General features: G+C 34.5%; 8 protein-coding genes across 10 annotated transcripts; 6 read left to right on the top strand and 2 right to left on the bottom strand.

Annotated features, from left to right (window-relative positions):
- Positions 1-3715: 3715 nt before the first annotated feature.
- On the top strand, positions 3716-4548 carry LOC108209146 (uncharacterized). The gene has a single exon (XM_017379907.2). It carries the CDS (start codon positions 3716-3718, stop codon positions 4439-4441), a length of 726 nt encoding a protein of 241 aa, XP_017235396.1. The 3' UTR covers positions 4442-4548.
- LOC108204540 (protein CLMP1) lies at positions 3761-11082 on the bottom strand. Of its 2 annotated transcripts, XR_010284729.1 has the most exons (3): positions 8434-11082; positions 5649-5813; positions 3761-5509 (listed from the first exon to the last, which is right to left on the bottom strand). XR_010284729.1 is itself a non-coding variant. In XM_017374034.2 (2 exons), the coding sequence occupies exon 1, from the start codon at positions 10809-10811 to the stop codon at positions 8454-8456; it is 2358 nt and encodes a 785-aa protein (XP_017229523.1). In that variant the 5' UTR covers positions 10812-11082; the 3' UTR covers positions 3761-5813; positions 8434-8453. The 2 variants fall into 2 exon arrangements, 1 of the variants encoding a protein (XP_017229523.1); XM_017374034.2 differs by having other exon boundaries at positions 3761-5813.
- Positions 11083-21258: 10176 nt separating this feature from the next.
- On the top strand, positions 21259-25459 carry LOC108205446 (uncharacterized). Its single transcript, XM_017375409.2, has 4 exons — positions 21259-21891; positions 23522-23971; positions 24607-24919; positions 25026-25459. The coding sequence occupies exons 1-4, from the start codon at positions 21481-21483 to the stop codon at positions 25160-25162; spliced, it is 1311 nt and encodes a 436-aa protein (XP_017230898.1). The 5' UTR covers positions 21259-21480; the 3' UTR covers positions 25163-25459.
- A 106-nt stretch (positions 25460-25565) lies between these two features.
- On the top strand, positions 25566-28814 carry LOC108197389 (uncharacterized). The gene is made up of 3 exons (XM_017365000.2): positions 25566-26761; positions 26902-27576; positions 27674-28814. Exons 2-3 carry the CDS (start codon positions 26944-26946, stop codon positions 28460-28462), a joined length of 1422 nt encoding a protein of 473 aa, XP_017220489.2. The 5' UTR covers positions 25566-26761; positions 26902-26943; the 3' UTR covers positions 28463-28814.
- Positions 28815-29685: 871 nt separating this feature from the next.
- Positions 29686-33557, top strand: LOC108221244 (subtilisin-like protease SBT4.3). The gene is made up of 9 exons (XM_017395139.2): positions 29686-29801; positions 30643-30737; positions 30886-31132; positions 31394-31895; positions 31994-32088; positions 32171-32395; positions 32480-32591; positions 32686-32902; positions 32983-33557. Exons 1-9 carry the CDS (start codon positions 29704-29706, stop codon positions 33537-33539), a joined length of 2148 nt encoding a protein of 715 aa, XP_017250628.2. The 5' UTR covers positions 29686-29703; the 3' UTR covers positions 33540-33557.
- A 4968-nt stretch (positions 33558-38525) lies between these two features.
- Positions 38526-43384, top strand: LOC108209581 (EH domain-containing protein 1). Of its 2 annotated transcripts, none has more exons than XM_017380574.2 (16): positions 38526-38739; positions 38812-38897; positions 39837-39905; positions 40008-40065; positions 40223-40278; positions 40363-40405; positions 40530-40591; positions 40886-41005; positions 41127-41229; positions 41348-41397; positions 41606-41734; positions 41839-42090; positions 42163-42242; positions 42442-42568; positions 42699-42842; positions 42923-43345. In XM_017380574.2, the coding sequence occupies exons 1-16, from the start codon at positions 38655-38657 to the stop codon at positions 43106-43108; spliced, it is 1650 nt and encodes a 549-aa protein (XP_017236063.1). In that variant the 5' UTR covers positions 38526-38654; the 3' UTR covers positions 43109-43345. The 2 variants fall into 2 exon arrangements, with proteins under 2 accessions (XP_017236063.1, XP_017236057.1); XM_017380568.2 differs by having other exon boundaries at positions 38527-38739; positions 40883-41005; positions 42923-43384.
- A 3592-nt stretch (positions 43385-46976) lies between these two features.
- On the top strand, positions 46977-50151 carry LOC108207108 (tropinone reductase-like 3). Its single transcript, XM_017377573.2, is given in 7 exon segments — positions 46977-47245; positions 47682-47798; positions 48965-49099; positions 49398-49523; positions 49654-49716; positions 49718-49756; positions 49847-50151. Coding segments are annotated over 7 exon segments (762 nt in total). The 5' UTR covers positions 46977-47113; the 3' UTR covers positions 49997-50151.
- Positions 50152-51396: 1245 nt separating this feature from the next.
- On the bottom strand, positions 51397-56100 carry LOC108224527 (uncharacterized membrane protein At1g16860). The gene is made up of 4 exons (XM_017399545.2): positions 55235-56100; positions 52699-52854; positions 52065-52276; positions 51397-51853 (listed from the first exon to the last, which is right to left on the bottom strand). The coding sequence occupies exons 1-4, from the start codon at positions 55973-55975 to the stop codon at positions 51661-51663; spliced, it is 1302 nt and encodes a 433-aa protein (XP_017255034.1). The 5' UTR covers positions 55976-56100; the 3' UTR covers positions 51397-51660.
- Between the last annotated feature and the right edge of the window lie 15989 nt (positions 56101-72089).

Consider the following 72089-nt stretch of genomic DNA (forward strand, 5'->3'; position numbering starts at 1 on the left):
AAAAGGAAAAATGTATCGAAGATATGCACGGTATTACAATATCATGAATTTTTTTAATAGAAATTAAATAACAATTCATGAAGCAAAAGCAATATCCGTTTCAGAAGCATGGTATCTGTGAATAAAATTATATTTATAGATGTACGAAAGTTTAATACTGTATATAATTTAGCCATATATTTTAATCATATACAACTATCTATATATTAGAATCTAAGCATAAAATCTCAATAATTATCAAACCGTTTATTAATTTAATTTGATTATAATTTTTCTGTCATCTACTCTCCCTTTTTTCCGATACCAAACCCGACCGAAGTGTCCCTTTGAGGTACGATTAACGATGCCTTAATTGGAGCATGGTTGTTAACCTACGTGCTGAGTGTTCGCAGTTTAGTCATCGGTTTGTTTTTGGAATATAGTCTGTGTTATCTTTTGAAATTCAACTAGTCCTGTTTGGCGAAACTCCGAAATGTAGAATATGCTAATTGCCAAACCTAACTAACATCCAATCATTCATTTCCACTGTGCGCCCGTCCTCAACTCCTCAGTGATCATCACCTCTACAATAATTTAAAATTCGGATTTTCTAGCTACTAATAATTAATTTTTGTTGAAACCTCATTAATAATTATGATCTCTGTGTATGCACAAAAATTATGATCAATAAAAGTCTTCCATCACAATAAAAATAGTTAGTATATATACATGAGCACACACTAAAAATATCCTTTAAAATTTTCACAAAGAAGATCAGCTTAACCTCAAAATTTCTTCGAATACATGATATGATTATATTTTTTGTTCTTTGATTTCAAATCTCTCATTATCATTTATATGTTTAGTTAAATTGACCCAATTTTAAACATAATCTAGCTAGTATAATTAAAGAAAACTAAAAATTATGTTACTATATATATAATTCATTTTAAAATATGTTTCCAGTTTCTTAGAATTATATAACAATAATTTCTAATTTGAATTTGAATAAAAATAATAATCATATAAAAGTTTAAACATGACAAATAATTTAAATCAAGGAATTGTGTTATTATATTTTTTTTAATTATTAAAATTTATATCATTGGCTAATTTTATAATCAGATTTTCGGTCATTACTAGATGACATATTTCATTTATTTTTTATCAGGAGCAACATAAAATTTCAAATAAAAGGATTCTGCTTAAAATGATTGTGTGAGCAATATCTCCATTTGGATATAATTCATTTTCAAGTACTTGGTGACATATATGTCAAACTACATTATTTAAAGTCTCTGGAAGCATGAAGCATGACCTCACTTATTCCTAAATTTGGAGCTTTGTGACAACTGTTTGTTGAAAATTATGGGAGCCTAATTCATGATGATTGAACTACTATTTTATTACTCCCTCAAAGATAAAATAAAAAAATTGAAAAGCTATTGTGTAAAGTAAATAGGTAGTAATAATGAGAGAATCGGTTGGGGGAGAATCAATAAAGAAAAAGATTTGACCTTTGCGTCGTTTGGGGACACCCTCTGATTATAAGGCAAACCAACCATAAACCAACGCAAATTTCACATGCATACACCTCGGCTCTTGCACCTCCTACGTTTACGATTTCACTTCTTCCTTTTGGCTCGAAAGAGCTCACATTCGTTCTGCAGAACACAGGTTGTTTATTTATTAACGGGTTGATTTAACTATTTTGTCAATTAATTATAGATATTTATTAGTAAATTAAATTAATTATTTTAATTAGTAAATTGAATTATTTATTTCGAACAGAATTATTTGATTACATTTTAGTTCGATAACCGAATATAACTAGTCTTCTAACTGAAAACCTCTTTCAAATTAAATAATATCAAATCTCTAAATTTTTATCAGTCTCGAACTTCCAAACATGTCATCATTAAGCTAAGTGTAATAAAAAAAAACTCTTTAAAATACTACTATGCCCAAGTCTCTAAATTTTTTTCTAAAAGACAATAGTGAAAGTACAGTTTTTTTTTTCCCATCATCGAATTAAGTTGAAGATGGACCATTGCATTTATTTCGAATTAATAATCATTTTAATTTTATGTACGTATTTTAAGCTTTTATCTTTGTTTCTAATATCTATAAAATGAAAATATAAATAAAAAGTTCAAAATCAAATTTACAAACTATCATTTTCATACACTTTAAAATATTAAAAAAAGAAAATAATTACTCATTTTAAAACTGCAACGAGAAAAAATTGAAAGTACATTATTTTTTGACACAAAGAAAAGCAATTTCATTAATTAGAACATAATACAGTCGGAACAAACCCCCAACTAACCATACAACCAGGTTGGAAAACAAATATCATACTAAAAACAATTAGTTGATTTGTTTTCTGATCGCTTGACATGTAGAATTTAAAAATGAGTTAATTGCAATTGGCACCTTTTTATTTCAGCATATTGCACATTGCACCTAATAATTTTGGAAAATACACTTTGCAGCCCCAGACTTTTAACCCGTAGACACTTTGCACCCTTTCCGTTAATTTCTGCCGTTACCGTTAACTTTTGCGGGGGCATTTTGGGAAATTTAATTATATTTAATTAAAATCAGACCTTTATTTAAATTTTCTGACCATCTAAACGATATTTTTTGGAAAACTTATAGTTCTAAGAAGATTTTTTTATTCTCTACAACTTTCGTTCTTTAAATTTTTCCGATAAATATCGTTTAGATGGTCAAAAAATTTAAATAAAAATCCGATTTTAATTAAATATAATTAAATTTCCCAAAATGCCCCCGCAAAAGTTAACGGTAACGGCAGAAATCAACGGAAAGGGTGCAAAGTGTCTACGGGTTAAAAATCTGGGGCTGCAAAGTGTATTTTTCAAAACTATTAGATGTGATGTGCAATATACTGAAACCAAAAGAGTGTCAGTTGCAATTAACTCTTTAAAAAATTTTAGAGCTAAAATTGAAATCAAAAATCTTTCGAGCGATCAAAATTGCACCAACATCAAAATTAGTTTAACCTTTAAATCAAAATTTTCAAATACTAATCCAACTCATAAACACTGGACTTAGCTCATTAGTGCAGACAATCTCAAATTCTCGAAACCTTTTCATTCCACAAAATAATACTCCAATCCAATTCTGTCGCACTTGTTTTTTCTTGTTACGGAAAATATGCGTCCATTCAAGTGAACTGGACGGCACCCAGTCAAAACGAACGTGGATAAATAATTCAAAGTCACTTAATAATCTCCATTTGTTGGCTTCTTATACCTACACATTCTTCTTCTTACGTCTACTAGTTCCCATTTTTGGTCAATCTTAAAGTATTTAACATCTTCCTGCCCTGCTCTTGTTTAGGCGGAGCTGTCAATGAGCTCACAATCTCTCACCCCTTTTATTCATTTCTCCAACTCCCCCGCATTCACACACATTTACACTTTATTTATGTGACGAGAATTTAATGTCGAGCAGCGGTGCCTCGCTTATTCAACTTCACATGACTTGAGTGCTTCTGTAACCTCCTTTTTATTCCGAATTACGTTTCTTTGTAAGTCTCCTAACTCCTACTTTCTTATCACTTTTTTCTCCGTAAATATTTTACGAGCCGAGCTCGAGAGGTGAGATATATTTGATGCACCTAATTGCGTTGCATGTAATATTTGTATGTATGCATAACATGAGCACAGGCATATAGATTGTGGGTATTTTGTGTGTGTGAAATTTGAAAATGAGTCAGTTTGGTGAATTGTTGGGTTTGAGTTTGGGATTGCAGGGAAGAGAAGAAGGGAAAACGATTCTTGAATTTTTGAAGGAGAGGATGGACGGTGTGGATCGATTGGAGAGACGCAAGTCACTTGCTCAACGGCTGGGATTCAAAGGGATGGGCTGTTGTGGGGCCACTTGGGGTGTACGAGATTCGGACATAAGCGTCATGGACGACGATGATCGTTCCTATGATTTTGATTCGGGCCCACCGTTGACAAACAATCAGACAGAGCAGCAGGCTGAGGATGTAGAATCGGGTCGGGTTGACCCGGTTGTCAGTCCGGATCCGGGTTGTGAAAGTGGAGCTCCGGTCGTGGCGGGGATGAATTTAGCGGATGCGTTGGCCGCCGAACGGCAATTCCGGGCGGGTGACGAGGGAGAAGACGGGTCGGGTTTGAGTCCGACCCGACCCGATAATGTGCCGGATACGCCGTTGAGGGTGTCGTTGATGAGACTGTTGGAAGAAACGGACGGCGGAGATGGGGAGGAGGTGGAAGAGAAAGGGGTGGTGGGGTCCACGGGGAGTGCGGATTCAGTGTGCTGCGTGTGCATGGGAAGGAAGAAAGGATCGGCGTTTATACCATGTGGCCATACTTTTTGTAGGGTGTGCTCGAGGGAGCTGTGGTTGAATCGAGGGACGTGTCCTCTTTGCAACCGTCAGATCGTTGAAATTCTTGATATTTTCTGAGATTTTGCTCTGTGATCGATGAAGGTTTGTATACGCAGATTTGATTTACATTTTTATGTATCCCTCGTTGTGAAAAAAAGGCTGGCAATGTGTGGTTTCTTTGTAAATATCGAAATTCAAGCCAACGAGTCGACCATCGAGGCATGTATGGCATTTGACAAAACTCAAGCTTAACAAGGGAATCGAAAAATTAAGCTTGGTAGATTCTACATGGATTATGTAATGATTTTCTATGTGTTTTTTCTGCAGTTAAAATCTTGAAAATTAATACATGGCTTTTTCCCTAAACAAAGGAATGTAATTCTCCCACCGTCCCTCTATAAAATTTTATATGATCCTTACTTTTTGCACGTATTTATTGAGAAGCTTTATATTTTGGATTTGATTTATCTTGGATAAACTGCATTGCTGATTTCGGCACCCTAAAAGATAAACAGCAGAAGATGCTGAGATATAAAAGGATTCAGATTCGGTTCGTCGTTGGATGAACTGCATTGCTGATATTAACACCCAAAAGAGAAACAGTAGAAGTTGGATGAACATGAACTGCATTGTTAATAGTGACACCCAAAAAAGAAACAGTAGAAGATGCCATTCATTTGCTGAGAAATAAAAGCATTTTCGAAAATTCGAGTGATTGAAGCTGAAACAGCTACTTTCAAAATAACAGAAGAAAAACGACTGGACAAAGTGTTCGAGGTCATTGTGCAATGTCCTAATAAAATGCCTAGTGGCATGACCGATCTATTTGGTTTTGGGGGGTAACCACAAGAGGTAAATGACATGTAAGAGAGGTACCTTCAGTCCTTCACATAATACTTGTAAAAAAAAAGTAATCAAGTAAAGGGTAAGATGACAAACCCAAAGAGATACAGTACCATTCTTCTCTCAATTGCACATCAGCTGCACCAATGAAATTAAAGCACAGTACAAATTGTCAAATTCAAAATATGTTCGGAACGTCACCCCATAATGGAACGGGAAGGAATGGATTGGAAAATTTGTGAACAAACTTCAAAATTAGTTAAATCTTAAATCCAATGCGCTTCCATTCAAATCTTGACGTTCCTATGATTGTCGACGATTAGCGTATAAGATTCCCAGCAGTAGAAATAAAGTTGGTTGCGAACAGGAGCAAGATTCATAGTGGTGAAACCGGAAACAACATAACAGAGGAAACAGTGAAGAATAGCAATCAGGCAATCACCTTGTTCTATTTCTCTGGCACATCATTCATATCAGGTTTCTCATGAATACCATCACTTTTCGAATCAAGCTCTGCTACCTCTGCTTTAGTTTCACTTGAGTTGGATTCATCCTCAGCATCAACCTCATCCACAGATTCCTTTTTTTATTCTTCGAGTGCAGCAGTCTGATGTCAACCACCCACCATTGAATCAATTACAAATGAAACATATTACAGAGAATGAAATAAGTAAATGACTTAGCATAGCTTCTCATATCACATAATGCATCTTAAAATTAATAACTAAAATATAGGAATATCGTATGCTGTTTTTTTTTTGTGTACTTTCAAGTTTCATTTTACCCTTAGACGTACTCTGAAAACAAAAACACTAGAAGCACCCAAGCAAAAGAACCCCGACATTATTTCAGATATTTTAAAAATTACCAGCAACTCAGTAAGAGTTGCCGAACAACACAGCTACAATGTTAGAGGCACCCAGAATAGTAGACAATTAACTGAGATGTTCAGAACAAGGATTAACATTAACCGTCCAATGACGATCACTCAATTGTAATCTCAGAATAACAGATCATAACGGACAGGACAAAGAAAAGACCCTCGATTCAGAAAGTGAACTTCTATGTTTACCAGAACTCATAGAGTTCATATTTGTATGATGCCTGTGAGATTCACATCTTTTGAAGCAGCAATGCGGGTAAAGGCCCAACGAATAGAACATTGTGTAATTAATATAACGGAAGAATCTTTCTATAGCAGCCTTTTCTAGTTTTGCATTATAACACTGAGTTTGATGCACTTGAAAGAACTATTGTTCTTATCTAATAGTGCAACAATTTGTTATAACTTAAAACCTCAGCAACAGAGCATCAGATGAAGACTACAGGTGTGGATTGGCTATATACAATGTGCTTACGGTAGAAGAGCTTGATGGCTGAGGTAGAACAACTTTGGCACAAAACGCTTTGGCACGCATTCATGACACATAAAATGTGTCCTTTAATAAAAACTTACAAAGTTTGTACCTGTATCCCAAGATTGCTAGCATTATTTGATTACAACTTATACTATAATGGAACGGGAAGGAATGGATTGGATCTAAGATTTGAATGGAAGAATGGATTATGTAAAAGCTAAGAGTGAATAAAAACGAGATACTGCAAATCCAAAGATACAGCTTGCAAGATAATCGAGTAATGTCATGAAAGGTGGAATAATATTATATAGACATCCCATAAAATAGTACAGATTTTAATGTTATTCAGGGGATTCAAAACTCAAACACATTCATGAAGGCCAAGCACCAAGGAACCCAGAGCAGAACAATACTTTCTCTGAAAATGACCTACGCTGGACATTCATATGTACATATAGGTAAAAAAAGTGAAGGCATTGCTCCAATAAATTAGCAACGGAGAGAACTCAAAATAAGACTAGAGAAAAAACCTTACGTGAACCATTTAAAGCCGGTTGTGCAACCAAATACTGGCCTCCTCTGCCAAGACAAGACTCACACAGTAACACTAAAGGCTATATATTACTGCAGACAAGAGTAACTGCATAATTGCATCGCCATTCTTATATATAAAAATAAAATATTGTTAGTTTCATTAGCCATAAAAATGCAACACAGCAATGTGTAAAACCTAGTGGGCAAATCAATACGTTAGGTGAACATAGCTTTTGGAAATGGCATGGTTCATGTGAAAATTCATTCAGGTTCAGTTCAGGCCGGATTCAATGGGTAGCCGTGTTTATTAGTCAGGAATTAAGGGCTTAGTCATCTAAGATAAGACAGAGGACCTTAATAGAAATTTAAGCTCTAACCTGTAATGATAAACCGCTCACCATTTATGATTGCTTTAAGTAAAACTGTGAAATCCGTTGCAGGAAAGAACTAGGTAGGTAGATGAGATCTTAGAAATTCAAGCTCTAAGAAATCAATTAAGAGAATCAACTAATTGTCTAGTACAATTACTCATCGTGCATCAGTAATCACAGTTACAAATATGAATATGTGATATATTCATATTTGTTAATCTTGCTTGTTCGAAATTTCAAATGACCTTCACCAGATAAATATAAATCTATAAGCAAAATTGCAAGGTACATTATTCCTCCTCCTTCCTTTTGAAACACCAGATAACACGTGTAAATTACAGATGCCGCTAAATTTCATCTAGGCGAGACTCATATTGTCGTATCAGATACCATCAAAAATACAGACTTCAGACGGATATGATCACTTGTTTAGCAAGAAATCAATAACATAAATCACCGTCATATACCAAGACAAATCAGTTTCTACGTTCAAAGTTCCTAATTTGTACACAAATAACTGTACTCTAATACATTTTACATTCTTTGCTAATAGCTACCATGTCAAATTGACTTCACCCGGTACATTAGTAATTATATATCTATAAGCAAGGTACATTATAACAGATGGGATATTCATGAAAAATAAAAATACTATATAAAGAAACTCCAAACATTACAAACATAGATTGCAAAATCTTAAAAAGACGCAAGTGCATAGTACAATTTAATCAACTCATCAATCATCAACATCTGATAAACTTTAGCAGGACTTGTACATTTACATGTCAAACCGAAAACCAAACAATAATTAGCAAAGACGGTAATGTTGATGATCTAATATTTCTATAAAAAAAACGGAAAATGGAAAAAGGAGAACCACTCTTCTATTAAGTAAAAAGATGTTTTGTTCCTCAATCATACTGAGAAATGAGGAAAAATATAATGAGAAATAATTTGAGCTTACTTGCAAGTTGAACAAATAAATCACTCCCCTGAAATATGATTTGGCTTATCATTTTCTGCTTCACTTGCAGCATCATCAGTTACTTTAAGTTTCACTTCATTAACTTCAGCTCCCCCACCATTAGAACAGTGATTCTTCAAAACTGTTGAAATATCAACCTCAGAAGCTCCAGCAAGCTTAAATCGCTCAATGGAAGTATCGAGTTTCTTCTCCCAGCCTGTCAACCCCAACTTGCACTCAACCTGAGACCGCTCAAAAAGCATGTTGCCCCAAAAAAGATGAATCTGTGATCGCATCACAGCAACTTGTTCTGCTGCTTCTTCAGATGATAACTCCACTTGACTGGTCTCACCTTCATTAGAACTTGTCTGTTTTTTCTTTCTTTTCAACAACTCTTCTCTCTTGCTTGAACTAGGATCCTTCAACTCCATGGCTCTCTGTTCCTCCATCTTTTCCCACATCTCTGTAGCTGCTTTCATTTTTTCCTCAGCACTGTCGAACAGTTCGATTGTTTCTGTAGGGTCCCATTTGGAGAGATCTTCTTTTTTAGCAAGAACATATGACCAGTGGAGTTTTGCCATTTCAAACTGCTGCTGCCCTAGGGCCAATAATCCTTCATAAAAGTCTACTTTTATTATAAGTGCTTCCTCATACTTCTCTTTCGCTAAAGAGTACTTTTCTTTTACCCAGTCATAAGCTGCTTGAAGTTGGGATGCCACCAAATCCTTTGCAGCAGAGTCATCTACTGGAATTCGCTTCCTTGCTGCACACATGTGGACATTCCCCCAATTAAAGAAAGCTAAAGCAGCCACCTCTTGGAACTTTATAGCAGCCTTGTCAAAAAGGCTTTGAGCTGCTTCACTTGTCACCGTCTCCTCCAGGGCCTCAGAGCACAGTTCCATGCCAAGCTCATGGAGATCAATATGAACATCTGAATCAATGCCAACATGGGACCTAAACAACTGAGCAAACTCAAACAACCAGTCATCCATCTCCACTTCCTTGAGCTCAGGATCTTCTGATGCTCTTGGTGTCTCCTCCAGAGATGTCTTTTCAGTCTTATTCTCAACTTCAGTTCCAACAGATTCTACCGCAGCATCGCCCAATGAAGAATGTGACCCAATCTCATCAACTTTGGTCCCTTCACTTTCCAGAGGAATCTCCTCTTCTTCTTCCGGTATAGGTGGCTCCTGCTCTGGGGGAACCTCAACGATATGCAATCTCAACATCCCAATCAAGTTATTTTTATCTGTTTGAGGTTCTTTCTGCAACAGACTTTCAACATAGGACTCTGCCAATCTAAGTTCACTTGTGCATGTTATAGTCACCAAGTCTCCGTCATGATCCTTGAACTTAATCACAACTGAGTCCCATAGTGGAAAGCGTTCTCCCACGATCTCCCTCAATGCTTTGAAACTGCAACCCACTGGCATCTTTGCAAGCCTTATGTCATGGTCATACACTAATTTCAATGGTCTCCACTGTATTGAAGCTCCAGAAGATTTCCCCTGAGATTGCTGCGACACAGATGAAGAAGACTTCTGATCCTTTTGGGAATCCTTCACTAGATTGCCATTGGGTTTTGTAGGACCATTAGGTCTCTTCAAAGCCTGTTTTGACATTTGAGGCTTTACTTCAGGACTAACCCGAGCTCCATTTTCAAGAGGAACTACAGACGTCTTATCCGTCTTATCTGTCTTATCACTTGTAGACGAACCAGACCCCGAAAGAGAAGCTGCAGTCTTTTTCGGCATTGCACGAGCTGGCAAACACGGCCCAAGACCCGAAACTGGTGCTCCACGGACTGCAGAAGCACCGAGAGCAGCCGGTGAAGGCCGACTATGAATATCCTGCTGAGCCTCTTGACGAGTCCCAATTGCAGTCTTCAACCGCTGACAAATATCCAACGCATCCTTATTACTCGAATCAACCCCTAACAACAACTGCACATCCTGCATTCCCAATTCATACTTCCCTATCGCCTCATACGCCCGTGCTCTCCTAAGAAGAGCCCGAACAAAGTGAGGCTGAACCAACAAAGCCATAGAACACTCCGCAATCACAGCATCATAATCAATAGGCTTCATTTGCATCAAACAAGCAGCTCTATTGCTATGAAAAACAGCGCGTTCCGGGTGCACTTTCGGAATCAACTTAAGTGCATCATTATAATGTTCAAGAGCACCCACAAAATCTTTAGCTTGAAACCTACTGTTCCCCTCTTCTTTAAGTTCATTAGCTCTTTTCAAGAAAATGGTGGAATCCCAAACAACCCCATTATTCGAAACAGGCAAAGAAACATTATCTTTTGCTGAATTTTGGTTCTTATTTTGATTAACAACACCACCCTTTTTCTTTTTACCTCCAGACTTCCCCATATAATTAATTAATTTCACACACAGACCTTAAAGATTGAAACTTTATTCAAGAAAATGAAATACAGAGATAAAGATAGATATATAGAGACTTACGAAGATTCAAAGGTGGATATAGATGCAGTTTGATCCAAATGTGAGGACCCAGAAGATGATTGAAAAATGTAAGTATAAATCTAAATAGTCTGGAGAGGGAGAATGAGAATATGAGATGGGGTTTGGGGAAACACAGTTGATTTTCGAAACCCTAGATAGATGTATATCCGTTGTCGCCAATTTCGGGCTATAAATTAGTACTATAATACTCAACGAAATGTAATAATTTTGTTTGTTTTTATAATATTTAGGAAAAAATTCCATGGAGACCAAATTTTCATCTGTGACCTTGGAGACCACTTATATTCTGCAATTAAAACACTACCAAATTTTTTGTTTTGAGAAGTACATTCGATAAATATCACTATTTCATTAAAAATGTTGAAAATTATTTATACTAAACAAGTAGAACATGTATGTTCCGCAAGATCAACAAATGTTCTGCACACTAAACATGGTTTTGTAAAATAATATGTTTTTTAATGTTTTATTTGCCAAATGTATAAAATTTGCAAGATTGTCAATAAAATAATGATCTTTGCAGAACATGATTCGAAAAATGATACGTTTTGCAATGTTTTTATGGAATATTTTAGTTGCAGTACATAAGTGGTCTCCAATGAAAACGTGGTCTCCATAGACCCATATAATTATGTGTTTATTAAATTTTTAAGTATAATTTTTATTTTGAAACCAGCTAATAACATCAATAATATCTAACTCTGGATAGTAAATATATTTTTATTTACTCGGACTAATACGATATAATTTGTATATGAGAGATTTTTATAATCAGTGAAGTCTAGTGGGCTGCTCAATCCAATTATAATGATACGGATAGAATTATAGTCCCATGCTAGAAACGACCAAGAGGGACCAATATGATGTGATGGTAAAAAAAATTGGATAAAAGTGGGCATGTAATATGAAACAGAGGGAATATTGTGTATTGTAAAATTCAATAACTTGGAAGAAAATCATAACGTTGTAACTTGTATTGTTTAAATCAACTTTTATTTCCAATATTTTATAGTATAATTTTATATAAAAAAGACACCACTTAAGCTAATTGAATATAGATATAATAAACATAATCTTCATTTGTTCATTTAAGTTTAGTAATTTTGGTAGACTAGTTGTGGTCGTTGTGGAGATAAATACATCACGTATTGTATCCAGGGGTGAGCAAAACCGAACCGGAACCGAAAAACCGAACTGAACCGTATAAATTCGGTCCGGTTCGGTTCAAAATTTTTCATAATTTCAGTTTGTTCGGTTCTTCGTTCCGGACCGAATTAAATTTCGGTTCAGTGCGGTTCTTTTAAAAAATTTCGGTTCTTGACCGAATAGACCAAGCTTTTTATATTAATATATTAAATATAATATATGTTAATAATAGATAATGTCTATTTTGCATATCCCCTTCGGTTCACAGACACTCTATATCATTCAGTCGCACATAAATCGTAGAGACTATCTAATTTCATATTCACATACCACAATCAAGCATAGCTATTCGCTTCGAGATTGTTTGAACTTTGAAGGCCTGAAGTATACTGCATGTTTGCATCTGAATTCATTTTTATTATCTTTTCCTCTTGTTAGTTTATATGCAATTGCGGTTTCGGTTTATATACCATTCTTCTTTTACTTTACTCCAAAGATTTCGGTTCACAGACACTCTATATCATTCAGTCGCACATAAACCGTAGAGACTATCTAATTTCATATTCACAGACCACAATCAAGCATAGCTATTCGCTTCGAGATTGTTTGAACTTTGGAGGCCTGAAGTATACTGCATGTCTGCATCTGAATTCATTTTTATTATCTTTTCCTCTTGTTAGTTTATATGCAATTGCGGTTTCGGTTTGTATACCATTCTTCTTTTACTTTACTCCAAAGATTTCGGTTCACAGACACTCTATATCATTCAGTCGCACATAAACCGTAGAGACTATCTAATTTCATATTCACAGACCACAATCAAGCATAGCTATTCGCTTCGAGATTGTTTGAACTTTGAAGGCCTGAAGTATACTGCATGTCTGCATCTGAATTCATTTTTATTATCTTTTCCTCTTGTTAGTTTATATGCAATTGCGGTTTCGGCTTGTATACCATTCTTTTTTTACTTTACTCCAAAGACATATATGTATTTGGGTCAGTACAGTGGACAGAGAATGATGTGTGCCTGTGCGCCGGAGGTGATACTCAGTTTCAACTTGCCTTTTTATTTTTTTTGCAAAAAAAATTCGGTTCTGAAAGCAAGAACCGAACCGAATTTCGTTTCGGTTCCGGTTCGATCCATGAAAAAATTCTAATTCGGTTTTCGGTTTTTTCGATTCAGTTTAGTTTTGAATCGAACCGACCGAAAGTTCACCCCTAATTGTATCAACTAATTAACATATAACATACCAATGACGGATCTGGTAAAGGATTATATAAAGTAAACGTAAATATTTAAATATTTTTTTACATCTTTTCTTCATTGGAAATTTTAAAACAAATATTATAATGTTCGTATAAAAATGAAAAAGAAAATATGAGGATTGTCTCCTATTATTTACCGGGGCTCTCGAAAGAAAAGTTTTTAGATCCCAAGACTTGCCATAAACTAGTTTAATATTTGAATATCATTATTTTCAAGCTTGCCGGCACGATAATTTTTAATCCGAAGAAATCAAGAAAATAATGCATAGTTGATTGGAAATTAGAAATTAGAGTACATGTCCCATAATAATTTGAGCTTTGAGCCTGTAAACTGTTTTTAACATGCATCCATACATCCAGAATCTTTACGATCTTCATTCTTCGTTTAGTTTGCTCTTGATTCTCGAATTCGTGCCGATATCATTTTCATATTAGTTTGCTCTCAATCTTCCTTCGAGCGAGAAATAAAAATCTCCACAAGAATTTGCGTTTTCATATATTTTAAAATTAATAAACTAAGTATTTGAATATGAATTAATATTTAATTATAGCATGATTAAAAAATAAATATAAAATATCATTAATAAACCTTATTACAATATTAAATAATAAAAAGTAAAAGAAGGATATATAATAAAATTACATTATTTTTAATAATTTATATAATATCATGCATAAATATTTTTATGGTATATCTGAGGATTTAATCGTAGTCTAAAATTCAAAATTCATTGATTGATTAACTCAAATGAAGAAAATGATTAGTCTAAAATTTAGTCGTGAACTCTGAATAGTAAATATATTCAAAATTTATTGATTGGGTAACTGATTTGTCGACTGGTTAACCGATTTGTATATAGTTAAAATTAGGAGTGTTTGTTAGAATTTTTGTAAAAGATAGTGAAAGAGTAGATACGATTGGTCTAAAATTAAATTTTAAAAAGGAAATATGTAGTTTAAATTTTAGTTTTTGTCTCTTAATATGAATAGTTAGATTATTTTTTTTCATATACATAATTTAACATTTAGTTGTGAAGGAATTATTATATTTGGTCAAAAATCCAGTCACAAAAGAATTAACATCAATGGCTTTATGACAAAAAAATAATATGAATAACCTAACATTTAGGTGTTAATTTTGATTTGATATAATTAAATTAAAGTTCACTACTTGGTTAACCGAAAGTTGGTTAAACCTTCACTAAAATAAAACTCAATCAATGAATATGATGGTTTAAAAGATATTGTTCTTTTTTTTGAAACCTAAGATATTGTTAAAATATTTGATTTACATATAGTTAATATTTAGAAAGTTGTTTAAATAATTTTTAAGAAGGTAATAAAACAATAAATATGACTGGTTTTAAATTAAATTTAAAAAAATTAAATATGAGTGGTCTAAAATTCAATTTTCATCTCTGAATATGATTGATATAAAATTCGATTGTGAAAAAGTTACTATGATTGATTTAAAGATATTATGTTTGATTGATTAAGGCCGGTCAAAAAACATTAATGATTATAATGTTAAATTTGTATAAATCGCGGCTGGACTTGACAATTTGAATTGTTCAGGCAAGGCTGGCAGAGTGGCAGTAGATGGTTGGGCCGCCCACCAAATGGAAGAGGAAAAGATGCTGTTAAGCTAAACCACCTTAAACACGTAACTCTTGTTAAAATGATAGCCGCAAAGGCCTACTTTGCCACGAGAAATAGACCTTCTCACCGGCCCAGAGCCTTTCCCACCTGAGATGTCTGGATAATCTGAAATCTCAAAAAAAATCTGAAAAATCTTGAAAAAAACATCAGGTTTGGCCTGGTCCGGCCCGAGGGTCCAAAACACGCCTAGTATTTTCAAAAACTCTCAATTTTATACGGCTTTTTTAAAAATTCGAATTTTTAAAAGGGAATCAGGATTATTTTCAAAAAAAACCCGACTTGTTTCGATCCGATTTTTAAAAAACCCGATCTCGTCTAATTTTAAAAAATCCGAATCTTTTTGGTCCTGGATATGGCTCGAAGAGATATTTTGTACATCTATGTTCACCACGGGCATCGACCGCCTTACACATGGCCAATTAAAATATATAATTCAAGAATTTGAGAAGATTTAATATTTCAACTGAAATTAAAAAAAAGTTATTTTGAAAGATATAAAACTAATTTTTAGAGTTGCAAATTATAATAAAGAAATACGATAATTATATTTTCAAATAACAGGAAATAATATTAAACAATATGTGACCAATTTATTCATATAACGAGGAGGTTTTGAGTTTTGTCAAAATTAATTTATGCAAAACAAAAAGTTTTGTCAAAATTAAAATTAAAACTAATATCAATGTGAACGGACCTATTTATTCTATAAAATATTCTAACGAATTTGAATAATCTCACTCAATTATATGAAATATGAAAAAATATTTTCTAAATAAATACTTTTTAGAGTTCAAACAGAGAAATTTGAGAAACATTTTCCTCAAAACCTTTTAGCATGACTATTTCGCATTACTCATTCATTTTTTTATATGTCACTTTTGACTTAGCACGTAACTTTAAATTAGTTAACCGGATAATAAAATTTTCAAAAATAATAAGTACTTTTAAATATCCGGTCAAAGCACTTAAGAGTGTGTGTCAAAAAATTAAACGTTATAAATTAAAAAATAAAAGGAGTAATAATTAAGTAATTGGATGATTCATTAAAGGTCACATGACAATACAATAACAATAATCGAAGGTCATATAATAATAATTGCTATCTCCATCCCAAATTAGATGAATTTGTTGATTTCGAACACGCACTTTAAAGTCCATTGACCGCATAGTTATATTATTTATTTTTAAAATTTTATTTTTGCAAATAAAAATTTAAATATGAAATTTTCGCTTACAAATGAAAATTTTAAAAAATAATTTTCAGAACTAGACGGTCAATACACATTACGTGCTCAAAGTCAACTAGCTCATCTAATTTGGGACGGAGGAAGTATAATACAAGTTGAAGCCGTAATCAATCAATATATATATATAAAGGAGGATGCGGGCGTCTCTAGGATTGTTCGATTTAGTCTTCTAAATTTTCTTGAATTTCGGAGATAAAATATAATTATAATTCAAAAAATCAGGTCCAAGAATTCTAAAAGTAATACAATTCTTTTCTTATTTAATTCTAAAGATGATACAGTTCTTTTGTTATTTGGTATTTCTTATTAAATTCTAAAAATGATACAATAGTATTTCTTATTGAATTCTAAAGATGATACAATTTTTTTCTTATTTATTCAAACTAATAATAATAGATAAAATACAATTTATATTTAAGATATGTAAAGTAATATATACAATTCTTATTTTCGATAAGATATATTGAAGATATGTTTAACGGGAACACGACTGAAAATAACTTTTATGGAATTATAATATTATTTCGTATCAAAATTTATAAAAAAGATTATTTATTAGTATTGTGTTTAAGGGGAGGGCGGCCCAAATTAATTTTTACCTAAATAATAATATTTTTTTGTTAGTATTATGTTTGACGGGAAAGTAGCTAAAACAATTTTTTTGTCTAAATTTAAAAAAAATTCATAACGCCGCCGCGAAGCGCGGCTTTTTTCGCTAGTTACGGAAAGAAGCAAAAATAAATTCAAGAATACGTCTTACATCCAAATCCAATGTATGAGGGCATGAGACAGCTCATCATGTTAAAATGTAATTATCCCATGATACGTAACCACGAAAGCAACGCCTGTAATAATGCACAACATCCTGGGACAATTCCTTTGGAAATGGAAACAACAGATTCACCTAATCTCCAATCTCCGTAACACCTGCTTCTTTGAGCTTGACTGCTTATATGATCGTGTCCATCTATTTCTATGCCACACAAATAATCAATCCAATTATTCCAATAGCAATCAAATTACTTCTGTTCATGATTTTATAAAGGACAAGGTTAGATATAGTATGAAATTCTCAACCAGTTTTATACTCCTTCGTCCCTCTGATTTCTATACACTTTTCTTTTCGGGATGTCTCATTCAATTCTATACATTTCAAAACTTTCCCAAAATAGTAAACTTTTATAATATAAAAATCCCACTCACCCACCACTTCCATCTACTTTTTCAAATCTATCAATTAAATATGCATGGGTCCCACCATTTTACCTATTTTTCTTTCTCTTTCTCACTATTTTATACACTTTTCTTAGTCTCCGTGTCCATTCAAAACGTATACATCCCATAGGGACGGAGGGAGTAATTGATACTCTCATCGTCCCATGAAATTATATACACATGGGTTTGTTATAATGTAGTGGTGGAGTATGAGTAAAACTATGAAAAAAAAGATAATGAGTGTAATTAAATTTTTATATCATAGATTTTATTATTTTTAAATATACATAACTGAGTGGACCATTCTAAAAAAATTGTATAACGAGACAGATGCACGGCTTCGTACACAAACTCTGCCGACCTATGCGCTAATTCTAAGTAGGAGTACCAGTTTCACAGTTTGGGCATGTTCTACGATCCGCGTGTATATTAGCCACACATTCATGTCACATTTAAGTGTCTGAAAACAAAATTAAACCAATATCTGCAAGTTGTTATGAACTTGATGAGGGTAGCCCAGCTTCTGGTTCACCTAATAAGCTTATTAATTAGATAAATTATAAGTTAAAATGTGAATATTTAAAAAATTAAACATATTTAATCACTTATTTTATATTATTAAAATTATTATTATAAGTATATATGATTATATTATAAAATAATTTATCATTATGTTAATAATATTATTTTAGTAAATCATAATAAATTTATCCAAAAAAAATAAATTATGATTCATTTTTCGCTTATGGAATAACTTCCATAGTTATCGCTTATTGCTTACTGCTAAGTATTTGAATTAATTCAAATGACTTTTAATTTAATGACAACTTAGAATATTTAGACAATTAAATATTATACGTCTTAAAAATGAGTATCTGTTCTAATAAACTTAGGGGTGTAATTCGAGCCGGTCGAGCCAAGTTTCGAGTCGGGCGTAATTCGAGCCGAAGTTAAACGAGCCGAGCTAATCGAGCCTAAATCCTTACCTGAACTCGACTCGTTTAATTTCACGAGTCGAGTCGAGCCGGCTCGTTTAGCCAAACGAGCCGGTTTTAGCGAGTGAGGCGAACTGCTCGTTTAATTTTACACTTAATCGAGTCTAAACCTCTACCCGAACTCGGCTCGTTTAATTTCACGAGTCGAGTCGAGTCGGCTCGTTTAATTATAGAGTTAAGTTTTATGGAGTAAACAAAAACATAGAAGGTATGAGTTACAATTTTTTAGTTTAATAAAAAATAATATCTTTTATTATCCAAATTTTTATATAATTCATCATTTGTAAGTTGTCTTAAACAAAATTATCAATCAATCAATATTATTGATTATATTGCAGAAAATAGTGTTCACATACTTATACAAGTAATTGTTCTACATTTTGATTACAATGTTTATATTGTAAAACATAATCTGCAGTGTCGAATGTTTACAAATACTGCAGAACAAAAACGTTACATTTATATGAATAGATTATATTTTTTCTAATTTTTTACTCCAATACTCCAATATTTTTGTATAGAATTTAACTCTTTAATTATACATAGTACCAAAATCCTTGCTAATTGTAACACCAGTCAAATTAATTTTATATACATTTATCTTTTTTCTTTAAGAGTTTGTATACATATATATTTTGAATGAGATAAACATACAAATTTGATGTTTATTTTATTTAAATTTTATATTAATATCTCCTCAATATTTTTATCATATATTTCTAAATTTGTGATCGTCTAACTAAATTATCTAGTCTACTTTTTATATTATAATATTTTTTATTTTAAAAAATATAATTCTAATAATACGGTCAAATATTTTATAACTAGTTGAGAAATCGCGCGTTGCGCCGGCCTATAAAAATTATATTAATGATTCGATATTAATTTTGGTAGAATAAAATAAAATTATGACGGCCTATAAAAATTATGTTAATGATTTGATAAAATAAATTTTATATTATAAACATCTCGATGCAATACCAATATTAATATATAAAATTGAAAAATTAGACTATAATTCATGAGTGAAAAACTGAAAATAAATTTCTACATGTAATTAATGATTTAAAGCACAACGAATCGTAATTTAAGTTGTGTTTTTCTTTTGAAAAATAATTATGTTCTCGCTAACATTGTCACCTTCCTCCAATTTCTTTGGATTGATTGTGCACATAAACATCAATATCCATGAGATGAGATGGCGGTCTATAACTAACATTGTTTGTCTTGTTTGCAACAACCTTTGTTTTCTAATACTGTATAAACAGTCTTCACTTAAAAGGTGCTTGAACCGAGCAAACAGATATTATAAAAGTGTTGCATGAATACTATTTTCCTGTATATAAAGTAAACCATATAAAAATTAACGGGTTAATCATCTAATTGGTCACTGAAGTGGGCCTAATGTATCAAGTTGGTCACTGAACTGAAAACGATATCAATATCAAGATGGTCACTAAAGTGATCATAAATATCAAACAAGTAGCTTGAAATATGAATTCAAGTAATAAAAATATTATTTATAAAGTTTCACACATCATTTTTACATGTTACCACAACCAACTAAAAGATAATGACTTCTAGTATTTATGATAATATATTTAGATTTTATCAAATGTATTTATTATTTAATTTTTATTTTATTGTTATCTTCTTTGTTTTAATTAAAATATAAAGAATAAATATCGATAAAATCTAAATATATTATCATAAATACTAAAAGTGACAACCTTTTACTTGGTTATTGTAACATTCAAAAATAATGTGTAAAACTCTATAAATAATAATTTTACTGTTTGAACTCATATTTCGAAATACTTGTTTGATATTTATGGTGACTTTAGTGACCATCTTGATATCGTTTTCAGTTCAGTGACCAACTTGATATATTAAGCCCATTTCAATGACCAACTAGATAATTAACCCAAAAATTAACAACAAACATGTCCGATGCACAAACCAAATATTATAAAAGAATAATCAACAAACATATATCACTAACAGTTAATTTATTGATCTTTTCATCCATAATATCATGTTAAGACTATATTCTTCTTCCGTATCTGGATTTGTCGACTTCTACATTCGACAAACTCTTACTCCTATCAGCCAATTATCTCTATCGCTATTCAAAGCATATGACATAGTGTAACAGTGTAACTCATTATTGTATCAAATAAAGATGATATATAGGCACAAAAAACATTGTTTATATTTAAATTTTATGATGCCTGACCTCAATTTATAGGGGTTGATTTGAGAAAAGATCGATTTATCGGAAATATGTTTTGTTTTTGATATACGTCTTTTCCAAAAATATGGTCAGTCTTGGAATAGAAGTAAGTCTTTTTTAGTATCAAATTAATTGAAAAGAAGTTTCAAATTCTAATTTGATATATATTAAGGGATGTAGTTTTTTTTTTTTTATATATATTGCGAAAGGTAATTTTGAAACTTTCTTCCAATATATCAGAAACTAAAAAAAGTAATATTTATTTTGATACTGAAAAAAGTAGGTAGATTTGATTGTTGATATTTTGAAAAAGATAGTTCTGAAATTTGATTCCAAAATATTCGAAACTAAAAAAGCTAATTTTAATTTTTGATATTTTTCATCCAAAACTTCATGAAAATTAGAAAAATAAATAGAACGGAGTTATGTGAGAGGGGTCAACTACACGCACCATACTTCTCCTTTACACGCGTATATTGATGATTTTATAATTTTCTGTCAAACGGATACGGACCTACCAGGAAGTAGGGACATAAAGATAAACATATTATGTGGTATAATTTCTAACATTCAGATTTCAGAGTGACATCCGAATGAGAAACACTGACATCTGAATGAGAAACAGTGCAAGTAATAAAAATTTACGCGTGTGCAAGTGAATATATAAGGCAGGGATCAAGAACTGAGCCCAATCAAACCATTTCTCTTCCCTCTCTTCTCTCTGCAACGATTTATATATCAACAAAACTTCAATATCACTCAAATAAACAACTTTTAGTCCCCCAGAAAAATCCATGGCAGAAGAAGCTGAAGATTATCAGAAACAAGAAGAGGGTTTCGTGAGAAAAAGCTCAACATTGATCTCCATCCAAGATGGATCTGATGATCTCAAGAATTTCTTCACATGGGTTTTTCTTGATCAATCAAATATTTGGAGAACTGGTCTTTCATGGTCCATCTTCTCTCTTCTTGCTATTGGTGTGCCACTTTTGTCTCATTTTGTGTTTCAGTGCAATTCTTGTGATCATAATCATAGAAGACCCTTTGATTCCATTGTTCAGTTGTCTCTCTCTTTTGTCTCTGTTCTTTCTTTCATTAGTTTGTCTTCTTTTACAAGAAAATATGGGCTCAGAAGATTTCTTTTTCTTGATAAATTGTATGGTGTTAGTGATATTGTTCAGAAAGGATATGCTCACCAGCTTCATGTAAGATTTTTAATCAACCCTTTCATTTTTTTTAATAATATATATGAATTTTGATCATTATATCTCTATCTGTGTATGAATGTCTAGGAATACTTAATATTCATGATGGTCATTTTCATAAATAATTGAAGTTTATAGTAGTAAAGTTCAAGTCTTTTACTTGTTCCTGTGGGTCACTTGGATGAGAATTTAGCTTTTACAGAATAATATAGATTTTATGTTAATGTCATGGTGTGAGTTAGGTGGATATGACTTTATATAATTAGAAAGCCTCAGATTATGGTTATTTTCTATGAGGATTGGCATTACATAGTTGACAATCAAATCATAAAAGACAAAAACAGGAAAGTATGCTAATGGTTATCATCTTTGAGGCCATACGCCAATCTCTTGTAATTGTATTCTTTCAGTTTCAGGTAGTCAGGTTACGGAATATCAAATATGTCGAACCAACTAGGTAGTAAGTTGTTTGTCTTAGAGTCAATAATCAGTAGTGTAGTTCTTAGCTTTGTGTAGTGCCAATAAAGGATGCAGCTCGACGATACTTATCTGAACTTGAGTCCTCTTACTAGTAATTAAAATTTGTTCTCATCCTCAAAAGCCTTAAGCACACAAAGTTTATGTAGGCATTTAAAGAATCAAAGATGTAGCACTTTGGCCTCAGACTTTCAAAATTTCCATGCTTACCAATATGTTATAGGGCTCATTAATCTCTTGGGATATAACCATAAAAAGTAAAGGCTTTTCTGCAGTAAACAGGAAAACAAATCAGCCATAATAGAAACATCTGCCTGCATCATATAATTACTATAGTAGTTTTCAATTAGTAAGAGAAGGTTCCTTTGCTTTCTCAAGTGACTGATGAGCAATGGAGCATTATTAAATGAACAGTTTAGTTTTTACTTTTTCTGACTAATATGAGAGATGCTTGTGATAAACAAAAATTTAGATTTTTGCTCACAGAATATTGGTAAGCTCTCAATTCTGGAGTTTCTGCCACAATAATTGTCCTAAGGAAAAAGCTATATAATTTAGAAAATCACATGATTGACGAAGATGGACCATCTCAGAACATGTGGACTTGAGACTCCCGAGGCAATATGTTTAGTTTTACATAGATGAAACTTATGTCAGTTGTAAATTTCAATTATATAAGAAAAGCTGAAGGGCATGATAGAAACTGGCAATTTTTGGTTTGGTTGGCATGATCTTTGACGGTGAATTTATCATGTCCAGTAGCATAATATGTATACATATTTGTTACAATTAAATAAAGTTCACTAGCAGCTTCTGTGCCTAAATACTCTTTGTTTTGAAGGACCTAGAAAAATAAACATTGGAAATATGTATTGAACAAATTATTACACTATTGAACTTCTCTTATAAATGATATGATATGGTAATGTGCCACAATAGATAAACCAAGTATGCACAACAACTTAAATAGATATCTTACATATTTCTGTGTCGTTCTTTGTTGTATACAAAGAAGAACACATCATTAGTATCATTCCAAATGCGTACTGTAACTTTGTCCAAGAAACTACACCGGTTCTCCATTCTTTATTATTCTTATGTTCTTTTGTACCCATCTTTTTTACAAAAAACAATATTTCTCTTTTTCATGCAGATCTCAATGAAGCTGTTGTGTTCTTTTGTTCTTCCGTGCTTCGTTGCTGATTGTATGTATAAGATATGGTGGTTCACCTCAGGGAGAAATCAGATTCCCTATTTTTTAAATGCCTTTTTGAGCAACACAGTTGCTTGTTTTTTGTTGCTAGCTTCGTGGTTGTACAGAACATCAATATTCTTCCTCGTATGTGTTCTTTTTCGATTGATATGCTACCTTCAGATACTCAGGTTGGAAGACTTTGCTCAATTTTTCCACAAAGAATCCGACGTTGGTTTAATCTTGCTTGAACACTTGACAGTAAGAAGAAATCTCCGTATTATAAGTCACAGGTTCCGAGTATTCATTCTGCTGACTCTAATCTTGGTAACAGCAAGTCAGTTCGCTTCTCTGCTTGTTACAACGGAAACTGGCTCTGAAGTTAATATATTTAATGCTGGAGAACTTGCGGTAATGTTCCTTACCTCGCCTTTTTACCTAATCTCGAATAGATAGATTTATAATGTAAAACTCTTAATGCTAGTAGCAACTGCACTTAAATAAAGCCACATTTTTGCAAATCTGTGGAAAACGTAGCCACACCCTTGAAATCCACTCATGTTAAAAGAGAATAAAGCTTGTATATATAGCAGTGGACGCAATACCATGTAATACTCTTTTGTCAATTTTAAAGATCATGTGTGTAAGAATTGCGAATCCCGAATGGAGTACTTAAGAGGGAAACAATTTGCAAAGTTTTTGTTTTTTACTGGTTCGTTTCTAGTTTTACTTGGGAGCTCGTTCTGGATGATGTAGAAAGAAGTTAGCGTTACATACATCTGTTCTAATTCTCTTTCCTTTCTTTCACTCTATCAAACAAACACTACCCTGTTTTCTTCTTCATGTCAAAAAATATACGTAGCCGTTGAGAACAATTTTTAAAAAAATTATTCCTAGGATGCTGCTTAATATCACCATCTAGGCGCTGGTGGACTGGTTGGGGTTGAACAAATACAAATTTGTATCAGTTTACTGCTCGGATATCTGATGATGACTTGTTATCCAATATGTCTTTTTTGCTAAATTTGTCATACATTATGTTGCAGTTAACCTCAATGACCCTAGTGGCTGGGCTCTTCATATGTCTGCGTAGTGCTGCAAAAATTACACACAGAGCACAGGCTATCACATGCCTTGCTACAAAGTGGCACGCATGCTCCACAATCAACTCTTTTGATGACGTTGACAATGAAACTGCAAGCTCTCAGTCTCAGTCTCAGACTATCTCACCCAGGGTAAATTATATTGACGGTCACTGGGGATCTGACAATGACGAAGGCGATGAAGATGATATAGACAATACAGATATGACGCCGATTTTCACCCATACAATATCCTACCAGAAGAGACAAGCTCTTGGTAAGCATGAGCAAAAGCTAAATTTTCTGCTTCTTTTAAAAATTAGTACTATAAGCAAATTGTATCCAGAAAAGCAATGTGCATAACATAATGAAATTTGTTGCAGTGACATACTTTGAGAACAACAAAGCGGGGATTACTGTGTTCGGATTTATGCTAGACCGCACATCACTCCACACTATATTTGCTATTGAGATGTCCCTTACCCTCTGGCTGTTGAATAAGACAATTGGTATTTCATGATCTTCTCCATACACGATGCTGAAAATACCTTTAGTTTTCTTGTTTAGATATGTCTATAGTCAAGATCAATTTATGGTGTAACTGGCCTTGTGATGAGAGGCACTTAAAACCTGTGTAATTTAATGTGTGTATATATATATATCATAAAACATGATATGTATATGTTGTACTCTGGCAGTCTGGCCTAGTATTGTACTTAGTTGTGCATGAAGAGATAAGAGTGTATATTATTAACAATATTGTTGAGAAGTTGAATAATCTGAGGCAGAATTCAGAAAATCGTATACGATTGATTCAGAGTTGAAGAGAAAAGTGTATGAATTCTTGTGGTTGTTGGCTGAATCAGTACTAAAATAACGGAAAGTCTGGCCAGTATTTGATAAGCCAACTATGGTAACGCTTCTTGGAAAGCTTACTGTAAACAGTTTTTTTTTTTGTAACATTAATGGTCATTGCTGGATAGTTGAGATCCTTAGGTGTGAATGTGTCTGCTGTAGCGAGCTGGTACTGTTATCTCCTGAAATAATTCTAAGTTTGGAGTTACTGTTATCAATGCTGCATGCAGAGCATTCTAAGATGGTCTTCTTTGGATGTTTCATACTAGTCCAGGATTTATAGCTTTTAGTGGATTAAAGTGTCCTGATCCATAAGCAAACTCTCTGCGTCTGGATTCTTTGAAACATCCATGCGCCACGCTAGCATGTTATGCAACATGAAGCATGCTGGTGGTTTCATCAACTCAGCTTACTGTGATAGTAAATTATGGCAAAAACGAAATTTTACTTGCAGAGTTGCAGTCATGAGGGAAGAATATCATTATCACAAAATATCCAAACCGAATTGTGCTCTTCCGTCAGATTTCTTTAACAACCAGAAATGGGGTGATTTCATCCAATTCCGCCATTCTAGCTACTAAACTCACCAACACAACCCAAACCCTTATCGGAGATTCCCCAATTACTTTTACCACAATCAGAAGCCGGCATTTGAGCACCATCTTTCAAAAGTTTATGTAACATCGTAACCCCACCTTCTTGCACTATAATTTATGTTCAGGTTATTGTCTCGAGCCAATGAAGTAAGCTCATTGACGGCATCTACATGGTATTTAAGCTGACCCATCTGAATAATAGCTACATAAGGCCAAACCCCGCCAGAATCGGGTCATTACTAGCAATTGGGGGAGGCGACAAATTCGTTCCGAATTCATAACCCCAATAACCCCAAATGCCGGGTGATGTGAATTGAGTTATTATAGGTTCTGGTTCTAGTCTGTTTGCGTAGGAAATTAGCACTGTGTTGGAATATAGAAAATTCTTCAAAATTATCTGCTGATGGGTCGTCGAGTAAATTCGATAATTTGACAGAAAAGAGGTCCCCTGATGTGGTTGTGGAAGATGAGGGAGGTGATTATGTGCCGGGTGAAGATGAAAATGGCTGAACTGATGTAAGATGTGAGCCCGTTGTCGACTTTTTACATGCTCAAGTTTTTTAGTGATGTAAGATGTGAGCCCGTTGTCGACTAGTACGTAAAGATGGACACGTGGCGGTAGGTAAGGGGAGGGCACGTTGTTCGAGGTTCCAGCTTTAAATGTTCCGGTAAGTAGGTTGATTTCTGGCTATATATATCGGTGTAGTTTTATGTTTTGATAACTTTGCTTAGGTGAAGTGGTACTGCAACTGTTAATATCTGCGTGTGTGCGAATTCTAACTTTTGTGTGGCTGTTGTTTTAGTGCAGGAAGGGTCGATCCCGACGAATGTTTTTGATTTGTCCGGCGCTATGAGTAGCTTGTCCGGGGATTTCTTCACTGGGTTGTCTAGCGACGCGGATCTGACTAAAGGGTTGCCTTCCCATGGGGATAGTGGAGAGGACCTGGCTGAAGTTACTCGAGGGGAGCCCAGGGAGGATGTGATTTTGGATAAGGGAAAGAGTGTTGCTGGGGATGTCGACGCGTCCGGTCCGACAGCTGTCGCAGATGTTTGTGTCCAGGGTGTTGGTTTTGGTGATGTCTGTGGTTCCGATGTAGTGGGTGATTCTGGGATAGCGGGTAAACGTAAGGGGGAGATGTTGGAACTTCTCGGTTCGAAGCGTGTGAGGGTTGGTGGTGATGAGGAGGATAGTAGTGCCGTGAATAGGCATTCTCGTCCAAAGAAATTGGTTCCGGCTCGACGACTTGGGTTGAAGAACCGCCAGCAAGTACGATGCTCCCAACAGGTTGTGCACTCCAGTTCGTCTGGTGATGAATACGAGGATAACCCGGAGACTGGCGAGAGGAGAAAACGGGTGGGGTTTCTATTTAGGACTGCTCCCCGTCCGCTGCTGCCAAATTTGTTGACGAAAGACGATCAGTGGAAATTGGAGGGATGCAGTGTGCAGAAACGGGGTCGTCGTGCTGAGCGAGCTGCGGGTTTGGTATGTGGTTCTAGCTTCCTGTTTGTGATAGCATTATTGATTTTGGTGTGTAAGGTGATGTGTGAATGATAACCTTTCTGTGATTGTTTTGACTCAGGTTCTGGGGGAATTTGCTGGTTTGCTGGATAGTTTGGCAACGGAGAGGTCTCGGTGTTCTAGGTTGCAAAAGCGTGGGCGGGGTTTAGAGCAAGATTTGGAACGGGCGAAGGCCAGAATTACTGACGCTGTGGTTGCTGAGCAGGTTACTACATTGCAAGCTACTGTTGACGGTAGCGCTGGACGGCTCGCTGAATTGAGCAAGGAGGGAGAGTTGATGAAAGCGGGCATGGTCTCGTTGCAAGAGGCCAATGCGAGTCTGGGGGAGAAGTTGACATTGTCCGAGGTTGCTCGCAGCGAATATGAGGGTGTTGCTAAGTCTCTCGGGAAGGAAAATGATGAGCTTAGGGCTAAGCTTGCTGCCGTCCCGTCAAAAGAAGCGGTTATAGCAGAATACCGGGAAAGTGATGTTTTTAAGCGTGCGATTGTGGATGCTCGTGTGGCCAGGGTTGAGGCGTATCGAGGAAGCGAGGATTTTGACAGTGAGATGAAATCTGCTGTGAAGCGTGGTGTGGCTGTATTTAAAGATAGTGCAGAGTATGCGGATGAAATGCAGCGGGTGAGAGAAAGTGCAGTGGATAATTATCGGAGCAGCATAGCTTTTAAGCAAGCTGTTGGGGCGGAAGCTGGCAAAATGTCCCGACAGGTGGTGGAATGTTGTAGGGAATTTCTGAAAGATGATTTGCAGCGCCCTACGCAAGATTTTGGTGGATTTTTTGTTGCTCATGTGCGGCGACAGCGGGATGGTGCGCCTAATGCTGGAGGTGATGCAAGTGTTTCAGACAAGTAGCTGGTTTGTGAAGTGTGGCATGCCGCCACGGGGATGTGATGTTTCTTTCTTCTGTGTGTAGCTTAAAAACATATTTGTATTGCTGTCATATGTCTTTGTGCTCGGGAACATGTGTTGCTGTTTCCTCTCTCTTTTGTTTTGTGTTGGGTCGAGATTACGGATGGACTTAGCCGTGTTTTATTGTTTCTTAAGAATGTCATTGTGTATTGTTAAGTATGAACTTTTTGTTGAAGTATGAAGCGTATTTTCGATTTTTTGTTTGTGGGTGCTATTGACGCAGATTTTTGACTGTAACTTATGAGTGTGATAGTGTTGAGGTATTGTCTGTAGGATGTTATCCTTTGTAAGTTTGTGTCTGTGTTTGATGGCGGGCTTTGGAATCCCATGTTTTGCTTGTATTGTTTTCTTTGTCAGCGGGTGTGGATTCCCCTTCGTCCAGTCGTGCCAGTTTGTAAGATCCTGGGCGGAGGACTACCTGGATCTTGTACGGACCTTCCCACTTTGGCATCAGTCTCGTCTTCCGGGCGAAGTATTCTTCTGTTTTCTCCTTGTAATCCGTCATCTTGTCCACTGCGGTGTCGCGCACTTCATCTGGCAGGATCAAGTTTGTGAGGAGACCGTTGTCTGTCTCGGCGCACTTCGCTCTTCAAGATGTTTGCACGAGGTCTTCTGTGAAACAGATGACAGTGGATAATCACGACAGACAACTATCTTCTGTGAAATCAAAACTGAAAATATCATTAATTAGAAATTGTTTAATTAACTTAAAGTGGTGAAAATCTTGCCAAATTTATATTGTTTTCTCCATCAGTTATGCATTTTCTGTTTTAAATCAGTTCAAACAAATTAAAGTTACCATGAATAAAGAACCAGAATCATAATAAGTGAAAGTATATCAAGTTATTAAATGACACAATAATTCATAAAATCAACTTGATTTTGTTTTGGTTGCAACACTAAAAAGTTTTGTCCAAATTATCATTATAAATTGGAAATCCTTATTTACATAGCTCTCCTTCCTGTCACAGAGTTGCCTAGCTCTTTTGATTTGCAATGACTTGTCTTAACTTGAATTTTCAATTCTTTTTGTTAATCTTCATTGCTTTTGTCCTTTGTGAATATCCATATTGTTGGGCAGACAATCAAGAACGACAAGAACGACAGGTCTGGTTTGTTTTACTATAATATTCCAATTTTGCATGCATGTACATAATTTTGCCGTGAATGTGATCATTAAATGCATGCAGATCTACATAGTTTACATGGGAGCCCTTCCTCCACAAACTTACTCACCCTCATCTCACCATTTCAATATACTTATGGAAGTGTATGGTAACAGGTACTAGTAGTTTGTTTCTCTTTATCTCAATCTTCCTACACCCATTTAGCAGCACCTTAGGATGGCATAGCCTTAAAGTTAAGGGCGAGGTTCAAACGAGGAAAAGCATACGGTGGATACCTAGGCACCCAGAGACGAGGAAGGGCGGAGTAAGCTACGAAATGCTATGTCCAAACATCAATACTCTTTTAGCTCATTCAAAAAATTAATTCTAATTTCTAAAATTTTAATTATTATGAACCTGCAGCTTTTGCTTATTAGAATTTAAATTCTTATGCATTAGCTGATAAATAATAAAATAACATTTATTTTAGATATAAAATAAAATAACAATTTTTTGAACTCGTTTATGATAGCTGTGTTATTATTCAGTTTACATAAGTGAATTAAATACTTGTATGCTGGCACACATTTGCATTACATCAGCTCTGTTAAGCAGCAAAAATCATGCTATATAGAATTTGGTGTTTTGTGATATTGTTTTTATTTAAATTTAATTATGTTTTTTAATTTTTCAGTATTATAGAGTTTTGTATTAATGAAAGTCATTTTGTGATCATGATAGTTTTATAATTTATTTGAAATGAGAAAACATATGAATATCACATTTTGTAAGGGTTGACTATCAAATTCTGAAAATATTGTCATGATATCACATTAAAACACATGTAGGGCTGGTTATGATCCGTTCGGGCTTCGGGGCGGGGACGGGATGGGTATTGGATTCGGGGATGGGGGCGGGGATAGCACTCCCCGACCCCCAAGTGTCCCCGTGCCCATCCCATGTAGGCATGCAATTAATTAAGTCGTAAACATGATTCTACATTTTCATGTTGGCCAGTGATATTGCTGAAGCATCGTTTGTGAGGAGTTACAAGAGAAGTTTCAATGGTTTTGCTGTTTATCTCACCGATCAAGAGCGTCAAAAGATAGCCGGTACACAACTGCTAATCTCTTAATATCTTAAACTAAATTCAATATCAACAAAACTTTACATATATCATGCTGGACCTGATACCTTTGTACCTAGAATTGTAGATGAATTGGCAGAGAGAAAGCAGCTAAACCTGTAATGTGTATGCAGAACATGAAGCAGTGGTATCAGTTTTTAAAAGTAAGACTCTCCATACACAAACAACAAGGTCATGGGATTTCATGGGGTTTTCTGAGAAGGTGCATAGAAACGCCGGCTATGAGTCCAATGTCATCATCGGCGTTATTGACACGGGAATTTGGCCTGAATCACAGAGTTTTAGCGACAAAAACTTTGGTCCTGTTCCTGCCAAATGGAAGGGAGCATGTGTTGGAGGACATAATTTCACTTGCAACAAGTATGAAGTTCTGATACATCGTGTCACGTATTGGGGCCGTTTGGCTACACTTATTTTTCAGAAATATATAAGGACTTATTTCTGAAGAAAAGTGCATAAATGATAAAACTTTACTTCTTTTCTGAAGCCCTTTTTTTTTCAAATGCGAATATTAAACACCTTTTTAACATTTATATCCAAGAAAATAAAAGCTTATTTTTGTTGCCAAACAGGCACATTGTTTTTTCTAAAGACTATATTTCTATTTCGTTATTTCTATAGAAAATTGATCGGAGCTCGGTACTACACTTCAGAGAAGTCGATTGATTCTGCAAGAGATGCAGATGGTCATGGAACTCATACAGCCTCGATAGCTGCGGGGAACCATGTAAAAGGTGCTAGTTTTTATGGCCTTGCTCAAGGAACTGCCAGAGGTGGAGTGCCCTCTGCAAGAATTGCTGCATACAGAGCTTGTGACGCGCAAGGTGCATGCCAAGAGGCTGATGTGCTGGCAGCATTCGACGATGCTATAGCTGATGGAGTTGATATTATTTCCATCTCTCTAGCTTACTCAAATAATTATCCTTCTGGACAATTCTCCATTGAGGTAGGAGCTTTTCATGCAATGGAAAGGGGTATTCTAACGGTGGCTGCTGCAGGAAATTCTGGAAGTTCACACGGAACAATTTATAATTCCATGCCGTGGATGCTTAGTGTTGCAGCAAGCACCATTGATCGACGATTTATTGATAAGCTTGTCCTCGGAAATGGAAAAACGCTAATGGTATATATATTTTTGATTTTTCAATACTTCAATTTTTATAAAGTTCAGTTACCTCTTTGATACTAATCCAAAATAATGCCCAATTCTATGTGGAACAGGGTCCTGCAGTTAATTCTTTCCGCTTGAATGGATCATCTTTCCCTCTCATACGTGGACGCGATGCAACAAAAACTTGCATAGGAAAATATGCAGAGTATGAAAACATTTCATGAACCAAATATACAAATCATAGATTCCTCATACCCTCACTGACACACACATAAATATCATTTCAGGAGCTGTTTCTGGAATTGCCTGAATAGTGAATTGGTGAAAGGAAAGATCGTTGTTTGCCGTGATAATGGGGGTGATATTTTTGAAGCTTCTTATGCTGGTGCCCTTGGTACAGTTGTATATAATGACGATGCATATGGCAACTATTCGACAGTGGGATCAATTCCCGTATCACGATTGAGTATTGAGGATTTTTCAGTAGTGGATGCTTATCTTAACTCAACAAAGTATATACATCTTTAGTACTATTATTGTCCAGGTTATGTAATTTACTCCTCTGGTTAATTTATCTGATTTCATCTGTTTTGTAGAAATCCTCATGCAAACATTCTAAGGAGTGAAGTCTTACGCGACTTAGAAGCTCCTGTTATAGCACCTTTTTCTTCAAGAGGGCCAAACAGAAAAATTCCAGAGATTCTGAAGGTACAAGTATTATAGGATTCAATTTTTTTCAATTCAAACATTTTCTTTCTTTCATGCTATTAGCATGCAATAATTTTGTGTGTCGATCTTTCAGCCGGATATAAGTGCACCAGGAGTGGCTATTTTGTCTGCATATTCTCCGGTCAGTTCCCCTTCAGATGACATCATAAATGATAAGAGATCTGTGAAGTATAGTATCTTGTCGGGAACTTCAATGGCATGTCCTCATGTTGCTGGCGCTGCAGCTTACGTGAAATCATTCCACCCCAAGTGGTCTGCGTCTGCAATTCAATCTTCCCTCATGACTACTGGTAACATATTTGTTTATTAATCCATAATTAACTATCAAATTAACCCAATCTAACGAAACCATCATGTTTTATGTTGCTAGCGTGGCGCATGGATGAGGCAAAGAATCCACACGGAGAGTTTGCTTATGGATCAGGACATCTCGATCCTGTAAAAGCTGTAAATCCTGGTCTAGTGTACGAAGTATCCAAACAAGACTATATTAAAATGCTATGTAGCATTGGTTTCAATAGTTCCAAGCTTAGAATCATATCAGGAGATAACAGTACCAGTTGCGTTGCAGCAGAGACATTCACACCTAAGGATCTCAACTATCCTGCAATGACCATTAATGTTACGAAAAACAAGGTGTTTACAGTAAGCTTTCCGAGAAGAGTTACCAACGTTGGCTTATCAAATACCACGTACAAGGCACATATCTTTGCGAATTCTCAGTTGAGCATAACTGTGAGGCCTAGGACTCTGCAATTCAAGCGGTTGAATGAGAAGCATTCGTTTGTGGTGGTTGTCACAGGAAAAATAGTTCATCAAAATACAACAGAATCTGCTTCACTTGTGTGGTCTGACGGCATCCACAATGTGCGCAGTCCTATTGTAATTCACACGTATTCATTTCCTAGGAGTATTGCCAAGAGGTGAGCTCGTTGGAGTAGTGTTTTTTCAACCATCAAGTATATTCTATAATTTTACATGTCACCTAGATTTTATAACTAACAGATGAACCCCGTTGAGCATTTTATGCGTTGAGCATGCTTTTAAGACTCAGCTACTGTTTGGTTGGAGAAAGGGTATGGGGTTGGAATGAGGAATCGGTTCAGAGTGGTACGAGGTTGAGGTATATTTTTAATATGGTTAAGTGCTGGAATGAGCATATATAATTTAAATATTTTTAAATGATTAATTATAATTAATTTAAAAATATTTTTAAAATAAATTTTTATACATTTTTGAGTCATCAACTTCATTTGGTACTAATAATTTGAATTTTATGACATAAATAAAAATAAAAATAAGACAAACAAAGTTGATTTATCAAACATGTGTTTCATTAGGGCTGTTCACGAACCGAGCCGAGCCGAGTTTTGACCGAACCGAACCGAGCCGAGCTTTAATTTTTTTTCTGACGAGCCGAGCCGGGCCGAGCTTTTTTATCGAACAAAAATTGTGTTCAAGCTCGGCTCGTTAACTAACGAGCCGAACACGAGTTTGTTCGCGAACAAATACAAGCCGAGCCGAGTCGAATCGAGTCGAGCCGAGCCAGAAAAAAAATAAGGACAAACGACCCCTACTTGTGTTTGGTTAACAAGTTAATTTTGTAAAAGTATTTGTAGTGTAAATTTTTAATCCAATATTTGGAAGGTGAAAAGAGGTACCAATACCACGGTTAAAGCAAATTTTTGAACAAAAGTAGTAACTGAAGAAGGCAGAAATATCAAGAATATACATATATGCTTGTTTGTAAAATCCTTACTCAAACTAATAAGATGCAAGAAAATCCTATTCCAAAATACAAAAATATATTTTTGCTAATTGTTATAAGGTTTTGAATGATTTTGTAACATCCCGACTTTTCGGAATATTAATACTAAATACAAAACTAAAATACAACGTAATTAATCGAAAATTCTATTACAAAGGTGACTATTACAAAGCCCAGCTAACGGAAGTCTAAACGTCAAGCTACTCCAAATCTAATATCCTCAAACTCCAATTCCAATGCACATCAACTTGCTCTTAAATCAAACCTGAAAATTGAAAGTAATGAGCTATACAGCCCAGCAAGCAACTAATCGATCCAACTAGTCGGGCCAAGTAACATGTATACACATAAGATAAAATATACTTTAGATACGATAACAATATACGAAACAAATAATTTCAAAACACTTTCATATTCTTATTCGATGCCACAATCACATGGTGAACAATAACTCAGAACTCATAATTTATACCACGACCACTACAACCCGGTGATAACGGTCCTGAATTTTCTGAAAACTGTCACTATAACCCGGTGACTCGGTCCTTATTCTTATTCTTATTTTCACAAACCATGGCATAAATAAGAGTTCCGAAATCATCGTCAACACCGCACATATACGAGAACGAAAACCAATTAAAAATATAATCACTTAGCCCAAATTTATACAATCAAATATAAACATATAACACATAATTTTTAAAACACTAGAAAGATCGGTCAGAAACTTACCTCAACACCGAAATCAAATACTCAACACCATACTAGATCATATAATCAATCCTTGGCAACCAACCAAATTCATCTCATCTTAGACTCCAAAATCCTCCGCGAATCCAATCTGCCCAGATCACTAATCTACTGTTTTGACCCCATAAACAATATTTTCTGAGAAAACTCAAAACACGAAAGTTGTAGAGGACGAAAAGACCTTTCCGAAAAGGTATGGATCATCAAAAACGGACTAATAACGAATCGGGAATTAAATAAAACGTCTGCTGATCAGATTCAAAGAGAAGAATAGGGTCTGAATAAGTTTTGGGATTTTGAGAACAGTTCGAAAACGAATCTGAGAAAACATTGTGAAGGAAAGTTGTAGACAATTGAAAGAGCTTTCTGAAATATCAAGAATCATCGAAATCCGATAAGAATTGAATTTACTACGAATTTTACAAGACAGCTGATTTGCGTGAATAAAAACCCTACGAATTTTTGTAATAAAAACGAAGAAAAAGTCGGACGGCTCACACAAGATAATAAAAGAATGAAGAAACAAATCAATATATAGAGAGGGTCAAAACCCTAATTCTAACCCTACCAGTTATCCGAATACAAGTCCGATCCATATTTTAAGCCCCAATATCCTAATTCAATTTTAAATCCTAATTCAACTTTAATCCTTTATTATTATTATTACTAATCAATTAATATTATTCTAAGAATTATGTGATATTACAGATTTAATTATTTTTTATAAAATTGTGCTCACTTACTTTGAACGAGGGATGCAATGAAATTTTTACTTTAAATGAGGGACTGGCAAACTTTTTTATAATTTTAATTTTTTTAAATTATTTAATTTCAACTATTTGAATTAAAAATATAATTCCCATATTTTGAAAAAATAAATTTATTCCACTTTAATATTGTATATTTTAAAAATATTCTAACTCATCCTCTCTCTATCTCCCTAAAACATATTTGGGTTTTTTTTCATAAATACCCAAGTCTAAATGAATTTTTGGAAAAATATTGTTACTTTTTAAAATAAATTGCAAAAATACTATACTTTAAATTTTTTTTGCAAAAATACGGAGGTCTACAACTACTAGTAATCATATATGCAACCACAGAAACAACTTCGAATTTATTTTTTTGAAAATTACTTTAGTTGCAGAATAAGTTGCAATCACTTGCAAATGGATAAAAATGAATGTCCGGCCCCTGCGGTGCCTACAGCAATAACAAAAGAACAACCATAAAATCAACTAAAAACACAAATCAACTAAAAACAATCACAAAATCAACTAAAATCAACCAATTAAGATGAAGATGGGGATTGACTTCCGTCTCCGGTACAATCATAACCAATTGAGACGAATGGGGTGTAGATTTTGAGTTTAGTGGATTCGTTGAAACGTTGGGAGATCTGGGCCTCATAATTGAAGGTCGGCACAACGTCGAAGGCATGATTTACGAGGCAGAGGTTGGTGCGGCGTGGGAGAGAAATGAGAGAAGAGGGCGAGGACCGAGGAGAAATGAAAGAGACGAAATGCCGGAAAGAGGAGGAAAATATTGTTTATTGAATTTCATGGCAGCGTGAGGTTGTGGCCGTTGGTCCTGGAAGATGAAGATGGTGTTGCAGCAAAAACAAACCCTGTACTTATGCATATGTGTAATTAAAATTATAAAGAAATCGTATATTTGCAATCATTCGAGGCAGGTCGTAGTTTTGCAATAAAGAAGGTAAAAAGGGGGTATTTTTGCCAAATTCCAAACATCTATACTATCTATACTATAATATAATAAGGCAACATAGGTATAATTTGTAGTCGTATAAAATTTTGGTTTGGTCATCTCCTTTGTTACTACAAGTCTGTTACATGGAAAATTCTCTTACTCTTACAATATTAAAGAGTTTTATACTGTTTAAATTACAAACACTTGAGATTCTTACAATATTAAAGAGTTTTATATCGTTTAAATTACAAACACTTGAGATGTAGTACAAGATAAAAATTCCACCATTATTCTTTTAAATATAATTTATATACTATATTATAATAAATCGACATTGGTATAATTTGTAGTAGTCCAAAAAATATAATCAGTTGGTAAATATAATCCGGTTAAAATCCAATTCATCAATTCTAAAATACTAATAAGATGATGTTAAAATTTAAATTATAATTAATAAATTATGAATTCTATAAAGAATTTTATACCGTTTAAATTACAAACACTTGAGATGTAGTGCAAGATAAAAACTCCACCATTATTCTTTTAAATATAATTGGGAAATCTACAAAATTACCTACCTTTTCTTTTATTGTTTTCAAAAATACTACCTTCCAGCATTATTTTTAAAAATACCTTTTCATAAATTTTTTTTTTCAAAAATACGGTTTGCAACTTTTGCAACCTCATCTGCAACTCCAGGCGGCGCCAACCGTGTTGCAACCTCTTTTGCAACTTCATATGCAACCGAATTCCTGATTTCAAGTTCCAGTTTTCAAATGTCATTTTCGACCTCATTTTCGGAATCGATATATATATATATATCGATTCCAAAAATGAGGTCGAAAATGACATTTGAAAACTGGAACTTGAAATCAGGATTTATAATTGCATATATGGTTGCATATGGTTGTATTCAGTTGTATATGGTTGCATTCAGTTGATTTTATTGCAATCTAGTGGCCCCGCCAGGGGCACACCATACATCTGTTGTTACTTACAGTTTTCAGTTGCATTTAGTTGCAACTGAGGTTGCAAATGAAGTTGCAACTGCAGTTGCAAAAGGTTGCAAAAGCAACTGCAGTTGCAACTTCATTTGCAACCTCATTTGCATCATTTGCAACCTCATTTGCAACTTACAGTTTTCAGTTGAACTAGTTGCAACTTTCTATTTTTATTTGCAACCTCATTTGCAACTTTTGCAAACTCATTTGCAAACCGTATTTTTGAAATTTTTTTATGAAAAGGTATTTTTAAAAACAATGAAAAAGATGATAGTATTTTTAAAAAAATAATTTTACAGATGGGTATTTTTAAAAAGATCCCAATATAATTTATATACTATATTATAATAAACCAACATTGGTATAATTTGTAGTCGTTCAAAAGATATAATCAGATGGGAAATACAATCTGATTAAAATCCAATTCATCAATTCTAAAATACTAATAAGATGATGCTAAAATTTAAATTATAATTAATAAATTACGATATTTATACCCGCCCGTTCTTCGCACGGGTTAAAGGCTAGTATATATAACATTCGAAACGCAACCGAAAATGTTGACAAAAACGTCTCATCGCGGTGGACCAGGAAATTTTGATAATAAAATTAAATAAACTAGCATAAAACAAAGATTCAAAATTCAATCATTCAAATATGCCAATAGCACACTTCGGACTTCCCTCTTATCATGAATTTCAAAATTTGAAACCCCCAAATCAGATAGACAGATACTGTTGGTATATAATCCATCTATCTTACTAGTTGCTAGTATTACTATCCCCGATTAGTTTCAAATTTCTCCGCACAGAAATGGAAAACGTATCGACTCTGATTGTTCCTTGTTCCAAACACAATCACAAAATCTATCAGCACTGGTTCAGTTTTGCTGATTCAGGTACTTCTATCTTTATCATTTTTTATATCTTCACATACATACATATATAAACATGTTGGTTTTCTGTCTTAGATGGCGATGGTCGATTAACCGGAAATGATATCGACACTACAAAGTTCTTCTCTATGTCCAATTTGTCTCGTCCACAACTCAAGCAGGTATAGGGACTCTCTCTCTCTCTCTCTCTCTCTCTCTCTCTCTCTCTCTCTCTCTCTCTCTCTCTCTCTCTCTCTCTCTCTCACTCTCGCTCTCGCTCTCCCTCTCCCTCTCCCTCTCCTTCTCTCTGATACAATCAAGTTTAAGTTACGCATTTATTGCTTAAGGAATTGAAATTTCATCTCAATACTTGTAGATTGTAAATTTGTAATGCTTTATTGCGAAGTTGTTTTGTTTTGGATATTGGCGTAAACAAAGTCGATATATGATAGATGTGAAATAATGAGCCGACTTTATTCTGGTTTTACATCGTTACAGAATATAATTATTTGATATTGTATAGCATTTTAGTGTATTCATAACTTCTCCAGGTATTCTAATCTTATCTGAATATGTTTAGTGATTTAGTATTTGTGTATTGTACTTGTGATTGTCTCAGATATTCGCGCAAACATGTTCGATTCTGCAATTAATTTTTTAGTGTATTTCAGTTTTACCTTGTAATGTTAGTGTAAAAGTTTGTTTAATCTGAAGATTTAAAGTGTAGGTTCTGTGGATACCTAGTATATGCCTAGTGAATTTATCATTACACATCATTCTGTTGTAATGTGAACCGTAGCTGATATGGTGTTGTTGACATAACTTTTATTATAGCAAATTTAGTCGATTTCTTATGAATGTACAGTTTGTGAGAGTATTTTTTATTATAAAGTTTAGTTGATTCGAAAACATCTTCATTCTATATGTAGTTTTGTTAAGATAATACAGTGAGCATCACTCTTGTGCTAGTTCAACCCTTAGTTCTTCTGATGGTGTTTGTCTTCATTTGTTTAAATTTGAACCCTTCTTTTGGTAATAAATTGCTTAGTAAAGTCCTTGAGTTCATAATAATTTGTACTACTATTTCTATTCTGGCTGATTGATTGTGGTTTTATGAAAAGGTTTGGGCAATTGCGGATTCGAAACGACAAGGTTTTCTAGGTTTGAATGAGTTCATCACTGCTATGCAGGTTAGATATGTGTTCTTTTCTTGTTTGCTAATTACTATGTGTCTTCTACTTTCATGTTTGGAGTACAGTATGTTATGTATTTTAATTACAACTTTGCAACAGTTGATATCTTTGGCACAAGCAGGGCATGAACTAAGACATGATTTTCTCCAAACTAAAGGCAAGAATTTTCATTTGCATTTTAGCACGCTGTTTAGTCTTAACATATATAACATTTGCCACTGGAGTTATGTGTAATTGGGTCTTATTACATAACATTTGGCTTTTTATTTGATAGAAGTATAGAACTAACTTGCTACGTTGTTCCTTTTTTATAGTTGACTTTGACAATCTGCAACCCCCAGTTATGGAAGGTTTGAGTTCTTTGTTGAATGTAAGTAGTCTTAAGTCATAATTCTGTCCTTTTAACATTGACCTTCAAGTGATTTGGTTCATCATTTCCCATCACATGTTGTAGAATAAGAAGGTTTCCACAACAACAGCAGAAACTGAGTTGAATGGTTTGTGCTCTCTCTTTAAGTATGTAAAATGTAATTTGCGTGTGTGTGTCTGTGCTAAACAATGTTAAGTACTACTTGTTCTGTACTTTGATGAAAATACGTTAACAGTTTTAACACTTTATAGGAACAAGGACTCTGCAACAGTCACCATCTTTTAATCTGCTTACTTCAAAATTCACTAAGAAGGTAAGGTTGATTACATTTATTAGTAGTTGTTTTGGCACACGTTTACTTGACTTTTTCTTTTGTTCACTTGTAAGTTTATTTTACTCCTGCAAAAACATGATTGTAGTATCTGTGACCGAATCTCTTTCCAGGACTTGTGGACCAAACAGTTTTGCGACAAATCCTGATTTTGACAAATATGTTATATGCTTTTATTTTTTTATATATCCTTGTGAATGTCATTTGTCACTCAAAAACCCTGATCCACATTATATTGCCTGACATAGTTTTTCCTTCTTTATTTTTGTGTAGAAGCCCCAAGCATCTATAAATGCAGTCACTTCAATAAATGATGGCTTGAAACGATTATACGTTGAAAAATTAAAGCCTTTGGAAGTTGCTTACCGTTTTAATGAATTTGGATTGCCCTTACTGGTGAGCAGAGTGTAAAAGATATACATTAATGTTAATATGTTCGTGATGATCTTTGCTATGAATAAATGTTATCTAAATCTTTATCTACTTCGTGTGATCATGTTGATGTGTTGATGTGCAGACAGATAGTGATTTTAATGCCAAACCCATGGTTATGCTCTTGGGTCAGTACTCAACAGGCAAAACCACATTTATTAAACATCTGCTCAAATGCAACTATCCGGGTACATCTAAATTTGTTCGGAGTTCCATTTTTTCGTGAATGATGCTAATGCACACTAATAAATGATAAATGATACTACTAGCTTTAACTGTCTACTGTACTTCTACTTTTTTGTGCAGGAGCTCACATTGGACCTGAGCCAACAACTGATCGATTTGTGGTCGTTATGGTAATACTATTTTGTATCAAGTATTTATTTATTTGGACTAGTGGAATTCATGTAATCTATCAATGCCAGAACTACGCAATCGCAATTGCTCTTACTAGTTACTAGTTATTGCCTTATACGTATCACATTGATAACTTGTGATCCTTCTTATTGTTGGATAACTAGCTAATAGCTTCACTTTAGTATCCTGACCTAAAAATTTTTACAGTCTGGGCCTGATGAGAGGAGCATACCTGGGAACACAGTAGCTGTTCATGCTGATCTACCATTTAGTGGTTTAACAACTTTTGGTGGAGCATTCTTGTCAAAGTTTGAGTGTTCCCAGATGCCACATGAGGTCTGTTACAGCTTCTTGTATCAATACATATCTTCACATTAGTGATTGCTGAATGATGATATATTTTAATCTATTAGATTAATAATTTCTCTCTCAATTTTCAGTTGTTAGAGCACATTTCATTTGTGGATTCTCCTGGTGTTCTATCAGGAGAAAAGCAGAGAACAGAAAGAAGTTATGATTTTACAGGTGCTATATCATGGTTTGCTGCGAAGTGTGACCTTATTCTCCTTCTCTTCGACCCACATAAACTCGATATAAGTGATGAATTTAAGCGTGTAATTTCATCTCTACGAGGCCATGATGACAAGATTCGTGTAGTCCTCAACAAAGCCGACCAAGTTGATACACAACAAGTAAGTGTTATCCTTAGAATCCAGTTAAGTATTGTATTAAGTGCATATGCTAACAGTTCCTTCTGATTATAGCTAATGAGAGTGTATGGGGCTTTAATGTGGTCGCTTGGAAAAGTTCTAAACACGCCTGAAGTTGTGCGCGTTTATGTTGGGTAATTTTTGTCCCTGACACTCTGTGCATGTTTGTTTCACAAAATCATACGATCCGGTTTAGTTGTAGATATGATTGACATTCTCTAAAGCTGACATGGTTTTCTGGGAAATAAAATTTTGTTTGTAAAGTAACCAACTTACCTTATGCCTATGTTAATTATCAAATATATATACTGATATTTTTCATGGTTTATGCAGCTCATTCAACGACAAACCCGTAGATGAAACAGCAGTTGGTCCAATGGGAAAAGAGCTCTTCGAGAAAGAACAATCTGACCTTCTCGTAGACTTGATGGACATCCCGAAGAAAGCATGTGATCGTCGGGTATGTTTATAACTTATAATTTTGGTCAATTTGTGTCTGCATACTTTACATGTATGTCACTTTTTGTATATTAGTTAGATAACTTCTTAACTTCTTTTTCGTAAACAAGCCTAACAGTACTGCCTTACAGATTAACGAGTTTGTTAAACGAGCTAGAGCCGCAAAGATTCATGCCTACATTATTAGACAATTGAAAAAGGAAATGCCCACGATGATGGGTAAAGCTAAGACTCAACAACGCCTCATTGATAATCTTGAAGATGTATTCACAAAGGTTTAACTCTCTGTCTGATCTGGTTGTGAAATCTTAAACATTTGCTAATTTATTATTAATCTCATATTCTCTTGAATCAGGTTCAAACAGAATTTCACTTATCACCAGGTGATTTTCCAGATGTGGACCACTTCCGAAAGGTTTTGAGCACTTATAACATAGACAAATTTGATAAGGTAAAGCCTAAAATGATTCAAGCTATAGATGAAATGCTTGGCCATGACATACCAGACCTTCTCACTAGTTTCAGAAATCCATACCAGTGAACTTCTACATTTTGAGTGCAAAAAGCCTTTTTGCCTTGCTTGAAGTATACATATTATTGTGATTCATGTTATATAAAGACAATTTGATTCTGTCAACTTGTTTCCATTGTTTTTTAGTTTCAAGAACAAGGATTATAATTGTAACCTAAACCAATCTTATGAGATGTTATGGTTGCAATTTTCGGCTATACATTTGGAGTTTTAAATTGGTTGAAGCATATTATTCTGTTTGATATATTTAATTGTTTCGATCTGTAGTTGAACTCAGTTTTTTTATCCTTACCTTCTTGCATGTTCTTGCATTTTTCCTTCTTCACTTCAATTGTACGTTTCCTTCTTCACTTTATTTCTTTGTTTTTATAGTTTTTAACTTAAGACATCTCAAGCATCAAATTTTCATATATAGGGAATAATATAAGGAATACTGTTGGAGTGAAATAGCTTTTTGAACCCTCATAGTTTAGGTAATGATTATTTTAATATATATATATATTAGGGGTTGAAAATGAGGAATGCCGTTGGGGTTGTTCTTAAGGGATGAACAGTATTCTGCCTTGGTTGCTTCTTTACCCCTGACAATTTTCTAAATGCGTTTAATGAGAACCCCAAGTCCGGAATCCAGATAGCTTTCCCTGCAGATTTTTTTAGTTGAATGCTGGTATATAATAGGAGCAAATGTTACCAAGCTGTTTTGTTTTTCTTTGACACCTTAAAGTTTAAAGCAAATGTTACCAAGCTGTTCCTTATAATTGTCCATGGAGTGCAAGGGAAATCCTATATTTCAGGTAGGGGTGTCAAACGGATAAAACGGATACGGATTTGCCCGTATCCGTATCCGCCTACTCAAAATCGGATACGGATACGGATACGTAAATTTTTGAATAAAAAGATCCGTATCCGTATCCGGCCGGATATTATCCGGATACGGATAATATCCGTATCCGCTTTCAAACATCACCAAAAATCAAATATACATTCTGAGATTAATTAAAAAAACATATTTTCAACCGTTCAACAGCAAATGTATACCCAATCAGAAATTAATAACATACTTTAACAGAAATTTGGGCATTCAGGTTAAATATTTCGAACAAAATATTAATTTTAACAACTTAAAATCACAAAACAACACTATCTGCAACAATTTTATAAAGAAAAAGCTTGATGAAGATAGTTCCATTTTCTCCATTTGCAAGATACTTAATGTTTTTTATTTATTTTAAATATTAATTCTTTTTCAAAATTTATATGATAAAATAAAAAATATATGTAAATAATAAATTTATATAAGTATTATTTTATACATATAATAATAATTTCGGATACGGATATTTTCGGATACGGATACGCCTATATCCATATCCGTATCCGCAAACCCCGGATTCGAATACGGATAATATCCGTTTTATTCCGGATACGGATTATATCCGTTTTTTTCCGATACGGTGACGGATTTTTCGGACGGATATCAAATCTTTCGGATTTTTTTGACAGCCTTATTTTCCGGCTGCTTGCTTTGCAGGAAATAAACTCTGTTATTTGTCTTTGATCTTCGAATTAGTTGTGGCATGACCCTTGGGCTGAATAATTTTCCACCTGACTCCCTCTATTCAACTGCTGCTAACAATTTTTTACTTTTACAACCACCTGGAACTTGATTCGTTTGTTTGAGGGGAGCTCATCCACCTGGCCGCATTTCAGTTTTGAGACGGTTTGCAGTTCATACTTCATATAAGAATGAGTTACTTACAGTTTGTAACCCCTAGGATTGCTCCAAACGCACTTAAGATCCTGAACTATCAAACGTGACATAATGCACCCTGAACTTTACATTCCCGTGCAAGTTGTAACCCATAGTCACTATTCCGTCCAAATATGCCGTTAACTTTAACTGTTTGAGAGGTAACAGTGTGTATATTAGTTTCTAACAGCTACTTTACCCCCTGTGACTCCTCTAAGTTTATGTATTATATTTTGAAATTATTTCTGAACACACACAACGATGTAAAAAATATTAAAATAATTTTTAAAATATGTATTTATTTTAAAATTTTAAAATAAGTTACATCGATTATGTAAAAATAATAATAAATTTTCAGATTCTAAATCTAGATACATATTTTAAAACTTATTTTAAATTTTTTTACATCATTGTGTGTGTTCAGAAATAATTTAAAAATATAATACATAATTTTTGAGGGGTCACAAGAGGTAAAGTAGCTGTTAGAAACTAATATACACACTGTTACCTCTCAAACAGTTCAAGTTAACGGCATATTTGGACGGAATAGTGACTATGGGTTACAACTTGCACAGGAATGTAAAGTGCAGGATGCATTATGTCACGTTTGATAGTTCAGGATCTTAAGTGCGTTTGGAGCAATCCTAAGGGTTACAAACTGTAATTAACTCTATAAGAAATGTCTTGTATAAATGGTGGTCCAGCTCAAGTGCATATTATGCAACGTAGAGAATGAATGTGGGATCATCTATTGTCTATTTGTCAATTTGGTAGGATTCTTTGGGGTAGCCCGTTGTTGTAAAAAAAAGGGTTTTTTTCCTAAATACCGAAGTCTAAATTTGTTTTTACAAAAATACTAAATTTTTTAAAATTTTTTTGCAAAAATACCGAATTTTTGAAAATATTTGCAAAAATACTGTATGCATTCCGTTGCAACCACACGAAACCATACTTGCAACAAGATGCAATCATATTTGCAACTCATGCGGAGCCAATTAACGAAGTTGCATCTTATTTGCCCACCGTATTTTTACAAATATTTTTAAAAAATTAGTATTTTTACAAATTTTTTTCAAAAGATGGTAAAATCGCAAAATATTTAGGAAAAATAGTATTTTTGATAAAATTCCTAAAATAAATTGTCCATTTTTTTTAAAACACGATATAATTTAAATTAATATAATTATCATGAATATAAAACAAGATGCCTACGTTTAATTTGGGATGAAAGAAGTAACACCATACTTAGGTTTATATATTGGAATTCCTTCATTATACAACTATAAATTAACTCTATTTTATATTAGCTAAATTACAAATACTACTACATATAATTTCTATAGAATTGTAGCTTTTTAAAAAGAATATAAATTTATTTCTCCATTAAAAAAATATAAAAAAACAAAATAACACCACCACGAAATGCAGCTTTTTCACCTAGATTATATTAGAAAAAACCGTAATTATTAATTCAAATGATGTTCAATTGTTGTGATCATATCATAAAAGCAAAAGAATGTACTACTTTTCTTTATGCAAATATAAATTAATTTTAATCAAATGTCCTTTTCTTTTACTAAAAACCCGATAAAATGGATTTTTGTTCTGCATTTTGATTAAATAAATACAGATTTTCTGATGTTTGCCAAATTTTCTTTAAGCAAGTATAAATTAATTTTAATCAAATTTCGTTTTCTTTTACTAAAAGCCCGATAATATGGATTTTTGTTCTGCATTTTGATTAAATAAATACGGATTTTCTGGTGTTTGCCAAAGCAACCACTTTTTGAACACGTGAAATCGGCTAAAACTTATTGATAAGCATGACCTATTATGTACAAAAATCATGAAAGTTAAAAACTGCGCACACACAAAAAGACCAAAAGAAAATATACTACTCCTTCTGTTTTGTTTTTTTTATATGTTGGACACGTAATTTTTGGTGAGTTGATCGGATAGTAAAAAAAAAATTTTAATTGATTTTTTTTATGAATTAAAATTTTGATTACATATTTTTATACAGAAAAAAAAATTTAAAAATAATATTTTTAACTACCCGGTCAAATCACTCTGTGTGCCAAGAATTAAAAAAAACAGAGGTAGCAGTAATACAAAAGTTGGAATGAAGTGGGAAAAGTGTTTTTAGATCCGGCGGCCAGGCCGCCATAGCAAAGTACAGAGAGTATCTCGCATGTTGGCGTGACTCTCCGGGAAAAAAAGGATAAATATTCAGACCAAGCGTTTGGTCTGACTGTGGGGGCTTGATGGAGAAAATAGGAAAGAGATTTCAAGGAAAAGTGGTGATAGTGACAGCTTCAACTCAAGGCATAGGCTTTGCAATTGCTCAACGTCTTGGCTTAGAGGGTGCTTCTCTTGTCATCTCCTCTCGCAAACAGGTCCTTTTCTTTTCTTTTTTTTTTATCACCAAAAAGTCTTTATGAAATTTTCATATGTGATCGCCTTGTTATTTCTTGAAATTTATTTCCAGTTTATGCTTGTTTAGATTAGACGAATTGATGATGCTTAAATTTTGAATTTTGTTATATCATGTCATGTGCCGTTTACTTCAGTTTGATGTCTAAATTTTCATAATTTGGTGCTGGGTTTTTTTATGGTCTAGTCTGGTTAGAAGAATTTTGCAAATCCATGAATTTTCTTCTGGGTTTCTTTTGAATATATAAAATGGTTGATTCTCCATTCTGTAAGTCTCGTGTGACTCATGCTAAGGTGTTATAAAGTTTGGATATATATCATGTTTGGGCAGAGAATTGAGAATTGTATGTAAGGGCTTAAGTGAGTGTGATTGTTTTTGGGCTTATAATGGTTTTACAGAAGAATGTAGACGAGGCTGTGGAAAAGCTCAAGGCGCGGGGAATTGAAGTGTTAGGGATGGTTTGCCATGTGTCCGATGCTCAACAGAGAAAGAATCTCGTTGACAAAACTGTTCAGGTGATAAAATAATGTTTGCTTTTCATCTTTGTAGCTGAGTTAAGGATTAGTGTTGGATTGTTTGATATGCTGCGGTGGAAATATTTAGTTTGTTTAAACGAATTAGGAATTTGTATAGTTAAGCTACTGTTTTTTTCCATGAGATAGCTTTAAATGTTAATATGTTGTTAGTGTTGGCAGTTGGCACTGTGTTAAGGTTTATGCAAATTCACACAGCATTATTTGTAAATTTATTGTGGTGGTGAAAGAGTGACCAATAAAAGTATAAAACTACCACTAGTTATCACCCTTATGATATCACATAGCCAAGAACTGGTGAAATTATCTTATCATGTGAATTAAATCGAACTTACCAATTTGGTCTATCCCAATCGTTTAGGGTCTGCGGACATAATCCAGAGGCTGTTTCTGATTACCCTTGGCCATGCATTTAATTGTGTCTGAGCTCCGAAACCACTCAGGAAAGTGCAAGCTCTACTAAAGTATATTTCACAGGCCCATATTTTTGTCAAAGTCCAGCAAGCTTGTTGTTCTATTCCCAGATTTTAGGTTCTTCTGAACAATTAGTAAGTAAGAGTGAAATATTTCCTCCAGTTCCATAATCTGAAATGTGGTAGGGAAGTAGCTTATATGACTCTAGTTCTAAAAGTTATAACAGTGTTTATATTGGTTCCTATTTCTAAGAAGCGGCATCCTGAATTCAATAAAACCCGATAATTTGCGGTACAGAGATAGTTTTGTTGTAGTAAGATCTTCACATAATCAAAGTATGTGATCGTTTATTAATATTATGCCTCAAGTGTTTGGACATAGATCTCAAAATGCTTCTTTTTGGTCTTCCACTGCAGAACTATACTATTAAATTTTACAATTTTTTTTAATTCTCTACAGCGTTAATTTTGTCGGATCTTCTATGAACTAAACTGGACGCATTATAAGTGTTTTTTTCTCCTGAACTGGTATCTCGGCTGGTGCTGCATCACCTGGGTGATAGGATTTAACATTATAATGTCAATACTATATCTAACTGTAAAAAAACAGTTAGAAGAGTATATGGTCCTCCCCTCATGTCTTGTTGCTGTGGCTTGATTGGATTGTTACCATCTTTTGTACCCATGTGTTTATGTAAGTGCTTAGATCATTCTTTTATATTAATCTGACTGCAGAAATATGGAAAAATTGATGTGGTCGTGTCCAATGCTGCTGCGAATCCATCTACCGCCACCATTTTGGAAAGTAAAGAGTCGGTCCTTGATAAGCTATGGGAAGTTAACGTGAAAACAGCTATACTTCTTCTGCAGGTATGTCTTGATAATGTATACTTTATTAGCAAAATCAAAAGTGCAACAACTTAATAAAATTTTACCAGTCTAGTTTTTCACTTTTGAACCTGTTACCTATATCCGATTTTTTGTGGTAACTTATCTGTACCCATCTAGATCAATTTCTCACATATCCTTTTTATTAATGTTCTTAATTTAACTATATTTATAAAAGAACCTTACACTTTCTCCGTCCTGTTTTCTCCTTTTTATTAATGTTCTTATTTTATAAAAGAACCTTACACTTTTTCCATCCTGTTTTTTCCTACCTACCAAGGATGCATCTCCACATTTAACAAAAGGTTCATCTGTTATTTTTATTTCCTCCATTGGTGGCTACAATCCGGCATCCTCAATGGCCATGTATGGGGTGACGAAAACAGCCCTCCTAGGACTTACCAAGGTAATGCATGATTCTGATGTTATTGCTTATGATAACTGGTCGCTACATGATGGACATCATTACTCGTATTCCTGAGTTTTGCTACATGTACCATCATTACTCGTGTTCCTGAATCTTGATTATGTTGTAGGCTCTTGCAACAGAACTGGCCCCTAATACTCGAGTTAATTGCGTTGCACCTGGTTTCGTACCAAACACACTTTGCCGATTTTATCACAAAGAATGAGACTATGGTAAGTGTCGGGTTTTTAAAATATTTTAGCTTTTATGATGAATGGCATTCTGAATCTTCTGATCTGATCCTGCCTTGGGATTGTTTGTAGAGAAAAACCATTGAGGGATCCACGTTACTCAACCGGCTTGGAACTACAGATGACATGGCGGCTGCCACTGCTTTTCTGGCTTCTGACGATGCTTCCTATATAACTGGAGAAACATTGGTGGTTGCTGGTGGAGTGCCTTCCAGGCTGTAGCGCCATATTCTGCTATGCTCTACAAAGCTTTTTTTTTGTTCCCTCAGTTCTCCTTGTAGAGTGTCTTGTAATTTCCCATTATAACATAAATGAAAAATTATCAAATAAATGTTGAATCCTTGTCTAATTTATTACACCATACAGAATTGTTACAAGATTGATTGCAAAAAATCTAAACGTTGTTAGGGTATTTCATTATGCTGCATCAAAAAGTTAACTACATATCCATTAAGAGTTTATGCACTTCCACTATTGCTGGATTTCTGGGGGCAGACTGACGGCTAACATAGAACTACAATGTTTTTGGAGCTAACTGTAACACAGGCGCTTTTGTGCACACGCACACAGACAGCAGCAGGTTGAGTTACACAGTTCTTTCGAATAATTTGCTCTCTTGAGCAGTAAGTCTAGATTGGTAACTGCAATGTTGATGCTTTGCGATGTTCTAGATAATGCATTGGTATAAATTTGAAAATCCAGTTTATGCTCAGCACTTGTTAACATCCTTAAAGACTGCATGAATCAAGATTGTTGTTTCTCCCCCAGGACCCGGCAGACCATGTCAGTTCGGTTTGAAAGCAAATTCCTGACAACTTATCAGCATAGTTCCGAAGAAAAAATGCAAAGGCTGTTTCTCTGATGCCTTTCTGATCTGTATACTCTTACACTGTGTGACTGTGTCAGTATCGATGGAAGTTTAACACTAAAATGAAAAGGAGGAACAGAACTGAATAGGAATTGGCAATTTCGATGATTTCAGCTCAGCCTGCTCAGGGCATTGGGTTTGGCATCATGGAGTGTCTCGGTTATAAGACGATTTCATGGCCAGTGATCTTCATCAGGTGATCAAAGGACAGTTTAACTTTCCAAATCTGTACGACTTGCGTCTTCATGAATGTGATACGGTGAAGGTTTTTGAACTCTTTCCTCTGATGCTATAATATGGCGAAGCTTTTAGGACTCTTTCCCCTAAATTAGTAAATCTACTGCCACCATTTTGGAAAGTAAAGATGAATCATATTTGGCCTAGCAAATTGCAAGTGGAGAAAGAATATTACTCCAAATGCTATTCTACTCCAGTCCAGAACTAGAATGTACTACTCTATGTTACCCCCAGCAATCTCTAAGTTCTATTCTACTCTAGAACTGTTATATACTACTACATGTCATCTGACTCTTCATTTTATCTCGAGTACCCGTATTGGACACTCGACACTCGGATACGGACACTCCACTACCTATTTTATGCTAAAAGTATATAACATTTTCAAAGTATTAGCGTGTCCAACACCAGACACGTATCTTTGTTGAACACTTTTAGCCTAAGCCCGGGAATTTAGATACTACTATATTTGAAGAAGTCTAGCATTAACATGTATGCATACATGAGCCAAAAGCAATTCACTATAAGTCTATAACTTACCTATTAATTACCAAAATAGTGCTGCATAATTATTTCCAAATACAAAAATGCATGCTCTTATGCCATCTACCTCTCCTTGATGCATTACAGATCCACATACAGGCCAGTTCTATTTGTGGCGAGACTGCTCGAGCCAATTTACATATAATGAGCTGGCCTGTATGGGTCAAAAACACTATCTCGAAACAAGATTATCTGCAAATATCTACATAGGTTCTTATATCTACACAGGTTCTTATATCTACACTGCTATGACGTCGACATTCTGATTCTCTTGACATGTCAAAATAAGACCTTCAACATATGTAGGAAGGAGGCAGCTGGCCCATCGGCAGCCTGTTGAAGTGGGCTCGCGCGGCGGAACAATCATAACAACGTTTTCATTGCGGCGTACGACACCCATCACACTGACAGTACTCCCTTCTTTAATATAGCTGTTAAAGAGATCTAACATTAGAACAACTAGGAGTCTAAAAGGAAAACACCCTATTCAATCAAAACATATATTTTATGGCAGGAAGTCAAATAGAGAATATAGAACCAAAACATATCTCCCGGAAAGGATATATATTTGTGTGTGCGTGTGTGTGTGAATCAAAATATATTTTATAACTTTTGAATTAACCACGTCAGATATTCACTTACCCTTCTTTTAGCCGCATTACCCGGTCATCACTTGAGAGGCTGCGGTCAGAAAGCCAACTAAGAAAATTTGGTGACAGATCCTTGTTGTTCTTCGTCACATCAACCACCGTTTCAGACTTGACAAAAGGCACAACCCTAGCTCCATAGCCAGCTTTCACTAGAGCTCGTAATCCGGTAGCAGCGTCCGATATGTAGAAATCAGCCACATATTTCTGTTTAAGAGGTAGAGGTTGAAGGTTTAATTACCCTAATATATTTCCAAAATTGGCAAGCAAAAGAAAGACTTCAATTATGAGTGTCAATATACATCTATTCTTTATTGACTAAAATGCTATTTAATCCCAATAGAAATATGACGTATAAACTTAATACTAAACTATGATCAAGTTTCATTCAATCAGACAAAAGAAGTGATCCTGAGGAAGAAATTGTTTTTGGTTGGTGGCTGGCAGCATCACTGGAGGAGACGACCTACTTCATTTCAGAAATTAGGTTACTGTCAAGAAGAACAATAAGTCCTGCTGATAATTAGGTATAACTCTAACTTATAAGCCTATTTAGAACCTTAAGGCTTAGATGCTCAAGGGAGAACAAATAATCAGAAAAAATAACATAACTAGTTAAAGAAATTAACCTCAGAATTCCTGCATCCCCATGTAAAGAAGTGATGTTGAGGATTGGCTAATTTTCCGCCCCATCCTCTGTACTCATACAATTCTGCAGAAACATATACGCATCTTGGCACTTTTTGGAATGGTGATTCAAGAGGAATACTTCCGCAGGTGACAACCTAAATCATACAGATTTATGGTAACAAATTATAACCAGATGAGAATTTTACCAAGTAGCAGATCAAGGTCATCAATTCATTGTCAGTGTGCATTAGCAAAAGTTCAAGCACATAATCATAACAGCACAAAAGAAAATATGTTCGAATAAACATTATAAGTTTTCACATTAGTAAATTTACTTCCTACAATTGGAAATAGGCGACCATACTTTATTTTAAACCCTCAGATTTTAATTTTGATCTTAGAGCACCAAAAGATACCCTTAGATCTCTTTATTATCTACTGGTCATGGTCATGATATAATCAAGGTACTGTAAGATGTACTTGTAGTGGTAATTGTATAGCACTATTGCTAGTTGTTGATTCAAGAATCTAATATATATTACTGAAGAGAAGCTACTTAGCCACATTATCACTTTATGTAATAATCACTTCTGGCTAACATATTATTATCACAATCTAGTATTCTATTTCAATTTATTTTTCTAGTATTTACAAGTTTAGAATTTCATAGACAAGTGCACAATATTTTCACATGAATAGCTGATAATTTATACATATTGCTGTTGCTAATAATTAGACTTATGCCTCCACACAACAAAAACAATATGCTAGTTTTGATGGGATGGATGATATATTATATCCAGACTTTAGCTTTAGGAAGAAAGAACACAAACATTCAGGAGTAGAACTCAAGGCTCATTAACAAATTATTCACTAGAAGGGCAAATGTTGTTACATTCAACTAAATATAGTCACCCATTCACTTGAGTTCAAAATTGCCTACTTTAACTCCACTAAAGCATGTTAAAAAAAACCAGAGCACTACAATGGGCACAGTAAAACTATGTAATACACTAAATTGTACAGCTGTCCATGTATCCTCACGGCAAAGTTTGCAGAATTTGAACATTAGTGGCTTAGTAGGCACCTCTGGGTTACAAGAGAAGACAAAATTCTCAAAATCGGTTGAGATAAGTGGAGTAAACAGCCAATTAAGTGTACCAAACGTAAATAGCTATTATGAAATGCAGCCAATAAAGAGGCATTAGGTCTTACAAAAAAAAATAATAATAATAAAGAGGCATTAGGCAGCAATAAATATGGTTTATGCACTCTGAGGGAAAGAAGGGGCTTTAAGTGATTTAACTATTTATGGATATAATGCATCAGGTCTATATATGTGAAGGTAAATAATTTCTCTACCCTAGCCCTTCAAAATTAGTTTAAACGCGTTATTTCAATGATCAACTGCATGAATGAAAAGATCATGCCATAGTAAGTTGATATATGAAATTTATATAATTTGAAATCGCGTATAATGCAACTTAGAGTCCTAATAACCTAATATATCAAAGCGGGTACATATATAATAACAAAATAGATATAATTCAAAAGTAGATTATACAAAATCCTATTATTCACTTATTTTTTGCTTAAATCTGCAAAAAAAACGGTTACAATTTCGTTTGAAGGTGTTAGGGTATATATACTATTAACAGTGACAAATAAAACCTCTTTACGTTACATATACATCTACATGCATAAATGCACAAAAACCTAGAATCTATCGTAAAAGAAAGAAAACCAGACACCCATACATAAGCATACGTCAAATATGTTTTTGTTTACCTTTGTGCACTTGGTCGCTATTCTCATGTACAAAACGTCACCCGAATCAGCACTCATACATATTAGACAACAAGTTATTGTCCTGTAGCACCTAATTACGTATGCAGCGCAAACAGAATCAAGGTAAGACCTAGGCAGGATCAGCCCACCTCCTTCAGGTTACATTTATTAAGCCCCGGTCTCGATCAAAAACTTTGGAGAGGAGATCTATATCCTAGATACTAGCCTAAAACAGATTTGGATAAAAACATAATAGACAGTATAATAAACTTTACAGTAAAGCAATGATTATATGCCACCTATAGTTTATAAATCCTCGATCTAGTTTAGGCAACATATTTCAGAATCAACCTCCATGTTATTCTCCATAAACAATGTTACATTTCCCATATTATAGAAACCCTTTACATTATAGAAGAGTTCTAACTACCTCTGTCACTGTATGTATAACATCTCATTCCCAAATTTCCTTCCACAAACTACATGAACCATTACTTCCCCGCCCTGCCCTTGTAAACCACATCCACGATACTCACGAAAAACTACAAGACAGAAGTCTATACATTGCCCATGATATAAAAAACCAATTACTTTTCCGCCTCATAAACCATATTCACTACAGTCATGTAAGCTTACAGAAAACTATACAATGTAATCCATACATGCACAAATAAGTATAAGATACAATCATAGCACAATTAAGCACACACATATATACAATACAATCATAGAGATAGAAGGCTTTACCCCAGTGACTTTAACATACTGTCCATCAATAGGCTCTCTAAGCTCCGAACTAGGATACTCCCTCAAAAACCTGAGTAACCCTCTTTTCCTCCATGCCAAATTCCACAAGAAGATGATCACAACCGGCACGAAAACCGCCACAACCATCACCAAAATCAGAGCTTTCTTCACAGCAACCATCAGGAAAACTCCCACAACTAACCCCATCAAAACCATCACCAAGAATGCCCACATTGCCACCTTGGACACTTTAAACCCAAACCTCCTTTCTTCAGTCAAACTAGTAACCGCCGGTCCATACACCACCTTCCCCGACTGCCCAGTCGGGTCGGGTTGACCCGGCCTCCGACCCGCACTCGACCCGAGTGGCCCGGACGTAATCAACCCCGTAGGCTGCAACACCGCCATTGGACCCGACCCGGAAGTCTTCTTCACAGGCCCGGAGTTCGGCCCGGATCTTACCGATCCACTAGTCTGCTGCGACGAGTTAGACAACCTAGTCGGTTTCAAAACCGGCGGGTGACCCGGAACCGGACCCGACCCGGAATTAGACCCGGACCCAGAGCCAACACCAGGTATGTCAAACATCTTCCCCAGCTCGCCGGACTTCTTGACGTCTCCGCCGGTGTAAGGAACGGCACGCGACGACATAGTCGGTGGGCGTTCTTTAGCGGGCTGTTCGGGTCGACCCGAAACATAGAGGCCACTGCTGAGCTGGTGAGATGGGAATCTAGTGGCCATTAATGGAGTAACAATCAAGAGAGAGAGAATGAGGAATAATGTAGATTGTAGAGAGAGAGAGAGGAGGTGAGTGTATGTGCGAGTGACGGTGTAGAGAGAGAATGAGTGAAATGAAGAGATGGGTTTTAACTGAAAATGACGTTTCTGCCCTCGTCTCCTTTATGAAACTAGTCCACTTTACACACTAGTATGGTTTCCATGAGCTTATTTTTATAAATTTAAATAAAATATAAATAGTGGTAATAAAATCAGACGCGGTAAATTATTGAGGGTCTCTTGCCAAATCTCGAAATTAGATTCTTAATATTTATTTTAATATAAATTTAAATAACTTTTTTCCTAAAAAATGAAATATCAAAAAAGGTCACATAATAAATATGTTATTTTACATATTTTTAACATTTTTCATATTTATTATTAACTTTTATATTTTAAAATTTTTAAAATATATATCAATCATAAATTTGGGAAGTTTTTTGTTTGTGGGTCCCTGCATAAAATAAACACAATATAATATGATAATGGATTTATTATTATAATATCTGAGCGCTGGGGTTTATATAGTCTTGAAGTCAAGACTGCTGTCAACCGGGAGTCCTGCGTCGATAAAATTATTACAACAGTTTTATAGGTTAAACGTTAACAACGTGTGACAACTTACACGATCAGCACATCATGTATAACCTGTTTCAATTCGGTAGAAAGCGTAAGTTGTGAATTAATCAACTCGACTTGATTAGGTTCAGTAAGATGATAATGAGATTGAGTTTTAAATATTTTATTTAATAGGCCTATTGATGTAATGATGTTGCTTAATTAGTTAATATAGGAGTTACTAATAAGAACTGCAATCTGCATTAATGAGGGGAGCATCAGTTATTTAAGACTGAAATTTTATATCCTCGCCTCAAATTATATGCATGCTTGCTTAATATCAAAAATTAATTACATGTTTACTCAAATACTTGTGATACAATTTTAGATATAGAAAATAATCGCCTAAATATATATTATCTTTTGTGTATTGACTAGAGTTTTATTACAGTTTCCTAAATTATTTTAGATTTTTTTTCTTCTTGATAAAAATTTAATGTTTAGTTTTAATTAAAAAATAAATTTAAATTATAAAACTATACTCTATAGGATTATTAAAACTAGAAGTGACAATCGTTTCGTTCTGTATACTTTCGTTTCATGTATTTTTTGTGTACTTGAAAGTGAAACATGTATCTATTCGTTATTAATTTTGTGTACTTAATTTGAAATCCGTATCTGATCCGAAACGTTTCGTGTATTTTTCATATATTTTTCGTGTTCATTATATATAAAAATATTAATATAATTTTAATCAAAAAATAACTTAAATATATATATTCCTGTATAAATTTACTAAATATGAATGATATATTTATGCTTGCATATGATTCTATACAAATTTTTTTAATGTATTTATAATATATATCTACAATCTACATATACATATAAATATATATTTTACACAATTATATATTTGATATATTATAGGGGTGATCGCGGTCCGGTTTGGTTCGGGTTGGAGGTAGAACCGGAACCAAACCATATATTAGCGGTTTTTAAAAATCTCAAACCAACACGCGACCCGCAAACCAATTAACCCGGACCAAGCGGTGCGGTTTTTAATGGTTCGGTTAAGCGGATTGATCGGTTTATGACTAAGGCTTATAATCAGAAATGAGAATTCATGAATAACACTAGAAAATAGAGGATCATTTTGTCTCAATTTACATAATTTCACATAGTTAAATTAAAATACAAATTTTAGTCTAATAAAATGCATAAAGTTGAACCGAAGTCGTGGATTACTGAATTGATATGACACTTAGTTGGTATTGATAAGGTAAGCAACTAAACAACCTAGCAAGTATAAACTAAAAAATTAATATATTTATGTAAAACTAATATTTTGTATATATATGATAATTAATATTCATATTATATATATATATATACACGCGGTTCGGTTTTATAACGGGTTGGTTTAATATAAAACCGAAACCAACCCACAAACCACGGTTTTTTAAATTAGTCGAACCGAAACCGTAAACCTCATTGCGGTTTCGGTTTGGATCGGGTTAATATCGGATTGATTTATGCGGATTTTGCGGTTTAATTAAACCAGACCGTGATCACCCCTAATATATTATAACATATATTATATATAACAAATATTATGTACAAATATTTCGTGTACTTTCGTGTCCCCAAAATGAAAACTCATATCCGACACAAAATCTATTTTATAATTTCGTGTACGTGTAATTTTGTGTTTCGTGTCTCAAAAATCAAAATTCATATCTATTTTTTTGGCGTCATATCGCTTCGTGTTAGCATGTTATGTGTCAAAATTGTCGTATCTAATTAAAATGTGTATCCTGCAGTGAAAAAAATATATAAAAATAAATGGGACGGAAAGAATATATTTTAAATTTATGTATATAAATTGAAAAGATGAACGGAAACTCGCTGAAGCTAAGCAACTTCATTAGTAAATTTCAAAGGTTCAGTTTTCCTCTAATAGACTTTTACAAATTACAACATTCTTTTAATTTGGAGTACATCCTTTAAAAACGTAAGTTGCCCTATATCTATATCTGTTTATAAATGTAACAAAATTTAAGAAGGATTGCATGCAAGGACAATTTGGTAAAGAGAAGAAGCTGTGTCGGTTGTCTAACTCATTCTTACGGCTGCAAAATCCAGCTTGGAAACGACTTCTATAGTTCTGTGCACATCAAATATCAATTTTGTTCGGCGAGTACTATTTTGGCATTGGCATAATGCTGTATTGCTGATACAAAAACTGACGACATATTTTTGATCACGATTCAAGAGTTGAATTCAACAGCACAAATTGTTATAAGGATTTTAATCTAATCCGATTTTCATTGATATGAGGTTCTAAATTCCGGTTTAACTAACTTAGTAAATCGTTGTTTGTGTGTTGGTTTCGATTTGATACTAAACTAAGTGGGTGTTTGGGCGGAGCTTTTAAGCTCTGCTTCTGAAATTTTAAGTTAAAAGCACTTATTCGTACTGTTTATGTAAAAAGTTGTGAAACACTTATAAAAAGTTAGGATTTCTGGCTTTTGTTTCACCACTTCTACTTTTTCCCCAAATACTTTAATCACTTACAAGTCTTAACTAGTTTCTAACTTCTACTTCATTTTTTTTACTTTTAGTAAGAAGAACTTATTATAAGCTCACCCAAACGGCCTCTTAGTCTCTTGTGATATGAATCATGTCCATAATTTAAAGTAAAAATTACTTTTTTTTGTTTAAAATATAATGGATAGTTTAAATATTTTAATATGAAAATTTCAAATCATTATTATTAAAAATTTGGCATGAAAATGAAATGAGATATAAGATAAAAATTAAGTATATACTTTACATGTGAGTCGGGTGTAGGTCTATGATTTTTGTTTAATCTTAGAGTTATATGCCTTACAAGTAAATATAAGTTCCAACATTTTTTGGATAAGTTAGAATCAAACCTGGTATTCTAGACAATAGAGGATAAATCCCAGTTATCTATGATTGTCCATTGTCATTATAGTTAGATACTACTAATTAAGATATACTTATAAAATTCTAAATTATATTTTAGGAATTGAAATAGGTGGAGTAAAAACTTGTGAAAATTGTTCGTAAATCACATGTAAGTGCGAGCTTTGATTATTACATTAATATGACACAGACTTGGAAATAATTTACTATATAATTATAAATTATATTTAGGTGTGACATGAACTCTATTTTATTCGAACTCAGTTCAAGATCAACAAGATTCTGAATTATTTGTAAACAAACTTTAAACTTATATTCAAATTATTTATTAATAAATCAATCTTAAATACTACATTTCGTTGAGTTAGAAAACTTGAATCGACTCAATCCATTTTAAAAAAAAATTAAACTCCAGTATAGATAAAACTCGACTCAAAATAGTTCGTTAGCTACGTACGACGAGACTCTCTTGATCATCTCGTGTCACATCTTCTGGGCAAAGCAAAGGTCATTTTTGATTAATATGTTGTAAATAAGCAAAGGTTAACACTTAACAAACACTTTAATAGTGAGTATTATTCAATAAAGCGTTTCAAAGTTGAGTCATACCTTTTAAAAAGGATACTTCGTACTACATAAAGTTAATCAGATATTTATATAAGAATTCCACTTACTAAGACTTTTATGTAATATTTAATTTATATTCCGCTATTAGTTTTAAGGTCATAGTCTCATGGAAAATAATATATGTTATACTTATGCCTTTATGTATAGTGTACAAGAAGTTGAAACTGTTAGAATGCTTGGCCCGCTTGGGCGCTATGCTAAGCATTCTTAATATTCAATTTATATTAAATGACTACTTCATTTATTACTGTATCATTAAATTAAATATGAAAAAAATATAATTGTTGATTTAGAAATGATACGATGAATTATAATTATTAAATTATTTAAATAATATTTATTAAAATTACTATATTAACTTTTCTGAACTTAGATTATTAGAGATCTAAGATCTGCCAACAACATATTAGCAAAATTTATTATAAATTAAATAATATTTAAAATTATTTGATGACTTATCTTTAAATGCTACAAACAATCACTCAAACTAAACTTCAAAACTCTAAAACGAAGTCCTATAGCAACCAATTCTAAATGTACAAATATTTTTTTAAATAAAATATTTTTTTAAATATCCAATATCCAACTACAAACACTCACTGCAAACGATTTCTAATTTTCTATTATTTCTATACTTATGAATTCCACATATATTTTCAAATAATATATTTTTCGTTGTCTATTAAGTAATTAAGTCATACGTATTATGATTAAAAGAGGCAACTTATATTGGTATTTTTTGGCTAAAATGATATTCTTGAAATAATCGCTTGTTTTTGATTAAATTTATATTTATATACTTTTCTTAAAAATAATATTAAGAAAATAGCTCATATTCGATAATTAGTGTAAATAGGCACGTATCTTAAAACAAAAATGCATATATAGTTATCAACATTTTTACATATGTAAACACTTATCTCATTCAAAAGAATAAATAAAACCCCCATTAATACAAACATATATATACAATAGAAAAAAATTGAAGTTTATATGATATTATTATAAACAAATATAACAAATTTGATCAGATATTAAAAATTATCTAAACGTATCGGGATATAAGTTGTTATTATAGGGTCGCGCTCAAGAGAGAACCAGTCTTCAAAATGGAAACATAGAACCACTACGATTTTGCCGTGGGATGTTAAATTTTAAATATATTTTAGCATCTAAATCGAAATATATGTATTTTTTATCGTTGTGTGTGTTAAAAAATAATTTTAAAATATAATATAAATACGTTATGATAAACCCTATTAATATTAATATTTAATACCCGAAAGTTTTAAAAAAATTTGAACATCACCGTATATGTCATCTACCCTAACCAGGCCATATTAATGAAAGCCCAATACCAAACCCAATGTAATAGTGACAAAGCAGCCCGATTCGGGAGGGGTATCACGAAGACATAGTTGAACGAACCTGAACAGTTGAGCTTTATCAATAATGCATTAGCAAGTCATTTTTTTCATCTTCTCAACCTGAGAAGATTAACAAATAAGCTGACAAGATATACTCAATTTGTTTGATGTCAACTGTAGATCAATTTGTTTGATGTGTTTGGATTTTTTTTTTTTTTTGATAAACCATAGCATTAAACAATAAAAAGACACAAGCCGGCTTTACAATCCAACTAGCCAGGCTTGGAGGAGTGCCACACCAACACAGAACTAAGCGACAGCAAGCAAACAAAAACAGAAAGAAAACAAGACTGCAGATGTTACAGACCATCCTGCATGACCCTAGAAATACCCCAGGCTACTGCCATCTTCCCAGAAAAAAACGACCAACTCTCAAACATTTAAGGATCAAATTCATTGTCCTCTGAATCTTCATCATCCCCTGACGACAACTCGATAGTAGGAGGGGCATCCATAATCTCACCTTCACCAAAATTCGGCTGCACTTCCAAAAACTCAGCGTTTGGACCGAAGCCCATGTCCATCTCCAAGTACTCCTGTAGTTCTTCGAAAGGCACTGGAACATCCACCAAAGAGCTGCAGTGATCCATCCCATATTGTGCCATGCAAAGAGCTGCTCTGTTCCTGGAAGCATGCACCAATTTTAACTCACAATCCCATCTGGAACCATCATCTTGTTTCAGATGATTATAGGTCCTACTGAGATTGTTTATTTGCCTAACAACTTCATCAAGACCCTCTTCTTCGATCATGCCAGCATCTTGATCAAGGAGGATCTCGTAAGCCTGCACGTTGTCGGTTTCGATTATCACTCTCGGAATCTTCTTCCTATAGGCCGTAACCATAGCCTTGTGGACAGCCCAAAGCTGTAACTCCAGAAATCCCACCCCTCTCATTGGACCCATGATTCCCCAGAGATAAGTGACTCTGTGGTCTCTTGCTAGGATGCCAATTGCATTGACGTTACCATTCTGCAGAGCCTCATTGATAGTTGAAGCATGGACATTTACCTTCACAAAGCCTCGCTTCGCAGGTTCCCAGCTCGGATCCATGCAGCTTACTTGACTTAGGAGAGAGGTGTAGAGAGATGGATGCAACAGAGGGTGAAGAAATTATATATATACTGGGAATAGAATACAGGGACTATCAATGCTAGCTGGTCCATTTGTGTCTCCTAGAATCTTTTTATCTGATCAATATGCACGGGCATTGATGCATGCAAATTCCAGGCCAATGAGATTATAGTCTTTGCTTTGAGAATGTAAGAATTTCATGGTAACTCTAAACTGAGTAACAGTATTGTCAACTCTAGTTTGAATTTGAAATCCACAGACTGGTGCAGCCCATCCAGAACCAGCCCAATGAGTAGATTACACTGAACCACCAACCCAACTCTCAACTAAATGGGCCTTATTTATCCCATCCTTTGCTAACCCATCAGCTTCAGAATTAAATTTTCTACATATTGCTTTAATCTCTACACGCCTAAGAACTTGTAAAATATCAGATGGGACTATATCACGTTCAACACAGTCGAATTTTATTTTAAGCAGAAAATTTACCACCTCCGCAGAATCCGAGCAAATAAGGACTTTGCACCCATTTCTTAGTATCTCTGTCAATCTGCTGAAGACATGCATGCAAGCTTCTAATTCCGCTTCAAAAGCATGCATTGCACTAGAAGGTCCAGAGAAAAAGTATTCCAAGGCACCTGTAGTAGATCTTATAACTCCCCCAATCCCTGCTTTTGTCCGTGTATTTTTGCTATTACTAACTACAGCACCATCCACAGCCACAACCTTGTCATAAATTTTGTTCCAATTGTCCCAGAATTCCTTAAGCTGTATTCTTTGGAAAGTTCTAAAAGCTCCCCTTGGATTAACATGTGCCAAGTTCTCCATGCCTGCTTTTAGCAAATTACTGACTTCCATCCACTTGAAAATTCTTGCTCTCAATACTTTCAGTACGCCTTCTCTGCTTATTCGAACATTGGAGAAGATCAAAGAGTTCCTGTGAAGCCAAATAGTCCATAGGGTAGCAGCAACCACCATTTTCCATGCCTCCTTAACCTCAACCTCCGTAATGATTTCGAAAAAACTAGAGAGCGAGAAAGGAGTGTGACGTAATTGGTTCCAAGGCACACTCCATGAACTACAAACATCAGTCCAGCACCAAGTAGCCAACTCACATTCGAGGAACAAGTGGCTCATTGATTCCATGTTGCATGAACACCAGTTGCATATCGGAGATATATTCATGCTAAAAAGCCTGTTGGCCAGGAAAGCTTTCAGAGGAAGAACTTGATTCTCCAATTTCCAGAGAAAGAAGTGGACTTTCGGGGGGATTTTCAACTTCCAAAAAGTACCACCTTGAGGACTTGACAGTACCCTGTCAGACAAAGCTAAGTAGCAATCTTTAGTTGAGAAACTCTTACCCGACCAGCTCCAAAATAGAACATCACGTCCTTCTCCCACTGTTAAAGAAGACAAAATTTGATTGAGGATGTAAGATTGCTCCTCCTCCCACGACCTTAGCTGCCTCTTCCAGATCATAGCTGGCAACATACTCCAAACTCTCCAGATTTCCCAAACCAAGCGAACAGACGCAGTTTTTAATCCAGAAAGATCATATAATCTCGGGAATACCTGCTGCAATGTCCTGTTGCCATACCATAAATCCTCCCAGAACCTAACATTCCTACCATCTCTGACCTTCCAAGCAAATTTATTTTTAATAATATCGTGATCCAATCCTAACTGATCAACCTTCCTAAGTCCAAACAAAGTCCAGCTAGACGATTTATCCAATCTTATATTGTGAGGGCATATTCCAAATCCATGACCATACTTACTTTGCAAGGTTACATTCCAAAATTTCTCCCTCTCATTGATACACCTCCACCACCACTTTCCCAACATAGCGATGTTCCTATCTCTAATTTTCGATAAACCCACCCCCCCTGCACACTTTGGCCTACAAACTTTCTCCCAAGCTAGCAAGTGCATATTTCTTATCTCCTGACCATTAACCTCTTTTGTGCCCCAAAAAAATTTTCTTCTTATTTTCTCCAAGTTCTCTTCCACTGCCTTTGGCATCAAAAACATGTTAAACCAATACAATGGGAGACTGTCCACAACTGCTTGTAATATAACTGTCCTCCCAGCCATTGAAATTGTCTTACTCTTCCACCCAGCCAATTTCCTCTTCACCTTAGAGATCAAGGGGTCCCAGTACTGAATTCTGTTAGGAGATTTAGCCAATTCCAGTCCCAAGTAATGGAACGAATCATCGCCAACTTGGCACCCAATGACATCCGCCCAGGCTTGAATATCATCAACACATGAGTGAAATCCATACAACTTACTTTTTGAAAAATTTATTTTTAGCCCAGACAACAATTCAAACCCAAGGAGAACTCTTTTAACACCCTTAATAGAATCCATGTCATCTTTAATAAACAATATTGTATCATCGGCATACTGGAGATGCGACAATTCAATGTTGTTGGTTCCAAATTTTATTCCTTGAAAAATCCCCGCTTTCTCCGCATTGTCTAGCATGCAGTGCAGAACTTCCCCAACAAGGTTAAAAAGCAATGGTGATAGAGGATCACCTTGTCTCAAACCTCGTTCTGGAGTGAATTCTTTTGTAGGAGCACCATTTACTAGAACTGAAATTCTGGAGGTCTTAAGAATCATGTCCAACCAAGAAACCCACTTATGATGAAAGTTGAATTTCTTTAACAGGTGCAAAAGAAAATCCCAATTTACCGAATCGAAAGCCTTTTCAAAATCTAATTTAAGAATAATCCCTCCACACTTCTTGCTTCTTAAGCTTCCAATAATTTCACTTACTAATAGAATGCCGTCTGTAATTTGTCTGCCCCTCATGAAACCACTCTGTACTTCCGAAACTAATTTATTCATTACCTTGTTGAGACGAATAGCAAGAACCTTAGTGAGGATCTTCATACTTGCATTAATTAGGCTTATGGGCCTGAAATCTTTAGGAGTTCTAGGGGAAGAAATCTTCGGAATCAAGGCAATAAAAGAAGAGTTGAGACCACCAGGTAGCACTCCATCTTGCATAAATGTTTTTAAACATTCCAGGAGATCATAACTCATCCATGCCCACATTCTCTTAAGAGCTCCCGCATCTATGCCATCAGGACCTGGAGCCTTATTGGAAGGACTCTGTCTCAAAGCATATTCCAATTCCTCCATGGATAATTCCTCTACCATCCTGTCTGACTCCAGTTGAGATAATTTCACCTTTAAAACATCTCCTAGCTGGAAGATACCTACTTTGTGCTTCTCCTTAAAGAAATCTTTGTAGTACTGGAAGAAAACATTCTTGACTTGCTCCGGGTTTTCAATCCATTCTCCTCCATCCAGCTGAACACCCCTGACCCTATTCTTCTGCCACTTATACTTTACCATGGAATGGAAGTACTTGGTGTTTCTATCCCCATCAATCTGCCACTTAAGTCTTGCCTTTTGATACCACATTTGAGACCTCTCTTCATAAAGCTTGTCCAATCTGGCGTTAATCAAATCTCTCCTATTGTGATTCCCTTCCTCATCGGCTTTAAATTGATCAACTTCCAACAATTTAATCTTATCTTCAATATTTCCATTCTCCATTTTATTCCAGTGAGCAATCCACTTTCTGACACGCCTCATTTTTTGATGAAAGTTTTCATTTACATCCGCTCTCCACTCCTCCTTGATTCTGTCAAGTAGCTGATCATCCTTAAGCCAGCACTCAAAGACCTTAAATGGTTTTGCCCCCCAGTTCTCTTTTCGCAAATATAAGATTACAGCCCTGTGGTCGGAGTTCATCCTCCCTAGCACCTCTGCCTTCCAATCACCTAAGGCCCACATCTCCCAGTTAACCAGAACCCGATCAAGCTTACTCATCCTCGAGCCAGGACCACACCAAGTGTAATTTGACCCAGTCATGAATATTTCAAAAAGTTCACATGCCTCAATGAAATCATTAAAACATTTAGAATCAGAGAGACTATACATGCAGTTTTTTCTTTCGTTTGCTTGCCTAACACAGTTAAAGTCTCCAACCAAACAGATAGCCTTATCATCATGCTGACTAATGAAATCCTCTAATACTAACCAGAGCTTTCTTTTGCATGATGGACTTTGAGGAGCATAAATATTAATACAGACAAAATTCTGTCCAGAAGTTAAGATTTTACCAACCAAAGCTAGCCAATTTCTATCGCCCAAAACTTGGTCCACCTTGATAATGTCTTCATCCCAAAAGCATACCAACCCTCCTGACATACCACAAGGAGGGACTTCAATCCAGCAGTCAGTATTTCGAGCTCCCATGGAAGACCTAATTAAGTGATCTTTAACTTCCTTCTTGGTCTCCTGGAGGCACACTATAGACGGATTATGCTTCTGAACTAACTTCCTGAGATTGTCTCGATTGGGCTTCTTTGCCACCCCTCTGATGTTCCAATTTAAAATGGTTAAATTATCCATATAACTAAACAATAGAACTGAAAGAGATGAGGTCATTATCCATTATCTCACAGAGAGTCTATCAGCTATCTTCCTTATGGCTTCGTCCCTATTGACTTGCCCTTCTAGACCCATCAACAGACATGTTTCATAGATTTTCTCTGCCTCACTTTTCCCAGTGATGTTTGCCACCGGCTGCTCCTTATTTTTCAATGCAAAAGGTAGGTTGACTTTATTGGTTTTCCTTTTTGCCGGTCTTCCTCTCTTCCTCCCAAGATTCATCCTTATCATTTTCCCTTCCATAATTCTGACAGATTCATCTGACCTTGGCTCATCTTCAAATTCCCGTGAAGAAACATTGCTATCCTCCCAAGACAGAGTCTGCCCAAGCTTACTTGATACCGAGGACAAGTCATCATCCCTAGTATGCCATATCCGATCATCTATTGAACAATCGCTAAGCTGAGTTTGATCCCCTGCCTGAGCCGATGCAACTACTATTTCCTTATTATATATTTCACCATTCGCATTAGAGTTCCGGATATGATCACCCCCCATGCAGTCATCTAACTGAACATCTTCCTCGGCCCTAGTCTCTTTGACTATTATTTCTCTACAATTGCTCAACACACCCTCCTTTGAAGTAATTTGATCCTCATAGCACGTTAGCACCTCCTTACTGCTATTTGTCAAGCCGTGACTATTACACATTTCCTTTTGACAATCCTGTATTGAAGACTCTCTAGACAAGCTCTGCTTTTTCCCAGTAACTTCCACTGCATTCACTGGCGTCTCATACACAATTTCAACGCTGCCTTCTGCGTCTTCCATTTCATGTTCACTCTCTTCCCTTTCATTCTCCACATTACCAACTAGATAGTCATCTGAAGCACAATCACCAAATTCTAATGCATTATCTGAATTACCATGAGCACTGCCATCCCCTTCCTTAGAAGTTTCATTGTCCTTATCCTTAGTGACGTCCCCCCCCTCCATCATATCTTCTACTAATTCTTCTTTCCTCAATTCTTCAAGAACGTTTACCTGAATCATAGCATTTTCCACCTCCAAAATCTGCATTTGGAAAGCCAGATCATCATATTCCACTAAGATCTGCCTATTAATTCTAGTTGTTTCCTTAGTTTCAAGCTCGATCAGAGGGTTTTGAAACCGAAGCTCTTCATCTAGCATCTCACCAATTGCTGTGATGTCTCCAATCCCCATCAGAAGCTTTGTAAGGTTAGAAAGCTCCCATAGAACAGCTGGGAGTCCTAAACATTGAACAACAACCTTCCGTGGCAAAACCAGATCATCCAATCTTGCTTGATGACACCCTAAATATCCTAGCCCAAACAACTCTTGATCCATGTTTAAGAAACTCTCCATTGTAGGAAAGGTAATAAGAAACTTGCGAGAAGATAGCCCCCTAACTAAGACACCTTGATACCCTAGCACTTCTGCCGTATTTAACACCTCCACGACCGAGCTATCCTTCCATGTTTGTACCACCACACTCCTACCCAAATCATTTACGAGTTCCTTGTTAACCGCCTCCAAGCGCAAAGGCTTCTCTTTCCGCTCAACTAAAGCATCCTCTGATGGCTGGCGCGGATCCTTACTCTCCGTCTGTCGATTGTTTAGCTCATGAGAAGGTTCTTTATACTCCTTATCATAGTTGCCCTTCTTTTGCTTAAGATTGGACACTTTTTTACCTCTGGCAAATTGAGCGCGGATAACATTCCCAGCCAGAATCTTACCATTGATCTTATTCTTAAACAGTTCAGCTTCCTGCATAGATTGTAGTTTAGCGAAACCAAATCTCTTACCCAACCTGTCCTTTCGGTTCGGGGTGAAACAGTCTATAACCCTACCCCATTGCCTGACAAATCTCCACATTACCATCCTGTTCAAATCTTCTGGTAAATTGTGCAAGAATACTGTGGAATTCTTACGCTCATTTTCTACATTTATACCCAGCTGAGGCCGCACCACTTTCTTGTGCTCTTTTGGGACTTCTATTGGTCTTTCACTCATTGAGCCTCTTGTCTTTAGTAGCGCACTCTTATAGTTTATGCCCTCACCCTCCACCGCCTTAGAGTCATGGTTTCCTGTCTTCAACTCCTTGCCCTCCTTGACCATTGCTTTCATTTGCTTAACCGATCTAGATTCCCTGATGGAGTTATAGTGAATGTGGTTCAAAGCCATTCTTATACCTTCTCTATCCTCCTTCCGCACCATACTGATGACATTTGGATGGACAAGCTCACTACGGGACAAAATATACTCCTTCAACTCTCGCTCTTGCAGCCCTACCATTTCATCCCAACTTTCATCTCTACGCCAAACTGTTTTTCTTAAATCCAAATTCTCAGCTCGATCCCACCATCCCTCATTCATTAACATTCTATGTAGCTCACAAAGCGACTCCTCGTCTCCTTCTAAACATTTTCCTAGTAATACTTGATCTATATGAGCTTCCAAATAATCGATTCTAGCCATCGCTACATCTGCCCAACGGAGGTCCCCTTTAGTTATTACTCCAAGTAAATCAGAGTCTAGTAGGAACCAGAACTTCATGATACAGTTCTGCAGATCAACTATCTCTTCTTCCGCTAGCGGGTCACGTCCTTGCCTTGCCCTTCTTGCTAAACTGATCCAACGATCCTCCCCAAAGCTGGACTTCGCCTTCTTCGCCTGCGTATCTCCTCTGCTGTCGCCGACCTTTCCTCTCCCCATTTCAAATAAATAGAATTGAAAAAATTTTTAAATTATAACTTGATTAAAAATTTAATAATTTCATTGCATTCATCACTCAATTCCCATTATTCTTAAATAGAGTTCAAGTCCTCCAATAGTCCAATGTATGAAAGAATGTTCCATTTCTTATTATATATACTAGCCTTTAACCCGTGCGAAGCACGGGCGGATATAAAATTCATAATTTATTAATTATAATTTAAATTTTAACATCATTTTAATAGTATTTTAGAATTGATGAATTGGATTTTAACCCGATTATATTTACCAGCTGATTATATTTTTTGGATGACTACAAATTATACCAATGTCGGTTTATTATAATATAGTATATAAATTATATTTAAAAGAATAATAGTGGTGTTTTTATCCTCTACTACATATGAAGTGTTTGTAATTTAAATGGTATAAAATTCTTTAATGTTGTAAGAGCAAGAGAAGTCATAATTTATTAATTATAATTTAAATTTTAACATCATTTTAATAGTATTTTAGAATTGATGAATTGGATTTTAACCCTATTATATTTACCAACTGATTATATTTTTTGGATAACTACAAATTATACCAATGTCGGTTTATTATAATATAGTATATAAATTATATTTGAAAGAATAATAGTGGTGTTTTTATCCTCTACTACATATCAAGTGTTTGTAATTTAAATGGCATAAAATTCTTTAATGTTGTAAGAGCAAGAGAAGTTTACATGTGATAGACTTGTAGTTACAACGGAGATGACCAAACCAAAATTTTGGACGACTACAAATTAAACCTGTTGGCTTATTATAGTATAGTATAGATTTTCTACCTAATTATCATTATACAAAATTTACATCGAATCATTTTCTTCAAATACTGTCTTCTACCTTCTATTAGATTCTTTTATTTTCATTTTCTTTCATTACAGTCACCCCAACTAATCTTGTATAGATATTAGCCACACAAATTGAGAATCAAGGGATATATATGTTGTATAATAACATACTCACGTGCTACAAAGCAGTTATTTCTAATAAAAAATATTTTTACTAATCTATAAATTTAAGATAAACTATGTAAACATCATTTATATAATTTTACTGCCTAAATTTAGAAATAAATTTGTTTTTAAATAAACATAATATTCTTTAAATCTTCTAGATCACTTATAAAAATATCTATTAATATATCTAAATAAAATACATAATAAATCTTATTTTCTTTCTAATAAGATATTATATATAATAGTTTTTTATTTATATTAGAAAGGGATCACCATTAGGTCACGCTATCCTTGCTTCTAATCTACTTATCTTCTACTTATCTACTTATCTACTTATATATATAGTAGCCCAACAGGTTCGTGTCAAGCCTACCGAGCAAATAAATTACCTAGCTCCGAACCTGAGCCTAACTCCGAACCTAATCTCATCTCATATATATAAAAAAAGATGTTATTCATAAGACTCGAACTCAAGACCTCTCCGATACAAACACATCACTCAAACCACTTGAACTGCACAAACAATTAGTTTGCTACTCAAAAGCATTAACCACATACTTTAAGACTTTGTATTTATATTCGTTTCTATCTTATTTATTTGAGATAAGTTGTTATTTCAGTTAAGTCTCATATATTGTTTACATGATAGATTAATATCTATAAATTAATTATTTACGTAAATAAATTTAAAATTGAAAAAGAATATGAATAATCGGGTTCGAACCATGATTCAGATTTCTAAAAATAGATATAATTTATATTCGAATAAAAAAGAACGAATTCAAATCTAACTTAATAGTTTAAACGAGCACCGATACAATATTATTGAAATTTTAAGTCATGAATGTGAGAAATAAGCACAAAAACTGAGGTTTAAGCGAGCATCTTTGAAAGGAAAAATTGATGGGTTTTCAACATGGATTATGTCATATTAATTTCTTTTATTATAAAAGGCGATTTATAAAGAGATTACAATATTTTGGAGAACACGAAATAAGGTGATGGAAAGAATATTCCTTTTTAGAATATTTTTTTAATTTAAAGTTATGAATTCAGAATTTGATGTGTAACTAAATCGTTTTTTAAAAAAATTATAGATTTAAGAATAGTGACAATACATCAAATTTGGTGTCAGAAAATATATCTAAATGATGTAATTTTGATGATATATGTATTTGAAATACTATAACTTGTGATATGAAGGTGAATTTAAGGAAATCCTATATTGTTAATCAAAAATCAACCATATAATAATAAAACGCGTTTAAAAGAACTACTAAAAAGATTTG

This window comes from Daucus carota, chromosome 1 (genome assembly GCF_001625215.2).
Source record: "Daucus carota subsp. sativus chromosome 1, DH1 v3.0, whole genome shotgun sequence".
NCBI classification, from domain to species: Eukaryota; Viridiplantae; Streptophyta; class Magnoliopsida; order Apiales; family Apiaceae; genus Daucus; species Daucus carota.

Coding starts and splice junctions, on each gene's coding strand:
- LOC108209146 (XM_017379907.2), top strand. CDS start 3,716: ATGAGTCAGTTTGGTGAATTGTTGGGTTTGAGTTTGGGATTGCAGGGA.
- LOC108204540 (XM_017374034.2), bottom strand. CDS start 10,811: ATGGGGAAGTCTGGAGGTAAAAAGAAAAAGGGTGGTGTTGTTAATCAA.
- LOC108205446 (XM_017375409.2), top strand. CDS start 21,481: ATGGCAGAAGAAGCTGAAGATTATCAGAAACAAGAAGAGGGTTTCGTG. Junction 21,892..23,521: donor GATATGCTCACCAGCTTCAT/GTAAGATTTTTA, acceptor TTTTTCATGCAG/ATCTCAATGAAGCTGTTGTG. Junction 24,920..25,025: donor CCAGAAGAGACAAGCTCTTG/GTAAGCATGAGC, acceptor AATTTGTTGCAG/TGACATACTTTGAGAACAAC.
- LOC108197389 (XM_017365000.2), top strand. CDS start 26,944: ATGAGTAGCTTGTCCGGGGATTTCTTCACTGGGTTGTCTAGCGACGCG. Junction 27,577..27,673: donor CTGAGCGAGCTGCGGGTTTG/GTATGTGGTTCT, acceptor GTTTTGACTCAG/GTTCTGGGGGAATTTGCTGG.
- LOC108221244 (XM_017395139.2), top strand. CDS start 29,704: ATGCAGATCTACATAGTTTACATGGGAGCCCTTCCTCCACAAACTTAC. Junction 29,802..30,642: donor ATGGAAGTGTATGGTAACAG/GTACTAGTAGTT, acceptor CATGTTGGCCAG/TGATATTGCTGAAGCATCGT. Junction 32,089..32,170: donor TGCATAGGAAAATATGCAGA/GTATGAAAACAT, acceptor ATATCATTTCAG/GAGCTGTTTCTGGAATTGCC.
- LOC108209581 (XM_017380568.2), top strand. CDS start 38,655: ATGGAAAACGTATCGACTCTGATTGTTCCTTGTTCCAAACACAATCAC. Junction 40,592..40,882: donor CTTCAAAATTCACTAAGAAG/GTAAGGTTGATT, acceptor ATTTTTGTGTAG/AAGCCCCAAGCATCTATAAA. Junction 42,569..42,698: donor AGAAAGCATGTGATCGTCGG/GTATGTTTATAA, acceptor ACTGCCTTACAG/ATTAACGAGTTTGTTAAACG.
- LOC108224527 (XM_017399545.2), bottom strand. CDS start 55,975: ATGGCCACTAGATTCCCATCTCACCAGCTCAGCAGTGGCCTCTATGTT. Junction 52,855..55,234: donor AGTATGTTAAAGTCACTGGG/GTAAAGCCTTCT, acceptor TGTATGATTTAG/GTTGTCACCTGCGGAAGTAT. Junction 52,277..52,698: donor GGGGATGCAGGAATTCTGAG/GTTAATTTCTTT, acceptor CCTCTTAAACAG/AAATATGTGGCTGATTTCTA.